Source organism: Malania oleifera, chromosome 6 (genome assembly GCF_029873635.1).
Source record: "Malania oleifera isolate guangnan ecotype guangnan chromosome 6, ASM2987363v1, whole genome shotgun sequence".
Taxonomy (NCBI): Eukaryota; Viridiplantae; Streptophyta; class Magnoliopsida; order Santalales; family Ximeniaceae; genus Malania; species Malania oleifera.
The window spans coordinates 46079092-46151180 of NC_080422.1; the positions used below are offsets into that span (position 1 = coordinate 46079092).

The 72089-nt window shown below is 34.4% G+C and overlaps 1 protein-coding gene across 3 annotated transcripts; it reads right to left on the minus strand.

Moving 5' to 3' along the window:
• Positions 1-31658: 31658 nt before the first annotated feature.
• On the minus strand, positions 31659-43683 carry LOC131157629 (YTH domain-containing protein ECT4). Of its 3 annotated transcripts, XM_058111929.1 has the most exons (9): positions 43349-43642; positions 41688-41725; positions 41414-41588; positions 39257-39333; positions 38862-39180; positions 38665-38768; positions 35530-36069; positions 32645-32857; positions 31659-32390 (listed from the first exon to the last, which is right to left on the minus strand). In XM_058111929.1, the coding sequence occupies exons 1-9, from the start codon at positions 43383-43385 to the stop codon at positions 32061-32063; spliced, it is 1833 nt and encodes a 610-aa protein (XP_057967912.1). In that variant the 5' UTR covers positions 43386-43642; the 3' UTR covers positions 31659-32060. The 3 variants fall into 3 exon arrangements, with proteins under 3 accessions (XP_057967912.1, XP_057967910.1, XP_057967911.1); XM_058111927.1 differs by having other exon boundaries at positions 38665-39180; positions 43349-43683; XM_058111928.1 differs by having other exon boundaries at positions 38665-39180; positions 41688-41722; positions 43349-43616.
• Positions 43684-72089: the final 28406 nt, after the last annotated feature.

Genomic DNA, 72089 nt, shown 5'->3' on the forward strand with positions numbered 1-72089 from the left:
AAAGGTAATCCAAGCGACTGACTCTTTATTCCTAGTCAACTAACTCTTCTAGATTTCAAATTTTAAATATAACGGGAAGTTTCCAAATTTGATTTTTTGAATTCTAAACGTTATAAAAACTTGGGAAACACTCCAAGTCACTTAAGGAACACGAAATACTCTTGTTTAAACATCTATAAATACCCCCCAAGGCTAAGGATTCAACACATCAAGCAAACACACAACATTCAAAGCTCTCTTGCTCTCAATACTCTCAAAGCTCTCTTGCTCTCAAACTCTCTGAAGTTCCTTACTGAGTTTTTCTATGAATCTCTCACAAAATTTCTGAGCCTACTCTGAATTCATCCAATCTAGAAAGAAAGCTCACGGTCATATACTTCTAAGGCTTCAAATTCTTTCAATTGTTATTTTGAATTGAAGTATATTGTAGTGCTTAATTGTTGTACTAATCAGCTCTTGTTGAGAGTGTCTTTGTACACCAAATTTTTTTCTTGTTTTTTAGATGGTTCAGGTTTTTGAATCGTTGTTGAACCAAGCATGGGGTATCGTTTGGAGAGGTGACCTCTAGCCCGTTGAAGGAGAGATTGTAAAGGCTGCTCCTGCCTTTAAAGGAGTGTGTAAGGTTGCTCCTACCCATAAAGGAGTGATATAGTGGAATCCTTAGGTGGTGTGCCTAAGGCTTGGATGTAGGCAGGTATAGCCGAACCTTGTAAAACTTGAATCTCACTCTCTTCCCTACTCTCATTTAATTTTCCGTTCGTATAAACTACGTGGTTGAATTTTAATTTTCTGTTCGTAATAACTTCCTGGATTGGATATTAAATAAATTGAAGATTAATTTGACTTTGGGATTGCGGAAACCAAAAAATGGAGTATGTTGGTTGATCAATACAAATTACGGAAACCATAAGGGAGTACATTGATTGGTTAACACCCAAGACTTATTAATTGAAAGTTTATTTAAATTCTGAGTTTTTGGAAGAGTGTTGGAAACTTACATTGTATTTCATATTGAGAAATCAAGTTCACTAATACAGGGACTTTATCAGCTACATACTTAAACTCTACTTTGAGTTACTCAAGTGTTGAATCTTTGAAGCATTGCTAAATTCATTCTATATTGTGAATTGTGTTTTTGTTATCTTGGTTGGATTGAATTAAATTGCTAAAAGGGATATTCAAATTGGTATATTCATTCATAAAGTTTTATAACTAAATAAATTTCTGCTAAACTTGTGATTGAAAATTAATTTTGTATGTGTGGCTTCTAAACTTAAAACAAGATGAGAAAGAATCAATTAAAGAAGGTATAAAGAAATTTAAAAAACCCAATTCACCACCCTTCTTGAGAATACACCTTCCTTTTCACTTACTCTTTTTGATTGATGTCAAAAGGGGGAGAAGTTTTGGACAAAAATTGTGCATGAGATTGCATACCTAAGCATGCATATTAGCTCACTATAAATTGAAAATTTGAGCATGATATTGAAATTGATCTTAATATTGCAAATGGTGATATATAATGATATATATGAGCATGATAATTGATCTTGATATATGAGCATGATATTGAAATTAATATGAAATTTATCTTGATATTACAAATGTTGTTAAGATGCTTATTGTAACAGGGAGCCTCATTAAGGCTAACTCAATTTTTTGCTCCTTATTTGTCACCATAAAAAATGAAGAGATTGTTAGCCTAACAAAGCTTATGAATCTTGTTTTGATGATAACAAAGCAAAGGATCTTAACATGTTTTGCTAAGATACGTTTCACGGCTCAAAAGCATTCATAAAAAGAAATCAAGCTCAAAAGTTTTTATAATAGATCAAGTCTCTAAAGGAATAAGCTTAAGTTTTTGTAAAGAAGCTCACATGAAGACTATGCTTGGCCCATGATGAAACAAAAGAAAATTGAAGAAAGAAAATCTTGGATTCAAAGATAAAAAAATTTGATGAAGCTTAAAGTATATTGAAGCTTGAAGACAAGATAGACTCAAAGAAAAACAAGCATGAAGACTTAAGTGCTTAAAATGTCAAAGTCTTAAGAAGTCTTTATGTAAGTACTTCAAACAATTTCAATATGGATGCATGAAACTCTTAGGTTAATTACTTGGACCTAGATACCTTTTAGAATACTTGGAAAATATTTTTATAAGGTCAAAAGTTATTTCAAAAAGGTTAAAATTATTTTTGGAACGAGAAGCACCAAAACAGGATTTTCCAAATTCTGTTCTTTTTTTTCTATATCCGCATTGATGTGCAATTTTCCCTATCAACAGATTTTTATCTTCAAATATGATCAACATGAAAGTTGTAGTATTTTTTCTTAACTTTCTGTTGATACCAAGAAAGACTAATTTTGAGTTGTATAGAATAGGTTATGATAAAAATACTAAAGTGTGATTGAAACTATCAAGCGATTGACCATATCTATTCAAGCGACTGAACAGCAAACAGAACCTGTCCAAACAACTGACCCATCAAAGCCAAGTCGACTAACCCTGTATTCAATTAAAAAAAATACACTAAAATTTAAAGTTCGGGTGACTGAACCCTTAAGTACAGTCGACTGACCCTTCGAAATTCAAATTTTTAAAGGTAACAGAAAGTTTCCAAACTTGAATTTTTGAATTCTAAAAGTTATGAAAACTTGGTAAACACTCCAAGTCACTTGGGGAACATGAAATACACCTTCTAAACTCTATAAAAACCCCTTACTACAAAGGATTCAAGATACCAAGAATTAAAATCAGTAATCAAGCCTTATTGCTTACAATCTTCAAAAGCTCTCCTACTCACATTCTTGCTAAAATTTTCTACTGAGTCTTGCTGATATTTTCTCACCGATCTTTGTGCACAAATTCTAAATCTTTCAATCTAAGAAAGAACCCAGTGATATACACTAGAGCTTCATCTTTCTATATTGTTATTTGATTGAAGTATATTGTTTTCAATTGTACTAATCTGCTCTTATTGAGAGTGTCTTTGTATACCAATTTGTTTCTTGATTTTCTTAACAGTTCAGGATTGTCGAATCAGTGTACCAAGCATGGGGTATCGCTTGGAGAGGGGGCTCCACCTTAGTTGAAGGAGTGTACTGAGCGTGGAGTATCGCTTGGAGAGGAGAGCTCTATCTTATTGAAGAAGTGTTGTAAAGGTTTCCTCTACCTGTAAAGGAGTGGTATAGTGGAATCCTTAAGTGTGTTGCCTAAGGCAAGGATGTAGGTGGGTATAGCCGAACCTCGTAAAAATCCTGGTGTCTCTCTCTTTCCCTAAATCTCTTTAATTTCCTGCACATATACAAATTGCGTGGATGAATGTTTAATTTGATAAAATTAACTTGTGATTGGGAATTGTAATGGGAGTACATTGATTAATCTTTGAGGAAACCAAAAATGAAGTACGTTGATTGATCTTTGCGGAAACCAAATTTAAAAGCTTGTTGAAATTTTTGATTTGTTTCATATTGTAAAATCAAGTTTATCTTGATGATTGGATTTACATTTTCAAGAAGTAATTCTCTGATTTTGAATATCGCAGCTAAAAGGAATTTTGACAAACTGATATTGTTTATCCATACAAGATTAAATTTGATTGAGGCATTATTTAATCATATAAAGGATAGTTGGTTGTACTTGTGGAGTTGCTGAGTTTAATCTTGAAAAGTGAATTACTCTATTAAAGCTAGTTTGTTGAGATCTTGAGTGACTTTCAAATATATTGACTTAATAACATCATATTAATTGTTGGGCAATATAAATAAGGTGGTTGATAATAATTGTATCAATATCAAGTTAAATTGAGTTTTGATTGTAATGAATTTAAAAGGGTTATACTAGATTAAAGTTTCCAAAGAAATTTTTAAATCCCAATTCACCTCTCCCCCCCCCCCCCCCCCACAACTTGGAAGTACACCTTACTTTTCCAAAACAACAATAGCAGTATTCATGAACCAGAAAATGATGTTAACTTTTGAAAATTCAAATCAGAAAAAGGAGGATAAAGAACATGAAACAAATTTTCTCATCCTATGAATTCACGAGTCAAAAAGCATGAAATTGTGTTGTTTGTTCCATAAGTTTATGATTACTCATCAATTTTGTTTTAATCAAATGACAGATGGTCATTCTTGGCTGACCAGTTTTTCAAAAAAGAACCAAGCACTGATTTATCACTTGTTACACCATTTGAACCTGAATGTCAAACCTTTTCTTCTAAAAAGTCATTTTCCTAAAAATTAAACTAGGTTCGGGATTTTCAAGGTTCTGATAAATCATGCAGGACAACAATTAGCTTCTAAAATGACAGCAAGCCTTTTTTCTGCTTCCTAGAAAGAAGAACAAGAAAAACCTCTTGCTAACCCTATTGAGCCTGAAATATTCAATTTTTGGTCTACCCCGTTAAAGGATCACACCCCCACACTAGGGCAATTTTAAAAGGATTTGGTCCCAAAGGGAATTCATTCTAAAATAGAGCTAAATATTTTTTCATAAAAAGATGATGAAAGGTGTAGTAAAAAAGAACATGCGAAAAAGAGAAAAAAGGAAAGAAAGTGACCGAAAAATTGGGGACATGCATCACATGTGATCCTTGACCAATGATTACCCTTGGTAACATCAACAAAATTTGAGCCTTATTATATTTCTTTCTTCTTTGACCCTGTATCCCTAGCCTACACTACGGTCCAAACGAAAGTCCAGACCAAATTAGTATGCATTGTTTTCTCGAATGAATTGTCAGACTCAATGATTAAGTCTGAACTATATAATGACCTGATCCTGAAAAGGTACTAGGCAACCTATTCAAATGACAAGTTCAGTCAATACTTTGCAAAACTTTGCCAAAAACTGGGGCAGAAGATATCATTTGAGGAAGGGGAATTTTGAGCCATAGTTACCTTATTTTTTTAAGAACCTACATCCTTAGGCCTATGTTTCATCCCAAGTCCTAAAGTCCATCTCAAGGTCAAAGTAGGGGTAGAGTTTTACTAAACTATGGACCACAGCCAGAACAAGAAAGCAACTTTGGTTTCCCAGCAAAACAAAAGGGGAAGTGTTTCCTTCGATAAAACTGGGTCAATCAACAAAGAGGAAAAGTCACTCATCCATCTTGATAGACTAACATCAATGTCACATGACTTTCGAATATTGGGAACCAGTTCGGAGATTGGCTTGCTCGAGTGGAATTTGAAAATATGGCCAGGAGTGGTTACAGATGCATGTAACTGGAGTGAATTCCATGATAAGCTTCATTATAGCCAGTTCCAATGCCTTCGCATCAGAGTGGAAGTTAGAGGATGAAAACTTTGCCACAATCAGTGACGATTGAGGCAAATTTTGATTTGAGCTTCACTATAGCTAGTCCCAATATCTTCACGTAAGAGTAGAAGTTGAAAGCTTGGCCAAGAATGTAACTGGGGCAAATGACAGGTTGAATTTCTAGCGAATCAATTCTAGGACCCTTGTATCGATATGGAATTTAAAAAATGGCCAAAGTCAGAGTTGAGATTGTCGATTACGTGCACATTGGAATAAAAAGTTCATGCATTAACATGCATTTCATACATTGCATAAAAAAAGAAAATACACACTACATACACATTATTTCATGCAACATGCATATATCTCTGCATTATAGCATCACAAGTAGCAACATGCATACATATAACAATAGAGCACCATTCATTCATACTTATCTTATTGAATAGGCTTTTGAATAATCCTTTTGCATCATTGATTGAGTCATTCTTGCCTTGCTAATATCTAAAAATGGGGCAACTAACCCCAAGCACACAATGATATACTTGGAAACTGGGGCAGCAGACCCTAGGCATATAATGATGCACATGGAAACTAAGGCAACTGACCCCAAGCACAATGATATACTTTGAAACTGCGGCGGTTGACCCTAGGCACAGAATGACCACTTTCAGATTGGGACACAAGTCTTTAAAACCCAAAAGTATGTCTCCAATATTCAGATGATCTTTTTCTAAAGTTATCCTCATTTGCTATGGTACTCAAGTCCCCATGCCCAGTACGAGTTTCCCAATTTACATTGGTATTCGGGTCACCATGCCCAGCATGATTTGTCCTCATTTGCTATGGCATTCGGGTCACCATGCCCAATATGAGTCCTCTTCATTTACTATGATATCCGGGTCCCCATGTTCGGTACAAGTTCCTCATTTGTTATGGTACTCGGATCACTATGTCCGGTACAAGTTCTCCTCATTTCCTATGGTAGTCGGGTCACTATGATCGGTACAAGTTATCCTTACTTACTATCGTAATTGGTTCACCATGCTCGATACGAGTTCTCCTCATTTCCTATGGTACTCAGGTCCCCATGCTCGGTACGAGTTTCCCAATTTACTGTGCTATTCAGATCACCATGCCCGATACGAGTTGTCCTTATTTGCTATGGTATTTGGGTCACCATGCATGGTATGAGTCATCTTCATTTACTAAGGTATCTGAGTCCTTAAGCCTAGTACGAGTTCCTCACTTACTATAGTACTCAGGTCACCAAGCCCGATACGAGTTATCCTTACTTACTATGGTACTCGGGTTTCCATGCCTGGTACAAGTTATTCTCATTTACTATAGTACTCGGGTCCCCATGCCTGGTACGAGTTTCCCAATTTACTATGGTATTCGAGTCACCGCGCCCAATATGAGTTCCCTATTCACTATGGTACTCAAGTCACCATGCCTAGTATGAGTTTCCCAATTTACTATTGTTGACCTAAACAAGGCTTACAACTCTTAATTTTGATGATAACAAAGTAAGGTTATTCAATATTCTTCAAAGTTGTGATATTTCAAGAAAAACATATATTGAAGTCAATCATACTTTATATGGTCAAGTGATCAAATTTTGAAAGCTTATATCAAATTCAAGATCAATATTGGAAGCTCAAGGAAAAATGAAGCTTAGGATTTAAAAGAACTCAAAGCAACAATTTCATATAGATTCTCAAAGAGCTCAAGATATGAAGATAGACAATAGGACATGTATTGTAAGTACTTCAAGTATATTCAAAGTATAAAATTTCATTTTGAAGCTCATTAGGCATAAAGAAACTTAGAGACCTTAATTTTAAAACTTGGAACATGTTTTTCAAAGAGAACAAATTGATATTCTAAGAAATGAGAAGCAAAGAGAGTGAATACAAAAATAGTTTTAAAAAACCATATTTTTTACCTGATAAGAGCTTGGCTGAATGTTGCCTATTTTTTAAAACAGGGAATTTCAGTGACAAGCACCTGACCACAAGGTGACAGGTGACTACCACCCTACTGCCTGTGAAAATTAACTGTGTAATTTATTGACAGATGCCTGATTAAAAGCTTTCAGGCTACTGCCACGTGGCAGATTTTAAATTTTATAATGGACATATTTTTGAAAAATAGATTGCTTGGGGCTCAAACCTGTTCAAAACTTGGAAACTACTCCACGTAAACTTGGGGATCAAGTTAGACACCTTTCTAAATATATAAATACCCTCAAGACCAATGAATTTATACACCAAGAATCAATTACAGCTCTTATACTCTCTCGATTGTTCTCAAACACTCAAAGGCTCTCTCACTCTCATCTTGTGCATGAATCCTTTTGAAGTAATGTTGTCTTTCATCACTGAAATTGTGCATTAAGTTCTAAATCTTTCATCCATTGAAAGAACCATTTGGTGATATACTCTTGGAGCTTCAGTTTGATTTTCATATTTGAATTGCTTTGAAGTATATATATTGAGTTTGTACTAATCAGCTCTTTTGAGAGCATCTCTTGTACACCTTCTCTTAAATCTTGTCTTGTAGATTGATTGACGGTTCAGGTGCTTGAATCGTTGGACCGAACAAGGGGATATCATTTGGAGGAGCACACTTTAACCTAATTGAAGGAGTGGTTGTAACAGTGTTGTTCCACCCGAAAAGGAACTAATATAGTGGAATCCTTTGGTGGTTTGCCAAAGGCGATGACGTAGGCTAGGGATAAGCTGAATCTCGTAAAAACTTTATGTTCTTCTCTACCCTACTCTTTACTTTTTGCACTATATCTCTATTTGTGGATGCTAAGTGTAGATTGAAGGGCTTAAATACTAAATTCAAAGAAGACTCTTAATTTTTAGAAAGTACATTTAAATTAACCTTTTGCAAAAATCGACAAGGGAGTACGTTGGTTAATTTGCAAAAATCTTGGTTAAGAGAGAGCATTACAAACCAAAATCAAAACAAGGCTTGCATATAAAATACAAGGCTATTACCAAAAGCTAAAAGCATCAAGTTACAAATTCTTGGTTATCTTGGTTGTTGGTTTTAATATTGTGTGATTGATTAGATTGTTTAATTTTTCATTAATTTGTGGAATGTTTTGGTTGTGATTATAAATTGGTTAATTTACTTAAGATTTTGTTGTAAGTACTAAAACAAGTAAGTAAAAAGTTGACAAAGAACTTAAATTTTTAATTAACCTAATTCAACCCTCCCCCCCCCCCCCTCTCTTGGGAACATTATTTTACTTTCAATTGGTATCAGAGCAAAGTTATAGTAAATCTTAACAAGAAGCTATATAAAGATTGGAATGGCACACCTAAGAATAGCTCCTTCGGAGAGGGTCAATCCTCAACCCGACCACCAATCTTTTGCTAACTGAACTATACCTTTTGGAAACAATGTATGAGAATTTACCTTCAAACTATGGATTGGAGAGCCTTGGAGGTTGTCATGGATAGTGATCTAATTCCTACCAAACTAGTAGATGGAAAAAAAATCCCTAAGAAGAAAAAGGACATGACTGAAATAGATCACAAAATGCTACAAGCAAACTCAAGTGCTATCAATACTTTGTATTATGCTCTAGATATTAATGAATTCAATAGAGTCATAGCCTGCAAAATAGCCAAAGAAATTTGGGATAAGTTAGAGGTAACCTATAAAGGAACGGTCTATGTTAGAGATAATAGGATTGATTTGCTAACCATCGAATATGAAGCTTTTAAGATGAACTCGGATGAATCCATCACTAGTATGTATACTAGGTTCACTCACATAAAAAATTCCCTAAATGCCTTAGGAAAAACCTACTCTACCTATGAGAAGATTCGGAAAATACTTAGAAGTCTTCCACCCATATGGGAACTAAAGGCCACAGCAATAACGGAAGGTTGGAACCTTAAAACCACATCACTAGATGAACTTATAGGTTCACTGCTTACTTATGAAATGTCCTTGAAAGAAAGAAATCCCGAACCTAAGCACAAGAAATCTATTGCTTTAAAAGCAGCTAACGAAAGCTCAAGCGATGATGATAGTGAATCAAGTGACTTAGACCAAGATGAATTAGCATTCATTACTAAAAGACTTGACAAGTTTTATAGAAGAAACAAAAAAGTTCCCTATAAAATTTAGTAAAATGAAATCTAAAAAAGGAGAAACAAATAGGAAGGAGAACAAAAATAAAAATTATCCTCCTATATGTTATCATTGCAAAAAGCCAGGACATATCAAGTCAGACTGCCCCTCAACTCAAGAAGGAAAAGAAGAAAAAGCAACATGGGATGACACAAGTTTAAGCGAAATGGAAAACGAAATGGAAAATGAGACAAGCAGGCAAGGGATGTCTAACATGTGCTTCATGGCACATAATGAAGAGGTAAATTCTTACTACTCCTCATCGGAAGAATCTAGTAGTGAATCGTGTAATGAATCTTATGATAGCATGCCTTCCTACAAAGAACTTCAAGCCAAGTTGTTTGCTTTACATAAAAGATTTATCAAAGTTTCTAAAAGAAATATAACTTCGAAAGAACAAAATGAAAATCTAACAAAACAACTTGAATTCTCCAAATCTGCAGAAAAGGAAAAAGACTCCCAAGTTGACAAGCTCATGGAAAAGGTAAACAATATGTCATAAGAATTGGTAAAAATACAAGAAAATGATCAAAGTAATAAGGATTTGGAAATTATCAATCTTAAAAAGATAATTGAATATAAAGTGAAAATTATCTACAACTTCACAAACAGAAAAGAAAACTTTGAAAAAATGGTTGAACAACAAAGAATGAATGGGAATAAAGAAGGAATCGGTTATAATGGAATAACAAGTAAAAGAAAGGAGTTGTTCATGGGGTACTTTGTGAAAGAAGCAAAAAATTATGCAAGTACATGTGCCACAAATATACACAAACATACCACTTGCTACATGTGCAAGAATAAAGGACATATTATGTTTAACTCCCCACTTAAAAAGAAATATGTTAAAAATAAAAATGAATGGAAAGTGAATACAAAAACTAGATATGATTTAAAGAGAATTAAGAAAGTTTGCATTCCAAAAGTAATATCTTAAATCCTTTATTGTAGGTATGCTTTAAGACAACACCATCAAAGGAAAAATGGTACTTGGACAGCAGGTGTTCAAGACACATGACCAGAGATAGAATCAAGTTCACCACATTAACACAAAAAGATGGGGAATATGTAACCTTCGGTGACAATTCCAAGGGAAAAATTGTTGGAAATGGTAAAATAGGTAATGAACCCTCAGTCACTATCAACTTAGTGACAAAGGGTTTGAAATTGTCTTTAAGATAGACAAATGTATAATACAAAACCCTAATAATAATGAAATTCTATTCACAGCACATTGAATGAACAATGTGTATTGCATAAATCATGATAATCTAATATCTCAAGATGTAACTTGCTTGGCTGCACTAAATGAAAATAGTTGGCTTTGGCATAGAAGATTAGGACATGCAAGCATGGATCTTCTATCTAAACTATCTAAGAAGAATTTAGTGAAAGTCTTACCGAATACTAAGTTTATCAAAGATAAAATTTGCGATGCTAACAAATCAAGACAAGCTTTAAAATGAAGAAACACATATCAACTAGTAGACCCTTAGAACTCATGCACTTAGAATTATTTGGACCTACTAGAACTCAAAGCTTAGGTGGAAAACAATATGCTTTTTTGATTGTTGATGACTAATCTAGATACACATGGGTATTTTTTTTAGCCAACAAAGATGGAGCTTGTGATATGTTAATAACTTTATGTAAGAAACTTCAAAATGAGAAAGGTTATAATGTCACTAACATTAGGAGTGATCAAGGTAGACAATTCAAAAATAAACATGTCATAAAATTTTGTAATGATCATGGTATAAACCACAATTTCTCAACACCTAGAACTCCACAACAAAATGGAGTTGTTGAGAGGAAAAATAGATCCTTTCAAGAAATGGCTAGAACTATGCGCTAAATGAAAATAATTTACTTAAGTATTTTTGGGTTGAAGCTGTAAATACAGCTTGTTATGTAATAAATAGGGTATCTATTAGATCAATTCTAAACAAGACACCTTATGAATTATGTAAATGAAGAAGGCCTAACATAGCTTACTTCCATATATTTGGGTGTAAGTGTTTTGTTCTAAATAACAAAGATGACTTAGGGAAATTTGATGCCAAATCAAAAGAAGGTACTTTCCTAGGATATGCTACAAATAGTAAAGCCTATAGGATATGTAATAAAAGAACATTAACCATTATTGAATCAATTCATGTAACTTTTGATGAATTAAATCCCTTTGCAAATGAAATCAATAATGAAGAAAAAAAGGATATCTCACAAAAGGAGGAAGATCTTGAAGAGCTGTAACCACTAGATCATCATTGAAGAATATATGCAACCATTATGCATTCCTATCTCAAGATGAACCTAAAAATATTGAAGAAGTTCTATAAGATGACTCTTGGATAATTTTTATGCAAGAGGAATTAAATCAATTTAAAAGAAGCAAGGTATGGCAATTAGTACCCAAACCTGAAAACCACTCAATAGTAGGAATTAAATGGGTATTTAGAAATAATAAGGATGAAAATGGGATAGTTGTTAGATACAAAGTTAGGCTAGTAGCTCAAGGATACAATCAAGAAGAAGGTATTGATTATGATGAAACCTTTGCCCCGTAGCTAGAATGGAAGCAATTAGAATGCTTCTAGCCTATGCAGCCCATAAGGAATTTAAACTATATCAAATGGATGTAAAAAGTGCTTTCTTAAATGGATATATAAATGAAGAAGTTTATGTAAAACAACCACTAGGATTTGAAGACTTAAAGTATCCTGATCATGTATTTAGGTTGACTAAAGCTTTGTATGGTTTAAAACAAGCTCCTAGAGCTTGGTATGAAAGACTAAGTAAATTTTTACTTAAAAATGATTTTTCAAGAGGAAAGGTAGATAGCACTTTATTCATAAAAACTAAAAATAAAGATATGCTAATAGTTCAAATCTATGTTGATGATATTATATTTGGTGCTACAAATGAAGAACTATGTAATGAATTTCCTACAAGTATGCAAAAAGATTTTGAAATGAGTATGATGGGAGAGTTAAATTATTTCCTAGGGTTACAAATCAAACAAGCCAAAAATGGAACATTTATAAATCAAACCAAATATATTAAAGATATACTGGAAAAGTTTGATATGGAAGAACGTAAATCTATAGGAACCCCAATGAGCACCTCAACAAACCTTGATAAAGATGAAAAGGGAAAACCAATAGATACAAAACATAATCGAGGAATGATAGGAAGCTTACTATATTTAACAGCTAGTAGACCCGATATTATGTTTAGTGTGTGCATGTGTGCTACATTGCAATCAGCACCTAAGGAATCTCATCAAGTTGTTGTCAAAAGAATTCTAAGATACTTGATAGGAACCCTTGATCTAGGATTGTGGTATCCAAAGGAAACTGATTTTGAAATGATTAGCTACTCAGATGCGGATTATGTCGGATGTAAAATAGATAGAAAAAGCACTTGTGGCACTTGTCACTTTCTAGGACACTCACTAGTCTCTTAGTTTTCTAAGAAGCAAAATTCCGTAGCATTATCCACAGTTGAAGTTGAATACATAGCAGCTAGGAGTTGTTGTGCACAAACACTATATATGAAACAACTAAAAGACTTCAATCTTGAATATCAAACAATCCCAATTAAGTGCGACAATACAACTGCTATAAACATTTCAAAGAATCCAATATCTCACTCAAGAACAAAACACATTGACATTAGACATCATTTCTTGAGCGATAATGTTTGAAATGGAGAAATAACTCTTGATTTTGTCAATACTAATGATCAATTAGCTGATATATTTACAAAACCACTTTCATAAGATTGATTTGTATTCATTAGTCTAGAATTAGGAATGCTACATATACGTGGAGTCAACTAGAAGAGAAAATAGAGAAATATACATGCAGCCTGCTTGGCAGGTGACTGCCAGCTGAGAGGTAGTCGCCAGACAAGCTACTACCTGTCGAAATATAACTCAACAAGCGCCTGACCCTTCGAAGACAGGCACTTAACAAGTGGTAGCCTAGTTTTAAAACACACGAGAAACATCTCTTTTTAAACCCCAGCTTCCTGTCTACTCTTCTATATCTCTCCAAAATATTTTCTTTCTCCCTTACCTCCCAATCCTCCTCTTCAAAACCTTCCCTTACTCCATCACCACTTCACCACATCCAAATCTAAACCTCCTCAACCTAGGGTTTTTAGGTTTTCAAACAACTTCTCAATATGCCAAGAACGAAAACAACCAGAACAAGGACAAGGCTTCCTCCTCTCGCCAAGCAAGCAGCGATGAAATTGAGAAATGGCTGGTCTCCATGCATGCAAAATCATTGTAACGAAACCACATCTCAACTCTCGATCCAAAATTTGGTCAAGTCCTAGATATTCCTTTCTTCGAATCAGATTTATCTGAAATCCTTGCATTATTCAAAGACATTGGTTGGGATAAGTTCATTAAACATCAAGCCAAGGGATATTATCCTAATTTGACAAAAATATTCTACTCAAACTTAGTGAAAAAGGAAGTAGGCATTTCCACCGATCTCCTAGGACAAACAATTACCCTCACACCTTAATCATTAGGCAAATTACTTCGCATAAAAAGTGGTGAATTTGAGTGCAATCCCATCGAAAAACAAAGGATTATGGAGCAAGGATTCACTCCACAAGAATTCTTGCCACTTGTGATGAACGATCCCCCCATTTATTTTGGAAAACCTCCACTCTATAAGCAACTCAATTTACAAGCTCTAATCATACACAAGCTCATTGCCTACAATATCCTTCCTAGAGTCGGATTATATAACCACGTTTCATTCTTAGACTGTTTTTTAATGTGGTGCTTGCTTAAGGGGAAGAAATTGGATTTTGCAAGCTTAATGCTTAAGTGAACAGTTATGAAGATAGAAGAACCTAGACTTGTAATTCCCTATGGAGGAATCTTATCTTTGGTCTTTGCTCACTATCAAATCCTCACACCCTCTTCCAAACTCGTGAAAAGAACCCATTATGATCTATTCTCCTCCACTACTCTAAAATTGATGGGCTACAAGAAATACACCCAATGATGGTTGTATAGAGGGAACAGACCAGCACAACCAGATCTAGAGGAACCTAATCCTGCTCCAGAAGAAGCTGATATGCCTGCGTTGTTCCTTCCTTTCTATCGGCACTACTCTAGTTTCAGCACTAACATGAGGGTAGGACTCACTTCACTTCAAGACAAAGTCTAAAATATGGACACTAAGTACTCCTTACTATATCAGCACCTTGAAAAGCTAAAACAGCATCTCATTAGTTCCTCTTAGGGTGCAGCCCCCGTGGATATCAATTCAACACCTCCTAGTGATGCTGAATCCGATGAAGAATCAGAAGGAAAAGGAGGAAAGTGATGAAGCTTCTGATGAAGACTCTGCTAAAGCAACTAAGGACAAAGGTAATGCTTCTAAAGAAGGCTCCAAAGAAAAAGAAGTTGCTGAAGATAGTGCTACAGGATCTGATGCTTGATTGTGATCATCTATGATGTTTTGTAATATTTAAAAACTATGGCTTTTGTTCACATTTTGCTGGATGTATGGTACATTTGCTCTGTGAATGGTTGTATTTCTCTTTTTTGATTGATGTCAAAAGGGGTAGTATATGTATGAGCAAAAGAAAATATGGTATGATGGTATGATGGAATATGAATATGTTTATGTTTATGATATCTTATATGAGAATATGTTTATAATATAATGGTATGATGAAATGATGAATTTATAAAAATATGCCATTGTGCTACAATGCAACTTTGAAGTTTACTCTCATGCTTATTGTAAGGGGGAGCCTTTTAAAGGTTCACCTATTTTCACTCCTTATTTGTCATCATCAAAAAGGGGGAGATTGTTAGCCTAAACAAGGCTTACGACTCTTAATTTTGATGATAACAAAGTAAGGTTATTTAATATTCTTCAAAGTTGTGATATTTCAAGAAAAATAGATATTGAAGTCAAGCATACTTCATATGGTCAAGTGATCAAATTTTGAAAGCTCGTATCAAATTCAGGATCAATATTACTCAAGGAAAAATGAAGCTTGGGATTTAAAAGAACTCAAAGCAATGATTTCATGTATATTCTCAAAGAGCTCAAGAAATGAAGAGAGACAATAGGACATGTATTGTAAGTACTTCAAGTATATTCAAAGTATGAAATTTCATTTTGAAGCTCTTTAGGCATAAAGAAAGTTAGAGACCTTAATTTTAAAACTCTGACTATGTTTTTCAAAGAGAACAAATTGATATTCCAAGAAATGAGAAGCAAAGAGAGTGAATACAAGAATATTTTTTTTTTTTTAAAAATAGATTTTTTACCTGACAAGAGTCTGACTGAATGTTGTCAGTAGGCTGGCACTTTAAAGGTTTTTAAAATACATAGACAGAAGGTCATCAGGCTACTACAGGCGCCTGATGGTGCAAATTGAGAAGCATGTCCAAGTTTCTTCAGGCTGCTGTCATCCTTCTGCCTATTTTTTTAAACAAGGAATTTCAGTGACAGGAACCTAACCAGAAGGTGATAGGCGACTGCCACCCTACTGCCTATGAAAATTAATTGTGTAATTTATTGATAGGTGCCTAACTAAAAGCTCTCAAGCTACTGCTATGCAAAAGATTTTAAATTTTATAATGGAAATATTTTTGAAAAATAGATTGTTTGGGGCTTAAACCTGTTCAAAACTTGGACACTACTCCAAGTAAACTTGCGGATCAAGTTAGACAGCTTTCTAAATCTATAAATACCCTCAAGACCAATGAATTTATACACCAAGAATCAATTACAACTCTCATACTCTCTCAATTGTTCTCAAACTCTCAAAGACTCTCTCACTCTCATCTTGTGCACAAATCCTACTAAAGTACTGTTGTCTTTCATCACTAAAATTTTGCATTAAGTTTTTAATCTTTCATCCATTGAAAGAACCATTTGACGATATACTCTTGGAGCTTCAATTTGATTTTCATATTTAAATTGCTTTGAAGTATATAGATTGAATTTGTTCTAATCAGCTCTTTTGAGAGCATCTCTTGTATACCTTCTCTTAAATCTTGTCTTGTAGATTGATTGATGGTTTAGGTGCTTGAATCATTGGACCAAACGAAATGCTTGACTCATTGCTTAAACCTTGTCTTGTACACCTTCTCGAAACTTTTTTCTGAGAGCTTGCTGATTTGGGGGACGGCGATACGAAATGCCTCTTAGTGACTGCTTGTTATAAATGGTTGTATTAAGGGACGGCGGCACGAGATGCCTCAATTTCAGTGAATACTAGTTATGTATAGATTATGTAAAGTGTAGATTTATGTGAATGGGACTTTTGAGCCGAATAATGAACCGAAATTATATATATATATATATATATATATATATTTATATATGTTATGCAATTATATAGGTGTGAACGCAGTTAATAAATGCTATCTCATTTAAAGTTATTTAAGGAATGTATAATGTTACATGATAACTCATTTTCTGCACACTGATAATAATTTATATTGTTTTACTAAGAGGTGTCTCACCCCAAAAAATAATTTTACTTTTCAGGATCACTAAGAAAGCCAGCCTAGAAGCCCAGTGTCGGGGTATGGACATTATAGATAGGGTAAGTGCTAATATGGATCAACATATATAAAGGTTTTTGGTAATTTCGGATTATAGTTCTGTAACGGGAAAATGGTATAGGAATTATGTGAGATAGTACTCCGGTATGTATAGTTTTTAGAAAGGTTTGTTTTTACTTCTCTAGGCAGTGGATAGATATAGATATAATATTCGAAATATTATGAAGATATGTTTTATGATTAATATGTAAAATTAAAATGAAAGGATAAATGGGGATGTGATAGATGGTATCCGAGATGTCATGTGATGACGTTATTATTATGTCTATTAATTGTTATTATGTTATGAGAATTTTTTGGGCACTACAGTTGTGGTATCAGAGTTTAGGTTGCTAGGTTCTGAAGACTTTAGTGGATAATACTACCATAGTATAGGAATGAGTAGTAATGGGAATAGAAATGGGATAGGCTATTTGTTGTATGGTGGATTAGGTAGAGGATACATAGCGAAGTGGAATATTCTAGTAAAGTGAAATTTTGGGTTTTGTCTCACAGCTTGGAGGTAGAAATCTCGTGATGGTCTTCTGTGAATTTTCTTAAGGTGACGGTTTTAGGAAAATTATGTCATACCATCAATGGTTCTATTTCTGAGCCATAAGATTGAACCTAAAATTGGGAATTTAGAGGTTACATTGATTATTTGTGCAGGTAAAGTCCATAAAGGAAATTTTAAATGTTTTAATATGAGAATATAGTGTATTTCATAGTTTCTTAGTTAACTATGTTACGGATTTGGGATTCTAAAATTAGTTCCCCTATCCTTTTCAAGATGAGCTCTAGAGATAAGAACGTGGATGCTGGGGGAAGTAGCAGTTTGGGGACTTCCAGCGAGGATGACATTGACACATCTACCGTGTAGTGAGGTTTAGCATGTCAGGTTATGGTGGAGACTAGGAGAGATTCTAGGGAGCAGAATTACCCAACTGCAGATCAGGGATGCACCATCGAACAATTTACCCGCGTGAGCCCCCTAACTTTTGCAGGAGGAACTGATTCTATTCAGACATAGAACTAAGTTTAGGAGATGGAGTTGCTACTGGCAGTCCTGCGCTGCACAAAGGAACAGAAGGTTCAGTATGCTACCTTTAAATTGGTCGGGGAGGCCAAGCGGTGGTGGAGATCAATAAAGTTGCTTGAGGAGCAGAGACCAAAACCCACGACTATGACTTGGAACCATTTTAAGGAGATTTTATTTAACAGATACTTCCCCGCTACCACTAGGGATGCTAAGGCGGAGGATGTTAATTCAGGTGTAATCCTAAAAGGGGGGGGGGGAATTGATTCAAATTATTATCTCAATAAATTTTATTTTACCCAATTAATTATCAAGTGCAAGTGAGGTTATTCAACATACACACATGGGAGACAGGTAATGAAATGTGTTGTGGAAATTAAAAGGAGTAAAGGGAGAGAGAAGGCAAACATAATTTTTACGAGGTTCAGCCAACCCAACCTACATCCTCGCCTTGAGCAACCCACTCAAAGATTCCACTAAATCCCTGCTCCTTTAACTGGTACGGAGCTTCCCTTACATCTGCTGCTTACAAGTGGCACAACTTCCTCCTCACCTGATTGACAACCCGAACCATGATTACAATATAGAATTTCAAATCTACAAAACAACTCAATATTGCTTCAAACAAAGCTAGTGAGTACAATGGAAAACCTAGCGTATATCCATATGATAAAACTTGAAGCTCGGTATGTATGTAACGATGTAATCGTTATATGAATGATACGCTTCACAAAATTTCCCTTTGATCAAATCTCCCAAAATAATTATATAAGTAAATGCTTTGGAGAACTTAGGGTTTTAGTTCAACTTACTAGATGCAAGAATACCGAATGTGATCTTATTAAAAAAAATTGGCCTTGAATATTATGACGATCTAAGTTCTTGCTATCAAATAATTTGTAAAGTTGAATCTTTGAATAAATAAAAGACTTTGAGTATTGCAAATATTTAAACACTACTTGTCACAACAATATTTCACACACACACACACAGATATATATATATATATATATATATATATATATATATATATATATATATTGAAAACCTTTAGACTTTTCAATCAAGTAGATTTTGCAATAACCAAAATATTGAGTCTTTGAATGAAAATAAGAACTTGAAGATCACCAAATATTCAATGTTTAGAAAATCCTTTCACAAATAAATATATATGTAACAACACAAGGATTTTTCTTTTTCGATAAGAGTAATAGGTGTATAAGTATAAGATATGAAAGATCTTCAAGATATTTATATATTGAAAACACAAACCAATCCTTGTTTACCAAACCTCAATCACCAAAGCTTGCTTTCAAGATGTGTAAATGAAATCCCTTCGAACAGCTGAGATGATTTGCCTAAACTTGATGAATATCTATGGAGTGTAGGCAATCGTATTGCAATATGTTCACGTTTCTCAATATTATTCCAAAAGTTTAGGCACTAGGGTTTAGAGGTTGATTATATAGGTAAACTTGGCCTTAGGATAAGTTCTGACAGTTGGATCAAATTGATCAAGTGCATAACCCGTGTGTTCTCTCACTAAAGATTAAATTTTTAAACTTCCCACAAGTTTAGACAACTAAGGTCTAAGTTTCAGATGTCTGATGTTCCTTAAAGTTGAGGTTCAGAATTTTGAAGTCCTTGCTTTAGACGCCTGAACTTAAACGTCTAAGGGTAATCCTCAGTCGTCTTGGCAGTCCAACTTTAGTTTTTTTTATTTTATTTTCAAAAATCATATTTTCTTTCTTGCTTTGCTTCTTCATAAAATATTTTTTGGGTTTTTAAATAGTCTCTAAGTTAATGAAGAACCCCTAAAATATTTTCATGAGATGCATGAGTCCTAAGATTAGTTTAGGGTATATTTTGAGCTTCGAATTAAATTATATGAAATATGTAAAAAACATTCAGTTCTAAATACCCATTCCTATGACAATCTTGAACTTATCGCTTGCATCTTCATTCTTCTACTCTTTTAGTTCCATGGATTGTGCCAAGATGTATATACTTTAATCTTCATGGTTTCCGTGACTTTCTAGCCTTCTGTGCATGCTAAATATTGTTCATATTCACAATCTCAATGCACAGATCAAATACCAAGTGATTTGTCATTATCAAAACAGGATTGGACTCATAGAGTCAACAAAGGAGTTCATGAATTTGACTCAAGGGTATTTAACTGTACTGAAGTATGTAGTCAGGTTTGTTGAGTTATCCCGCTTTGCCCTGTATATGGTTCCAGATGAGGCAAGAAAGGTGAGAAGGTTTGAGAAAGGCTTGAGATAGGAAATCTACAAGTAGTTAGTGGCTTTTCAAGTATATAATTTCTCATAACTAATAGATAAAGCCACAGTATTTGAAACTAGTTTGCAAAGGAGTGTGGGATGTGTAATTAGAGGAAGAGGCCCGTGCCTTTTGGTTTTCAAGCCAGTACGAATCGTAGTACATGAAGAAGAAACAAAAATAATGTGGGCAAAAGATCTGAAATGGGGAATCGAGCAAGGCAGAGTAATCCGTTATGCCCTCCTTGTCCCAAGTGTAGGAGGAGACATTCATGGGAATGTCGGGTTGGGACAAACGTCTGTTTTCAGTGCGGTCGGCCCAGTCACATTGCACAAGACTTTCGTGCACTACCAATCAATGCACCCCGTATTAGTCAATTCTGGGGAGAAAGTTAGGTATCTTGAGGCAGCCATCAAAGGAACACTACCCCAACGTAGGTCTATTTGTTGATTAAGGTGTAATCCCAAGAGGGGGGGGTGAATTTGGCATTTAAAAAATTCTAAGGCACTTAGTTTCCTCTTACACCCTTCTTATAAATTTATCAATAAATTCTTGTTACTCAATTACTTAAGTGCAAGACTATCCTATCTATGCATGCAATATACACAAATTAAATGCAATGCTGAAAATAAAGAGTGAAGGGAAGAGAGAAGACAAACACAGTTTTACAAGGTTCACCCGACTTGGCCTACGTCCTCGCCTTGAGCAACCACTCAAGGATTCAATAAAACCCTGCTCCTTAAAGTGGGACGGAGCTTCCTGTACAATCCACTGCTTACAAAAGGCACAGCTTCCTCCTACTCCACTGCTTACAAGAGATAGAGCTCTCTCCTCACACACCGGTTCACACCCCGAACCATGTATACAATAAAATCTGGAAAATACACTCAAAACAATGCTTCTAACAAAAGCTTGTGAGTACAATTCAAATTCCTAGCACATTAACATGTGATATAACTTGAAGCTCATGAATGTATGAAAAAACGATACAATCGTTTGATGTATGATATGTGTCAACACACAAATTCGTATTTTATCAAAACTCCCAAGTAAAAATATATTTGAAATGCCTTGGAGTTAACTAGGGTTCTTGGTTCACTTTTTAAAGATGCAAAAGTATGTTTGAAGTGAACTCGTTAACAAATCTTTGTCTTGAATACAAACTCAATCAAAATCACAAAGTTTTATTTCATGTATTCAATCACAAACTGAGAATATTAATTTTCATAAAATATCCCTCAATTAAATGTATAGTAGTAAGTACCAAGGATATTTAATCAAGTAGTAATATAACTAAAATATATATCCTTTAGAAAACATATACTTGAATCAAAAAATCAATCAAGCAAGTTAAATAAGTTTTCTCAAGTAATGATCTTCTCAAAAATATATTTTATATGAATAGGCACACTCAAGATCAAAACTTTTCAATACTTAGTCAAGAACAAGCAATGAGATGAGATGAAAAGTCACAACACTAATAACTTGAAAGATCAAACCTTAATACTAGATTGAAGTCCAGTAGAGTAAACAAGTTCCCTTTGAAAATCTGATTTGATTTGCCCAAACTTGAAGATTTTATATTGATGTATAGGCAATTGTATAACATTTTTCAATGATCTTGCAACAAGGTGTGTTCTTCTCTTTCTTGTGTGTCTAACTTGTGTTCTAGGGTTTAGATATTCATAATATATAGTATATTACCTTTAGGATTGATATCAGTCATTGGATCAATAAGATAGCTCGCGAGTCTTTTTAAAAAAAAACTGATTTTAAGGCTTTCCCGCGAGTTCAGGTAACCGAACTCGACTTCAGGCTCCTGAAGTGGCAACTTCAAGCGCCTAAGGTTCCAGGGTCAGGCGACCGAGGTACCTCTACCAGGTTCTGTCTTTCCCATTTAATTCTTTAGGCTACTGAACTTAATCTTCAGGCTACCGAAGAAATTCTTCAGACCCCTGAGGTTAACTTTAGGCTAACGAAGTCCCTTCTTTTTTTATTTCCTTTTTCTAATTAAAAAAATTCTTTGCTCTTTTTCTTAGGCCTTTTATAAAACATATATTTCATGATTTTCCAAATATTTCTAGGTTCATGAAGATTCTCTAATGATGTACATGAAATGCATGAATCCTAACAATCATTCTAAGTTATGAGCCTCAAATTAAATCATACGAAAATGTAAGTACATGAGATCTAAATACCCATTCCCAAAATATTCTTGAACTTTGCCGCTTGCATCTTGATTCTCATACTCTTTAAGTTCCATGGTGCTTTCTAAAATGTATAAGCTTTACTTTATGGCATCCATGACTCATTATCTTTCCGTGCATGCTCAGTGTAAGTCCCGTTCACAAACTCAATGCACAGATTAAATATCAAGTGATTTGTCATTATCAAAATAGGATTGGACTCGTAGAGTCAACACTATTCTCTTACACTAGGAGAAACAGAAAATGCAAGTGACGTGGTGATAGGTAATGTTTTATTTTTTTCAAATAAAGTTGTTGTATTATTTGATTCAGGGGCAACGCACTCATTTACATCTCGAGAGTATATTGAATTATGTGAGATAGAAGCTCAGTTGTTAGATACAGACTTATCGGTGGTCACACCAATGGGGACCGCGGTGGTGTGTAGAATGGTTCTTAATGAAATCTAATTAGTGTTTAGGGGAGGACGCTACCTGCTAATCTAGTGGTTTTTTATATGCATGGATTTGACGTGATTCTAGGGATGGACTGGCTAGCCTCCAATTATACCAATATTGATTGTTATAAGAGGGAAGTGGTGTTCAAACCTCCAAGGGAGTCGGAGGACAAATTTGTTAGGTCATGTGTGCATGCCTCACCACAAATACTATTAGTCATGCAGGCAAAAAGGCTACTCTTGGATGGTTGTCAAGGATACTTAGCTTGTGAAAAAGAGGCACCAGAGGGAGAAGTAAAGCTCAAGGATATTCCAACAGTGAGGGATTTGCCTGATGTATTTTTGGAGGACTTACTTGGGTTGTCTCTTGACCATGAAGTTGAATTTGCCTTTCATCTACTTCTAGGAACGACATCAATCTCTAAGAATCCTTACAAAATGGCTCTACCTGAATTAAAGGAATTAAAGGAACAGTTATAGGAATTACTGGACAAGGGATTCATTAGACACAGTATGTCACCCTAGGGAGCACTGGTGCTTTTTGTGAAAAAGAAAGATGGGTCGATGAGGATGTGTATCGATTACCGGGAGATAAAAAAATTGACCGTTAAGAACAAGTATCCACTTCCCCGTATAGATGATTTGTTTGATCAACTCCAGGGAGCGTGAGTTTTCTCTAAGATTGATCTCTGATTCAAGTACCATCAGGTGAAGGTTAAAACAGAGGATGTTCCAAGGAATGCATTATGAACTATGTACAACCATTATGAATTCTTGGTTATGCCATTCTAATTGATCAATGCCCTTGCTACATTTATGGATCTTATAAATAAGGTGTTTCATGAATATCTGGATCAGTTTGTAGTGGTATTCATTGATGACATTCTGGCTTATTCAAGGAGTCCCGAGGAGCATGAAAATCAGTTGAGGATGATACTACAGGTGTTGAGGGATCAGAGATTGTATGCCAAATTTAACATGAATTCTGGCTTGAAAAGTTGCATTCCTTGGGCATAAGGTATCTAGCGACGGTATTTTTGTGGACCCAAGTAAGATAGAGGCATTGGTAAACTGGGTGAGACTGAAGAATGTTCACGAGGTTAGGAGCCTTTTAGGCCTGGCAGGATATTACCGCCGAATTTTGGAAGGCTTTTCTAAATTATCAGGTCCACTGACAAAATTGACAAGAAAGAATGTAAAATATGAGTGGATAGATGCATGTGAACAAAGTTTGTAGGAGTTAAAGTAGCGACTCATAACTACACTGGTACTGACAATTCCTTTAGGAGAAGGAGGTTTTGAGATTACAGTGATGCATCTTGGAAAGGGCTTGGTTACGTACTGATGCAACAAGGAAAGGTTATTGCATACACTTCTTGGTAGATCAAGGGACATGAGAAGAATTAACCGACGCATGATTTGGAATTAGCAGTAGTGGTTTTTGCACTTAAAATTTAGAGACACTACTTGTATGGTGAGAGGTGTGAGATTTATACAGATCATAAAAGTCTTAAGTACTTCTTCACGTGAAAGAAGTTGAAAATGAGACAGAGGAGATGGCTAGAACTGATAATAGATCATGATTGTACCATTAACTACCACCTAGGGAAAGTAAATATGGTAGTTGATGCATTGATTCGGAAGTCAAAGAATGCGGCGGTCTCAGCAGTGCTAGTTCAACATCAAATTAGGATGGATTTGGAACGATTTGGTGTGGAAATAGTGGGAGGGAATCATCAAGCTTTTATTTTTAATTTTGTGATCCAACCGACCTTACTAGAATGAATTAAGGTCGCACAAAAGAATGATGCAGAGTTGGTAAAAATTATGGATAAAGTACGGAGTGGACTGGGGGCAGATTTTAATATAATAGATGATGGATTTCTAAGGTTTCATGCCCGATTATGTGTGTTTGATGATATAGAAATCAAAAGAACAATTCTGAAAGAAGCTCATCGCTTTCTCTATACAACGCATCCAGGAAGTACTAAAATGTATCGAGATTTTTGAGAATCCTTCTGTTGGATTAATATGATGAGAGAGATTTCTCAGTTCATGGAACAGTGTCTTACATGTCAATAGGTGAAAGCTAAACACCAGAGACCAATAGGGTCATTGCAACCACTCCACATTCCTGAGTGGAAATGGGAGCATATCTCCATGGATTTCATAACAGGATTACCGTCAGCATTACATGGACAAAACATCATCTGGGTAATTGTTGACCTTTTGAAGAAAACTACACATTTCATTCCAATTAAAGTTAGTTACTCCATGAATAAACTAGTAAAGCTATATGTGCAGGAGATAGTTAGACTTCGTGGCGTACCTGTGTCCATCATATCATAATAAGACCCACAGTTTACCTCACAATTTTGGAAAAGTTTAAAGCAGGCCTTGAGATCTTAGCTGACTTTCAGTACAGCATTTCATCCCTATACTGATGAACAATCAGAGAGAACAATCCAAATCTTAGATGATATGTTACGCGCATGTGTGCTAGATTACGGAGGAAGCTGGATTCAATATCAGCCATTAGTAGAGTTTGCCTACAACAATAGTTACCAGACTAGTATTAAGATGGCACCTTATGAAGCATTGTATGGTTGAAGGTGGCAATCTCCATTGTATTGGGATGAGGTTGGCGAACGGCAGATTTTGCGGCTAGAAATTATTCACCAGACTTCGAAAAATATCAAACTCATACGTGATAGAATTAAAATAGCTTAGAGTCGGCAGAGGAGTTATGCTGATAATCACCGATGAGAATTGGAGTTTGATGTGGAGGATATGATATGTCTGAGGATTGCCCTAATGAAAGGGGTTATTAGATTTGGGACGAAAGGTAAGCTACGCCCTAGGTATATTGGGTCATTCAAGATATTGGAGAGGATTAGTCCAGTTGCCTACAGAATAGCTTTACCCCCAGCATTATCTAGGATTTACGACGTGTTTCATGTGTCCCTAATGAGTAAGCTATGAGTCATTGGAAGTGAATGACACCTTATCTTATGATAAAATTCCGGTTCATATCCTAGAATGGAAGGATCAAGAATTGTGTACGAAGAAAATTTCGTTGGTAAAAGTACTTTGGAGAAATTATGCAATTGAAGAAGTCTCATGGGAATTAGAAGAAGAGATACGCCAAAAGCATCCACAATTATTTGATGAGGGTTGACAGTGGACTGGTTAATGTAACTGTTCAAGTAGGTATCGGTTATATGCGAGCATGGTTTTGTAGGTTGTCCAGTTAGTTGTGTAAGGTGGTAATCTATATGTAATGGTTTTATGTTTGAATGGTTTTGGGAGAGTGTATATGTGTTTAATTGTAATCTCCCAAAAGTTTTTATGTAACCACAATATTTCACCACCATAAGTGAGGGTTATTAATAAATTTAGGACGGGGCTGCTATACGGGTTGTCGTTGGCTCTTCCTAGAGTCGATAAACATGTTAGTGATTTCCAAATAATGGTATAAAAGCTGGTTAGCAAATTTCGAGGACGAAAATTTAATAAGGAGGGGAGGACTTAGAGACCTAGAAAAAAAATATTATAATAATAATTATAATAATAATAATAATAATATTATTATTATTATTATTATTATTATTGTTATTATTATTATTATTAAGGGAATTTGGTTTGGTACAAGACCAAACCGTCGACAGTTTGGTGGAGCTCAGGCCGTCGATAGTTTTGAGTTATCGAGGGCTAGTAAAGGTAAAACGGTAAAAATTGGTTTGGTTAAACCAAACCATCGACGATTTCAGGGAAACCATTTGACAGTTTTATCTAGACCAGCATACCTATAAGTAAACATAAGCTCATATTTTTTTGAGAAAAAATTGTCTCTCTCCTCTCTCTCTCTCTCTCTCTAGGGTTGCGAAATGCTCTCTCTCTCTCTCTCTCTCTCTCTCTCTCTCTTCATTTTCTACCCAAATTACAGCCATAATTGAAGAATAAACATTGTTTCTCGATCCTAACTTCAATCCTCAATATATTAACCGGAGTGGATTTGTAGTTTGTGCATCTTAGGCACTACTCTAGGGATAAGGTAAGGGGAATAAATTATGTCAGCTTATTTTTGTTATTTAACTGATTAAAACTAAGATTCTGAGTACAGAAATGTCATATATGATTTTCTAAATAATTTAGGCGTATGGAACTAGATTAATATTTATGTATTTTGGAAAAACTCAATGAGTGGGGTAATCATCTCATTTTCTTGAAAAATGTATATTATAAGTTTAAGTAAAATTTTGGAGATGACCATACCCTTGTTTTCAATAAATATATTTTTCCTGGGCAATTACCAAATTATGATTTAAGCATTTAAAATGTATGGCATGAGAATAAATGGCAATAGTTGCAAAAACAAATTAGTAGGAATATCTTGTGATATAATATAGATAAGATGTGATTGTTTACAGTAAAGTGATTTTATATTGAGATATGATTCTATGCAAACATGTGAAATGATATCAAATTATGATTATGTGCAAAGTTGGGAATTTATACTGAGATGTAATTATGTACAGAAATGTGATTGTTATGCCAAGTTACGATAATGACAATTTGATACCAAGTTAGGGATTTGATAGTTTGATACGATTATGTGAATGATTAGAAATTGTGGAAATATAAATGTTGTTAAAGTAATAAGGAAAAGAGGGACAGCGAAATGAAACGCCCCGATAATTATAGAGAAAGGAAAAGGGGGACAGCGAAACGAAACGCCCCAATAATTATAGAGAAAGGCAAAGGGGGATGACAACATGAAACGCCCCGATCCTCAGGACTTTTGTCTGGGGGCTTGCTGATTTGGGGGACGGCGATACGAAACGCCTCTCAGCGAGCGCTTGTTATGAACGATTGTATTGGGGGACGACGGCACGAGACGCCTTAATTTCAGCAAATATTAGTTATATATAGATTATGTGAAGTGTAGATTTATGTGAATGGGGCTTTTGAGCCGAATAATGAACCGAAATGATATATATATATATATATATATATATTATATCTGTGTGTGTGTGTGTGTGTGTGTTATGCAATTATATAGGTGTGAACACAGTTTATAAATGCTATCTCATTTAAAGTTATTTAAGGAATGTATAACATTACATGATAACTCATTTGCCACACATTGATAGTAATTTATTTCGTCTTACTAAGAGGTGTCTCACCCTAGTAAATAATTTTACTTTTCAAGATCACCAAGAAAGCTAGCCTAGGAGCCTAGGGTCGAGGTATGGACATTACAGATAGGCTAAGTGCTAATATGGATCATCGTATATAAACGTTTTGGTAATTTTGGATTGTAGTTCTGTAAGGGGGAAATGGTATAGAAATTATGTGAGATAGTACTCTGGTATGTATAGTTTTTAGAAAGGTTTGTTTTTGCTTCCGTAGGCAGTATAAATAGATGTAATATTCGAAATATTATGAAGATATGTTTTATGAATATTATGTAAAATTAAAATGAAAAGATAAATGGAGACGTGACAATATGGTATCAAAGATGTCATGTGATGACGTTATTATTATGTTTATTATTGTTATTATGCTATGAGAATTTTGGGGCATTACGAGATGGGTATTATCCACCGTTCTGGTTACCGTTTTGTAAGTCTTTTTTGGTTGATCAATAACGTCGCAATTTTTCTTCCTATTGCAAAACCATTCAAAGAATCTAAGATTTTCTTTTCTATTAATCATTTCATCATACCATTCACGTTTGTATTTTTCAATCTTTTTTGTAGAGTATTTTTGAAAAAAAAAATTGTTTTCTTAAAGATTCATTTCCTTTTTAGTAGAAATTCTTGTTTAATCTTTTCTTATCAATTACAAAGATATTATGTTCTATAATATTTATTTCATACATCTGCGATTTAGTTGGAGATGAGAAATTTTGTTCTTTAAAGACCGGTTGAACTACTTGATTTTCTATTCTTATTCCTTTTATTTGTTCAGATATACCGTGTTTAGATAAGGAGCTCGATGGGCAAGATAGTTTAAACTCAGGAGTCATTCTTTTGAGCACAGAGTAAGACCTTGTTCTACTAAGGGAAGGTTGTGCTATTTGAAAATCATCTATCGATTCAGCGTCTGAAAGTCTATTGTTTCGTTGGAATGTAATTCCTAAATCCCCGTCATTTTATTCAATAAATCCTCCGAAATGTCTACTTGGGACTCTTAATCTTGGTGCAGAAAATTTTGATTTAAGCCATTGATTTGGTTGGTCAAATTCCTCCCAATGTAAAACTCTTGGAACCATTGTATTGCTTAAACTGGATGCTTCAAAGCATATTTCTTGTCCTAGAGGTATATTTGGGGGAAGAAATGATGGAATTATTCCTCAAGTCATTATTCTACAATGGATTCGGAAAATTAATTTATACGGTGAAGAGCCATGGCGGAAATTGTAATTGTGAGTTTTAATATCTATTACTAGACATTTTTCTTTATGATCATCAGCATTTATTCCTACTATAAAATTGGGATAGCACATAAAATATACCGGTCCATTTGTTAAGGATGTTTATGCCATTCCAATCATAGATTGTTTGTAATCCGGAATTCGATCATCTCTTAAAACTAAAAGGAGAGAATTGTTAAGTCCAGTTTTTACTAGTGGTTTGAGTCCTATCATTAAATCCAATTTTAGTATAATTTTTTAGAGTCTTTTTAGATAAAAGATTTTTAGATGATGTTTTATCTACAAACTTAACATTAATCTCTTTTGTTTTTTGGCCAATTTTTGATTTAAAATCTAACAATTTTCCCCTTTTGTATATTGTTTCCTTGTTGAATTCGGGTAGTTTCCAATTTGCTAACTCTTTATCATCCCGACATGTCTCACGACTTATAATTGTTTTACTAGCTTCGCTTCATTGCATACTACTAGCACGTGAGACACTAGCCATAAGGAGATCAAAATTAATTATTTTTATTCCGTGATTCTGTAGGTTATCCGGGACTTATCACCCTCCAAAATCATCAAAACGGGACTTACTGCCTTACCTTAGAATCTCTAGGTCTAAAAATAACTAATCCTAATGTCCTTAAGAATTGGGTCTGATGCCATTTTTACCCCACTGAAAAACATCCAAACCTTTTAAAGGACCAATCCATAATCTTTGGGAGAGAGAAAACAATTAAACTATCTTAAAGAAAACCTAACCTTTGAAAAAATTAAAAAGAGATTAGAAAATGACACAATAAAAAAGAAAATTTGTTCTAATTTGCCGAATGCCTTTTGGGAGCGGAAGAAACATATAATTGAATTGTCTTATGAACAAGATTTCACCGATAGAAATATTTCCACAAAAGTAAGACCCATCCAAATGCCTCCTCAAATGCTTGATTATTGTAAGAAGGGAATACAAGATTTAAGTTATGCTCATAATTTCATAAATGAATCATGCTCATAATTTACGAATGAGATATGCTCATAACTTGACAAGTGAGCTCTACTTATAATTGATAGATGGGACCTGCCGAAAATCAATAACCAAGTAAAAAATAATGGGAAAAATAAGTCACCGAATGATTTTCAAGGTTCTGACAGGATCAAAATATGAGGCATGACATAAGAGACCAATGGTAATAAATGGAAAGATCTTTGAGGTACTTAGGATTAGGAAGTAAAGCAGTACATGCTAACTCTAAGAAAAGATAAAAGGATACATAGGGCCAATTGAATGAGAATATTCAAGGGCCGTACAATTGAAGGGCTTCAGATATTTTATAAGATGATTATAATTGCTCTATACATTCTAACACAATGCTGACATGAACACCCCTAGAAATCATTGGGATTTCCCAACTTCTTTAATTTTTTTTATTGGTTCCAATTAGTCGTCACAATTTGCACATACAGAGAATGGTGTTATATTTTTGGCATCAACACCTTGCACATAATGTAAAAATTAGTTCCACTTATTCTGCCTACCATAGTACCATGCATTGCTAAATATCATAACTTTAACAAAACCCTGAGCAGTTTAGCTGTAAAAAATACTTTTTTATTTTTAGAATATTATAAGATCAACTTATTTTTAGTTTTTTAAAATGTCAACTAAAATAGCAATAATAATAATAATAATAATAATAATAATAATAATAATTGTTCATTTCTATTTTAATATTTTAAAATAGTTACAAAAATGTCATTTTTTTAATTTTCTAATAATTAAATAGGAAATCAAAAATCTATCCAACCTTTGGTGTAAACCTAAAAATCAAGATAATGTCAAAATTTTGTATTATTTTAAAAATTATAAATATACAAATATATTTTAAATTTTGTATTATTTAAAAAATTATAACTATACAAATATATTTTACAAATGTATGGGGATTTTACTTTTTAGAATTTCATTCTTTTTTTTTAATACAAATACTGAAAATTTGAAAAATAGGCAGATTTTTTTTTATTGTTTCTTTCTTTTTAACGACTAGGAGTTTTTGTTTTGTAGTTCTTTTTTTAAAAAAAAATTACAAAAAATTAAACATACACTATTGAATTTAAATCCCATTTGGATAAATAGTAGACACGCTAGTTCTATTTCTTCAGTTCAAAAATAAATAAATAAATAATAAGTTCAATCACTGACGTGTTCCCCGTGAGCAGTGTCTAAAATGAAATGAAGGACGGGAAAATAGGATAATCATAATTGAAAGGAAAAATCAAGGTCTCACGTTGCATTGCTTTATTAAAGTGCCTGCCCAATTGGGAAATTTTTACAAACTCAAAACTTGGAACTCTCTTCTTCACATTACACTATCACCCAAACGGCAAAAACACAAAAAGCATGAGACTTGGGAGGGGAGGGGAGGGGAACACTACAAATTACAATCAAAAGGTAGAACCTAGCAGGCACATATTGTACAAGGAGGCCACCAGCTCTCAACTTTATAAGACCTTTCCACCCTAACACATGCCACTCCAATGAAATCTAAAGATCCAACACCTACCTTCTCACGAATTAATTTAGAGCTAGAGTTAAATTCAGAAGTCAATCACATTCACTACACCGAGCTTTGCCTGGAGTATGCCCCACCCATGACATAACCCCTTAACTGGTTGGGGCAGTAGTCGTCGGCGTGCCCACGGAGCCATCAGATGCGGAACTGCCCCTGTCAGGCGCCGTGCCTTCCTTACTGCACTCCTCCAACCGGACAGCTTGAGCAAAACTCTTAGACATCTGCTTCATGAGATCGCTAGATAAACCGTTGTTTTTGCACTCATTGCCTCCTCCAGTCATGAAGCCAGCTTGTTGTCTGGCTTTCCGTTCTTGCATGGCTTTCTGCCGTTCTTCATAGAAGTCAAAATCGTCCAAGATGGACACATCAGTTTCATAATTTTTGAAAATGTTCAACATCTCAATGCCTTGCTCCAATTTCACCTGCAATATCACAAAATCAGGCAAACCAGCGGAGCAGAAAGTCGTAAACTGAATAAATTCTGAACTAATAAAGGATCTACCTAATCTTATGAACCACAGCCACTGCAATTATTTCAAGTCACGGAAACTAAAAACCAAGGTTTCACTAGGGTATGTTTGCATAAAATCAAACATCAAAATATTGCTGTTCTGAGAATAGGCCATTTTTACAAAATAAATTATAATCACCCGTGAAATCCCAAATAAATTCTGACCTCCTGAGTGTCTCGACTGTTGGTTACAGGCTTCTTGTCATTATTTTCAAGTACAATGTGACGAAACTGACTGTTTGGGACATCTTTAATTATATGCCATTTGACAGGGAATTGCCCACTCCATTTATCTTGCTGCCAATAATCAACACTCTTGTCAAAATCTACAGGTCCTACCATTTCAGCCACCCCACAGAATTGAGCACTGGCATTCACCTGCAGATAAATTTTATAAGAAAAAAGAAGCAAAGAAGTACAGCTACAATAGCAATAACAATGACAACGATACAAGAGCAGGAACCAAAAAAAAGTCCAATGTTTTTCCTAACAATATGAAAATTTAAATTTGAAAAAAAAAAAACAAAAAGCGTTAATCATCAATCAAGCAGGACACAGAATATATCAGACATTATTTCAAGGTAATGCAACTACAACAGGAAAAATTTTAAGTAGAAATAAAAATTTTCTTTCGAAGAAGATACCAAAAGCCTATTAGATAACATAGAACACAGTACAAGGCCTAAAATCATCATTGACCACTTTAACTTTGGGAGCAGGGGAATTGATGGGAAAGAAGGGAATGGAGTGAGGGATTTAGTACCCTTGTTTAGGAATTTAACGTTTGAAGATGGAAGGAGGGCCCTTTCTTTCCCCACAAATGCCCCAAAATAAATCCTCCTCCAACACACACACCCCACCCCCCAACACCCCCTTTGTGAGAAAAGGGTTTTTCACTCCTGCGGCATTTAAATAATGAAGCTTGTATCCACACACGACTCTACTCGTCCAGACATCACATATATGCAGCTCAACAGGTAGGGAAAAAAAAAGTGTATTTTGGGACTATTATGGGTAATTATGAAGGTATTTTGGGCAGTTTAAAAACCAAACAAAGAAAGGGAAATCCCCATTTTAATAATAGAGATTAGAAGTACTTTCATAAACATCCAACAAGAGGATACCACCCCACCTTCCCTCCTCTCCCTTCCATTTAGAAACCCTTCCATTCCCTCCGCTCCATACTCTCAACAGTGTTATAGGTTTGAAGGAAAAATATATAGACCAAGGAATCTCCATTATCTGTGAATATGTACTTCAGTAAAAATAGTTTCTTGCAATATATAAGCTCAATAATAACAAAAAGAAGAGGAGAATAAAAGAAATAAACAATTAAGAGCAATACAACAGCAGCTTTGTGTCCTTTTGACCAATAACAACTATCAGTGGCATGTGCTTCTCTACATGCTAGAGCATGGAAAAACGATGCAGGAAAGGAATGATCATTTGATGGAATAACTAAGGTGTCCTTTGGTATCATTGTCAAAACTTAGAGAAACGAAAACCGAAAACCAAAAACCAAAAACTAAAAACCAACAAACACTTTGGTTTATTAACTAATATAAATTAAAAACTAAATCAAAAAATGCTCATTTTCACATTTAAATAAAATAATATTATAAAAATATGATTAAAATAATAAATTAAAAATAATACATATTAAAAAAATTACCATAATAGAAACAAAATTTATTATAATTATTTTACTTAATTGTTCTGTTTTCAAATTTTACTTTACAATAAAAATTTTATTGAACATTACAATTGAAAAATAGTAAAAAGTACTTTGTAATTAGCTTTATTATTATATTTTGAAATTTATGCATATTTTTGTTCTAATTATATTAAATTCGTATGATCATTCAAATTTTATCTTAATTTAATAATGTATAAAATGAATAATTTAATCAAAAAAATTGTTTTGGATATTAAAACTTTTGGCAACAAGTTGCCAAAACTGAAAAAAAGAAAAAAAAAATCATAAAATTTGGTTTTCAATTTTTTGACAAACAGAAGAAAACCAGCAACAAAAATAAAAAACTGACAACATAAACAGACACATTTTTATAATCTATTTCTTCACTGTGGAAAAACAAAAACAAAAAACAAAAAACAGCAGCAATACCAAACAGGCCCTAAGAGATTTACTTCAATCAAATTTTTCCCTATGGTGATTTAGGTTTAAATTGATGTCTCCATAACTGTGATTTACCAACCAAGTGGTTGAAAGCAAGTCTTTCAATAATTATTCACACTAGAAAATCAGTTTCAACTGAAAAGCCTCCCTAACAAGCGCTAAATACGTTGGAGTAAGTTGAGTTTCACATTCAATAAAACTATACAGAAATTAGTACAGGGTTCTAGCTTAATACTCTCCAAGTTCTGTCCCAGTAAAATCATCAAATTTACAACTTTAAGAACTGTAGAATTGTGGTTCAGAAGAAAGATAACAACTAAGAAAACACAAAATAATACATACATAATATATATATACATATATACACATATATAATACTTTAAAAAAATCACCATGCCTAAATAAATTATGCTCAAATAAGATTCTATATAGAGCTACTGTCCGAGACAAGTAAAATAATTTCCACAAGACAAACAGAGTCGAAGAAGAAGTATTCTACAACCTGTGTTAAATATCACAAAATCAAATTATTTACAGAAAAAAATAATAGCCAGACATGTTTTTATCAAATTAAGACATCCTCAATCTAGTCCTTAAGTTATAAGATTTTATCAACCATTGCTGAAAAGACTAGAAGTTTCCAAAACTTATTTGCAAAGTCAATATAAATAACGCTAAAATAATAACTACGTCATTAGTTCTAACATGCAGCAACTCTTCCCCAGTTAAATTGAATCCAATTAAATCCCAATGTTATATAATTTAGACACTGAAAGAGTCGCTGCAATGTGCAAGCTTCAAAGTTCAACCCATATTTCTCCAGGCACGCGTAATAATTCTAGGTGAATATAAAAGGCAATGGCAATCCCAAGTTACTTTATTGTACATAGAGCAAGAAGATTAAATAATTTACCGAGAAGAAAAGAAAGATGGGACAGGTGCCTTGCTTCTCCATTGCTTCCCGATAAGCAGCATCTAGCTTTCTGTTTCCATTTGGCGTGCTGGCCCAGACACCATATTTGATACTCTTGTGAACATTGTCCTCACTGTAAGATTTAATTATGAAGAATTTTGCATCCTCATATTCTGTGAGAAAATCGGCTCGGTTGTACAAATCATCTTGGTTCTTGGCATTAGATATGCTATTTTTACTGGTCTCCATAGGAGGACTATGTTCACCAGTGTTCTGGTTCTTCGGCTTTGTGGCCCTTGGTCCTCGATTCTGCTCGCTGAGCACATCAAGTGTGCCATTGCAACTGCACAGAGCACCACTTGGCCGCCCACGTCGTTTGTTATTGTCAAATGTGAACCAGCCCCGACCGTTTGCTCCCAAACTTGAAATGGATGCACTTCCAAAGCTAGAGCCTTGATTAAAACCACCAGGTATATAGCCCCTATTATAGGAATTTGAACCAGATCCAAATCCAAACAAAGTTCTTTGTTGTTGAGAAGCCTGCAAAATTAAATATTAAGCATTACTAAAGAAGGAAAAAATCCAAGAGTACACACAGAGGATGAACCTTGGCACAACTGTATGATTCGTCCATTGCAACTAAGGAAATTTAAGTTGCAGAAAAAGCCACGTGCATCAGACCACTCTCCCCAGACCCCACACACTGCACATTAAGATGCTCTTTATTAATACTTCATCCCCATCCCCCACCCCCCACGCCCAACACATGCACAGGGTGGGGGTCAGGGGCAAACCAGCACAGAGAAGGAAGAAAATTCAAGCAAAACTAGGAGTCTATTACTTTGTGACAGTCTTATACACCAGATATAAGCCAATGCTACCCCACTGCCAAAGATGGGCGGTGACAAAATACCAAGGCAGCAACTTTATTGCTAAAATCTTCCAACTATCTTAATTCTTACATTTTTTACAGGGAAAAATAATAATGTACTTGGCCAAGAAGCGGGGCCGACCCTCATAAAAAAACCGAGGAACAAAAATAATAATTGGCACGAAGGCAGAAAGTCAAGCTTGTTGCTGAGCTCAGGTATAATTTTTTTCCCAGAACTCCAGCAAAAGAGAGTATTGATGAAAGGATCATTAATTCTCTATACAGATGAGGAATGACTCCTTTCCTTGAAATGCCCTCCTGCTTCTCTCCCCTCAGCAAGGCTAGCAGAGGGCGCAATTTCCAAGCTTTCCTCTTGCTAAAGACCAATACTGCTAAGTCCCCAGCTGTGAAGGGTAGAGGACACACTGTTTGGTGACATCTGCTAAACTCTAAACCACCCCCATATAAGCCCCCAGAGCTCTAGTATTTGGACAGTGGAAAAGCGTATGATTAGCAATCTCCCATATTTTCTAACACATGTAACATCAACTCTATCCAAATGAAGTTAGAGGATTTTCAACTTAATTCTTACATTTTATAATTTCTATCAAACTGAATTTTCCAATTTTTATCCAAAATTGTATGCTTGCTTGTTTGAAATTTTTAAAATTCCAAGATTAACGAAAACACATATAAGTGTTGATGGATACACACATTCTTACCAACATAACAGTTTGTCATAACAAGAAAGGGGCAAAACAATGCAATGGCAACAATGGGTCTTATTTTCTTTTTTCCCCTTCTGAAATAGAAAAAGAAAAATTTGTTAGGACTGAAGCGAAATGCAAAAGAGGACAAGGATCCTCCCAAAATGAAAGAATGACAAATAATTTGTCCAAACAAAAAATGAGAAAATAAAAGAAATTACATCAAAGCTTCTCTCTAATCATGCTGCTAAGCACCTAAAGAGATGCCCCCCTAAAAATACCAAAAGAAAGCTCATAATGAGAGTGGGGATACAAATCTATCCGACAGTTAAAAGAGGGGAACCCCCTCAACTCTTTTGGTATACAATACCTAAAGAATAGCAAACCACACAAACAACAGTTCATAATAATTGGACACAAGTCACACAACATAAATGGCTATTTTAATAATAACTGGACTAACAAGGTTATCATAGTTTACAGAATCCTAGGGACTTCACAAATCTTCTCGGATGGCAAATATATACAGACATAGCACGCTGGTGCACATGCGCATGCACACAGATAGGCAATTCAAAGAAGATACTCTTTCATGCAATGTTAGCAGTTCTAAAGACGCATGGTACAAAATGTACATAATAATTTGAATCAAGTAATATGAAACGTACAAAATAAGCAAATTTTAATTTTTAGAATGTGCAGAAAAATAAAAATTAATCAAAAAATTTATAAAAAAGGGGGAAAAATGAAGGGATGCTAAGTGCAATACTGATAAAATCATCTGTATTAGCTTAATAAGCATGAATTCCAGGTCAGCAAAATTGTGCCTGTTGAACTTAACAAGTTGGAAAATGAAAACAGGAGAACTAGGGGGAGGGGGTGTCACAATGGACTAATAAATAAAAAGGATAGCAGTCCTTTCTGGAAAATGTATCAACTGACAAAATACTTAATTTGCACGTCACAAAATGATTAAAAAAAAAGTCAAAAAATTTTTGTAAAAAAAAATTAACTTTTCTTCCCTTGCAATATCTTTTTTCCAAGCAAAATTTAGAAAAATTTTAAAAATTTGAAAAGCTTCCAAGAAAAATTAAGTCAAGTACCTTTCCACTCACTATAACATAAAGCTGAAAGGTATACTCTAGCAATCATCATAGACATTGGGAATGACCTCTTTGTGATTACTGGCAAAAGACAATTTCTAGTAATTATGGTCGTCACAGCTCTTTTGTGAACCTAAATGCATGCCCAACAGTTTGAGACAATGGTAGAAAAGGTTTCAATGACGCAACAAGGCAGACAAATGTCATGAAATTAGAAGACAGCCTTAAAATCGAACTGCAACTATGTGTAAATACACTTCAACAACATTAAAAAATTAAGAAAAACAATTTAATGTCTTAGATTAAGATCTGCAATCAAATATCACAGATGTTCTCCCTCTCCCTCCAGAATAACTACTTAGTACTTAAAAGTATCAACTAGGAGTAAAGCATTTGAAAATTTTCAAATAGAGAGATTCCAACTGATAAAAAAAGAAGAGATAAAAGAACACACCATGCCAACACTTCCAAACGACCCAAGTGTGCCAGTTGGTTGTGGAGATACTGCAGGCGATAAAGGTGTAAAAGACCTCTGTCTGTCGGCAGGTTTTGACCAATCTGACCAAAGTCCAGCAGATCCAAATCCATCAAAGCCTTGCTGCAAATCATGAAAACCAAGTGTTCCAGAATTTCCAGGAAAGTTGCCCCTACCAAAAGATCCCAATGGAGGAGGATAACAAGGTCTGGGCCCAAAAAGCATTCCATCATGCTGTTGGTGCTCACTGACTAATGTCGTAAGCTCCGGCTGTGAAACTGGAGTTGGCGAAGTAATATAGGGCATGCTAGGAGAAACAAGCTGCTGGTAATAAGGAGTCCCTGAAAATTGAAATTGCTGGGGGGAGTATAACTGGCCATCTCCCCCTACAGAAGGCAAAGGTGTTGTGACAGGGGAGTATGGGCCATACGGCATTTGTGGACTGTAGCCAAAACCAGTATGAAACATAAGAGAAGGATTGTCGTTGTAGATGCCCTAAAAACAGCAAAAATATTGCAGTGACTACTTAAGAATGAAAATAGATAAATATAAAAAACGAAATCTTACTTACAGAAGATCCTATTTCCAACCCTTCTGCATTAATGAACTGTGGATATTCATCCCATTCACCAGTGGGATTTTCAAAACCTGAATCACGACACAGAAAAATTAACTATATCTTAAATTGATTTCTATAAATTAATATGCAGAACAACTAAAAACATACAAAGATCAAACACAGTAAAGATATAAACATCAATATCTGGGATATCAAACACAGTAATACTGCTAGTCTGCTACTACTAATTATTATGGTGAGTCTAGACACAATGATAAGAGTGTTACACACAAACATGAAGATCATAGTTTCAAGCCACAAAAACAACCTCTCTAAAGAAATAGTTGGGCTGTGTACATCATAATCTTCCCAGACTCATAATAGAGTAAGGGAGCCTCATGCACAGTATGTTGCATTATTACATACCCCACTTGCTATGAGGGAGGTCTTAGGTTTTAAGTTAGGATTTAGGGCACTTCCCTTTGGGGTTGGAACTGGGAAAAAGCAAAACTACAAACTGATGCCTGCATTTTAAAATATTGTAAACCTATATTAATTTTGTGAAACAATCACAAAATCCAATGTAAAAAAAATTATAAAATCTGCTGTAACATCGAAAAATGGTTCAAAGACCAAAATTCATCAAATGCATAACATCAAAAAATGGTCTGAAGACCAAAATTCATCAAATGCACCTATATTCAAATTAATATGTTTAAAAAATAAAAATGATAAAAAAAATTATTATTACTATTATTATTATTATTATTATTATTACTTCAGCAGAATCTATCAATATTGCATACACCTAAATTTGCATATTTGGTACAACATCTTGAGACTAGGAATGTAAAATACTGAAAACATATTTATATTAGCAACGTGCCAAAAGGGGATGTGCAGAATTGCCCTGCCAATACCAGGAAGGGCAGCCACAACACATCAGCACCATGAAAAACGAGTGAAATGCAACTCCATGATCAGATGGATTGAAAATTCTGTAGAAGTTCAAATTTATTTATAACGTTAAGAAAACTCACATGTACCTTAGACTAATTTACAGCTTCAAGTCATAAAAAGATCCGAAATGTTTCCAAAATCCCAACAGATAAATAAGCTTATAAACAAGCTTTAACAATATTTTCTATAAATAAAAAACAAAAGGAAAGAAAAACCAAATCCCAGGCAATGACTTTTGACATAAACCAATAAAAACTAAACTCTTTTTAGTAAATTCCCTCCACCTACTTCAAAGGAAACTCAGTCAAATAACTCCTCCCAATCTGCTAATATGTTTCCACAGCCTTAAGTCGAAAGGCCTTGCACTTTCTTTACATGTCCAATCATTCTGACCCTCCCTATACTTTTCTCTCCAGAACCACCATCAAAGATTATCTTTCTCCTGCACAAACCTCTGAAGCCATTTCCCAAGAAAAAATTTGTTCAAAAGCCTACGACTTTTGATTCCAAATCCTCCTTTATAGAAAAGAAGACTAAAGAATTCACCATCTTCCCCCACACCGCCCCCCCCCCCCCCCCCCCCCCCAAAAAAAAAAAAGCCCTCTAGACTGCCTCTGGCCTTCTAGCTAGTGATTAAAAAAAAGAAAAAAATTGTCACAACCAAGTACCAACACTGAAGCTAAAACAAGACTTGTTACCTTCATTAGGCAGATATAAGCTACTAAAATTCTTATGGTGGGATGTTAACAACCCAAAACGTAAGCCATATAAAAACACGGAAAACATAAATTGCCTATCAACCTTCGGTTCCCATATAATACCCATAAATTACTATTGTCCTCAAGGTGGATTTTGCCTGCACAGAATATCAAATGAGCACATATAGTGATGAATACTAAGTCTGCTTAAAAATGGCAATTTTTTTTTTTTCCCCACAACAAAAAACAGAAATAGCAGATACAGAGGATATTGTATCAAATAAGCATGGTATGAACTATTGGGGAAAAAAACAATTTATAAGAAAAATATGAATAAAAAATCTAAATTAGGAAAGACTGGTTAACTCATTTTAGCTAGCGCTATTAAAAAAATTTAAAAATAATTATTGTTAAAACAAAAAACAAAAAATCTTGAACAGCCATAAATTAAAAAGGCAGTTTAAAAAAAAAAAATACTGTCTTAACAGATCCATGGGAATGAAATACTAACCTCTATAGTAGAAAGCTTGCGCTTGCGGCGCATAGATATTAGGTGGGTAGACACTGTGATCCCCACCAGAACTAAAAGATCCTGATTGATTTGTTGTGTCCCTTGAATTACCTATAGTTGCAGCATCCTGAGCTGAAGAAGGCGGAGCCGAACTCTCATTCCTCGCCGAAAGAGGCTGATGACAAAATTACCACGTAAAGGCTTGTTACTCTATATATTTCATATTACCCAAGCCAAACACAAAAATCCATTGATACCAACAAGAATTCTCTACCTGTTCCTTCATGTTATCTGGTTCAGCAACTTTTTCTTCTGCATCCAAGTTTCAGCATGCTCAGTGACTTAGTAATGTCTTAGAAACAAAGGCAGTAAAAACTATTGACCAACCAAGCAAAATTTGGGATAGGAAAACTTGAAGTTATGAATGTGTGCAAACCAATCCATGTGTGCACACCTATGGATACATCATACATTGAAACACACGAATAAAGAAACAAATAGTTGATTGCAGACACATACACTAGTTGTTCCAGTATTTTTTCAATAGTAGTAGTATGTTTTGATGGATAAAGGCAAAATCTCAAACTACAGTCATTGATGAGGCATTAACCAGTACGACCAACAACAAATTCAATATATCATATAGGTGTTTGCAATTCCAAGAATGGGATACTGGTGGACAGGTTCAACAACTTAAAATTTTGAGGAATAGGGAGCCATATATAGCAAGAATGACTAGGGAGGGAAAGATTCCCCCATGCTAACCTGAACATTAAAAAACTGGGTAACCCCATTTACACAAAATATCAGTCTAAAGCACAAAACCATCCCAAAAGGAACTGTTATAGTTTGCTCATGGGTGTTAGCTGGTTATATGAACAAATCATAACACCTGGCAAACCCAACAACAGTCCATGAATCAATCTAATTTGCTAGTTGCCAGTACTAATCAGTCCTATTGTCACATAATTATGGTCAACTTAATTTCATATCTTGTTATAAACAGAGGTTAAATGCAAAACAGTGGGTGAGAAAAAGTCAACAAGTAACTTTAATCTGAAGATAGCTTGGAAGGCAATATTCAAATCATAAATTAACCTAATATACACTTTCATCTTCATATATATATTTTTTAATTGCCAACCGGGGAGGGAGATGGTGAGGCTTGAACCCCACTCAAACGCAGGGTGTGATGATGCGCCATCCCATTTTCCCCATAATTTTATCTTCATCTTACTATTGATAGAACAGAAAGCACCTAAAAACTCACGATGCACTATGAATAAATTTGGCGGACCCCCGTCAACCCTAGAAATTTGATTCCATTGGCACCAAAACCAGCCCCAGATCTAGTGATTGTTTATACCCTAAACCTAGATCTCCGCATACCTACACTCATTAGCCTCCCAGCTCTGCAGATCACGCGTGGACCCCAGCGCATAAGCATTATGCAATAAACTTCCAATCTTAAACGCAGAGCAAGCACCAAAATCGACAGCTTATCAATGAGCCACAACTCGTAGAAGAAACAGCAACAGAAATCTCGAACAATCATCCAGAAAAAAAAAAAAAAAAAAAAAAACGAGGCAAAATAAGATAAGAAGCCATTTTCACAAACTCCTCACTAAAAATTTAAAAATTAGAAGGCTGAATTCCAATAAACGACCACGATCCCATGTGAACACCCCACCCCAATAAAGAGCGCAAGGCGAGATCTCAAGCAATTCATTCAGTCAGAAAAACCACAAATGGACGGAGAAACACAAAGAATAGTGCGAAACGTAGGAATTCAGGAACACCTGATTGCGAAAACCGATCAAATCGCGGGCGAATAAAAAGGAGAAAAAAAAAAAAAAAACAAGGAGGAAAAGAGAGTTGGGAGAGAAACATGGAAGGTGCAAAGACGGAATACAACAGAGGATGGGGGGCGCATACCAGAAGTACGATCGGGGCCTTGGTGGGCAGCCGCCATGAATCGAAGGATCCCTCCAGAAGACCACGGCGAGAATCTAACCTAATCAGAGAGAGTATCTAGCACTTTTTGGGCGTGTCCATACGTACGAGTACAGGGGTGAGTGGTGTTTTTCGAGGGATTCTGATTCTGATGATTTGGGCAGTGGCGGTGATGGTGGTGTAATAAACGCCTCGTGTGTGTAATGAAAAAGGTGAGAATCCGACGGAGGCAGCCGACGACTTTACCTTTTTTCGGAGCCGTAAATCTCATTTATCGACTTGTGAAATTTGGATTTCCTTCCCTGTTCCGTTTTCCCCTTCTCACAAATGTCCCTTCCTCTTTCGTTTTGGTTTTGAAAACCTCAAAATAAATAAATAAATAATTGATATTTTTTAAAAGCTTTTTTTAAAATATTAACAATGCAGAAAAAACAAAAAAAAAAAAAAAGGTTATTTTTTTTTCATTTATTAAAGCAAAAAATAAAAAGGTTCTCCAACACCAATTCAATTACTCACAATATCATGAATATTTCATGAACCTTTCAAAACAACATGAAAATTTCTACCATCTTTTAGAAAAATCAATAGATTAGCATTATGTATCATCCTTATAAATAAAATTATACCTATAAAATTGTAATTTTTCAACAATTTTAAAACACCCAAAAACAAACAAATAATAGTCACAAATTTCAATAATTTTTCTATGAACTCAGGGTGTTTGCTATCGCCGTAAAAAATTATGGAAACTAAAACTAGAAACAAAAATCAAAAATAAAAAACATAACGTAAAAAGTAGAAACCAACAACCTATTCGATTCATATTTATAAAACAACAAATAAATTTAAAAATTAATTAAAAATTCTCAATTTTGTCTTTGAATCAAACAAAATTACAAAAATATAATAAAATATCAAATAATACACATTAAAAGAAATAGTATAATAAATTAACTGTTGTAATTTCAATTTTTACTTTATGATAAAAATTTTATTGGACTTGAGAATTGAAAAATAATAAAAATATTTAGTAATTGGGTTTATTATTATTTTTTGGAAATTTATGTATATTTCTATTTTAATTATATTTAAATTCATATTATCATTTTATTTTTATTTAAAAGTGTGTAAAGTGAATGATTTAATGTAAAAGAACTATTTCTAGATATTAAAAATTTTAGTAACAAGTTGCAAAAACAATAGAAAAATATATAATCTGATTTTCTTTTTTCCTTTTTTTTTTAACAAACAACTAAAAACTAACAAAAAAAATAAAAATAAAAAATAACAGTATAAACAAACGCATTTTTAATCTATTTTGTCATTGTGTATAAATAAAAACAAAAAATAGAAAAAATAATAATGATACCAAACAAATCCTCAATTAACAAAATACACCAAAACTGAATCAAAATGTATAAAATGTCCAAAAATATAACCAAATATCACAAACTAGAATACATTTATGAGAATAAATTTGTTTAAAAATTATTAATTATTTATATACCATCCACATTTTGTCAATCCATTAGATTCAACACTCGATCTTTTGTTAATTGAAGAGGCTCTATAATTTTATTATTAAAAAAAAAAAAAAGACATTTCAAGGGGGTTTGTGTTGGTTTAAGAAGTTGACTGATGTACTTAGAAAATGATAGACAATTGAGTGGATGTTTAACCAAAATCATTGCAATACACCTTTTAAGTGATATAGTGGTGGTGGTGAGGGGCTATGGGCAAGTTAGTAAACTTACCCTATCAAAGATATACAAATATCTGCCCTATTGAATAAAAGGGTTTCTTGAAAAATGGGGAATTGGAATCTTAAAATTGTAGAAAGAGATAGAAAAGATAAAATACAAAAACCAATTGAATTAGCAATGGTTTGGTTGAAATGTGTTTAAGAGACACTTAATTGTGCCCATTAAATGGATCAAAACATTCCTTTGACTAATACTCATTGTAGTTTCTTTGAATACACTTTTTACAAATGGTTCAATTCCATGAATTCCATCATTATTACGCTTTAATTCTCGAGTCATTTCTTGTTTAAGCTATCAATTTTCCTCAAAGATGTTTGCATGATTATGTTCCTAATTGATCTTGATTGTTGAAATTCCGTTCAGTCTAATCTTTGATTGGTTTTGTATCTTTGAGATCTTTGATCCTACAAAAATCATCATATAATCCCTAAAGTCCATGTCTATGGCCGATCTCATCTCTCCAAACAAGCACAAGCTTATCACTAAATGTCTCTTCTATTACAAAGACCACCTAGTTACAAAGCTTATCCAAGAGATATTTTTTATTCTAATTTACACCTTTTGGAAAGAACCACTAAATCAAGTTCTCATTTAGGTGAAGGGAGTATGACTACTTTACCAATAGTTGAGACTTTTAAACTTGGGTGAAAATATGGTACATAAAAGGCATCTAGCTTCCAGAACCTAGGCAATCTCATATGTCCAAGTCTTAACTAAGCTTCTAGGTATTAGATGGGTGATACTTACTCCTTACTGTGTAACCAATCAAGACCTTCTTAATATATAGACAATAATCAAATCTCCGTATTTCATTTTTGGGGAATATACAAAGATTGCATAAATAAGACCCCCCCCCTCCCCCATTATTACCCTCTTTGAAGGGCAAACTATCACTTTGCCTAAATCCTGGCGTTGGACCTCGACACATGGTCTTGGAGTCTCATCATATTGTGCTCTAAGAAAATAGCCAATGTAAGAGAAAAAGAAAAAGCAAGAAAAAAAACATGGAACATATGTGTGTTTATGTGTAAATCACCAATGATTGCCCACTATAATACTATAGTAACTTGGTTAGCTAGTGGATAGAATTTGGCCATTCTAGCCAAGTGACAATACATGCCATCAATTCCTTTTTTTCCACCTTGAAAAGTATTCAATTTTATTTTCATATTGCAAATAATGTCAAATTTCAAATTCCTTCAAGCACATTTGACCAATTGTTGATGCCTATTTTTGACTACGCCCTATTTGCAATGATTATCATACGTGTGAAAGGTTTTAAACTGTTGAGAATTTCACTTGTGAAGTTTGTCCCACATTAGAAAAAGTGGGTATTTGATAGGTGCTTATATACATGGTGTAGTCCAAGACCCAATAGGCTTAAGCTTTTGGGCCAAGTTGGTGCTCACCCATGTGTATCAAGCACACTTATGGACTCCTCCGGTGATAACAAGTAGTATTAGAGTCGACGGATCATAACTCTAGTAGTGGAAGTGTGTGACCGAGGCTAAAGAAGGATCATCTAAGCTGTCATAATGGATCCAAATAGGGTCAAGACATGGGACGTAGGATTAGTTTGGAGGCACCATTTGGAATACAATCCGAGACACGTAAGACAACCCACTTGAGAAAGCTGTTGGAGAATTTATCCCCTAAGGGAGAAGATGGCTTCCATTAAAGGGGGAGCAATTGGAACTCACAAGTGAGGGGGAGATTGTTGAGAGTTCCACTTGTGAACTTTGTCTCACATTGAAAAAAGTGAGTATTTGATGGGTACTTATATACATGGTGTAGCCCAAGACCCAATAGGCTTTAGCTTTTGGGTCAAGTTAGTGCTCACCCATATGTACCAAGCACACCTATGGACTCCTCTGGTGATAACAAGTCATTTGTTGTTTTTTGTCTCACATTGGTAGAAAAGTTTTCTTGAATTTTTTTTTTGTTTGTCCCACATTAGTGAGAAGTGTTTTTTGGACTTGAGGTTGAAGATATATAAAGAGCTCAACTCTCCATTTGTAAAACACATCTCAAAGTTGTACTTTGTTAAGAAGTATTGGATTGATCGTCGGTGCTTGAGGACGTAGGTAATTGTGTATCGAACCTCATTAAATTCCTGTCTTATTTTTTTACTGTCTTTTATTATTACTTTCTGCATTGCTTTAGTTTTTTATATATTCAATAGCATTAGTTGTAGTATTGGTATTTGGCACAAGTGAGGTGCTCGACACAACAATTGGTATCAAAGCTAGGTTGAATAGTGACGATATAGAGGTGTTCCTCTGTTAGGATCCTTGATTCCACATTTGATGCCTAAGAAAGACTTTGTCTAAGTGAGTGATCAGAGACCATTGCGACTCAGTCGCTCCCTAGAGGTCGGCCTAGTCAAAGTGAAATTTCATAGGATAAAACAAAGTAGACACAGTTGGTACGTACTATTCGTCCTAGGCCTTTTGCTTTGTTGGTTGCTATTGAATATATATAAGATGGTAGAAACTATAGTAGAAGAAACTTTGTCCACACAAAATCCAACCCCAACAGCTTCGATATCATCGTTAAAGACAATAGCTAATGCTCCGTTTGAGGTGGAGAAATTGGATGGTACCAATAATTTTGGTAAGTGGCAATGTGAGGTGATAGACATCTTGTATCAGCAAGAATTAGATATTGTTGTAGATGACAAACTAGTGGATATGAGTGATAGAGATTGGGAAAAGATCAATCGTCAGGCATGTGGTACGATTCTTCTGTGTCTCGCTAAGAATCAAAAATATTGTGTCATGAGGGAGACATTTGCAAAGAAATTGTGGAAGACATTGAAAGATACATTTATGACCAAGAGTCTGAAAATTTGGCTCTATTTGAAAAAGAAATTATTTCGCTTCTAGTATCAACTAGGAATTTCTATTAATGACCACATAAATGCTTTCAAAAAAATTTTGACCAATTTGTTAAATTTGGATGAAAAGGTGAAAGGTGAGGATAAAACTATATTGTTACTGAATTCTCTCCCTGATGATTATTAACATCTAACCACCACTTTATTGTATAGGAAAGATAAAGTTACTTTTGATGTTGTTTCTACTGCATTGATTAGTACTGAATGCAGAAAGAAGGATTAAAGGGTTTATAAGGAAATAGCAGAAACACTAACAATAAGGGGACGTTCTCAGAGTTGTATGCCTGGAAGGAGGAGTAAATCTCATGGGATGAGTAAATCTCATGAGAGACTTGCTAAAGATGAATATGCCTTTTGGTACTATGGCTTATTATCATGTTAAAGAATCTAAGTTGGATTCAAGAGCCAAGAAAGCAATATTATTGGGGATAAGTGCAAAAGTCAAAGGATATCGTCTTTGGTGTCTAGAGACGAAAAAAAAAATGATTTTAAGTAGGAACACGACTTTTGATGAACTTGCGATGATGAAGAAAACAATATGCAATGAGTCATGAGTTGAAGAAAAGACCAATAATACTCAACAACAGGTGGAGGTTGAGACAATTTTGGGAAACCCAGTGAGAAATAAGACTACATAAGGTGACTCTCCAGTTATGGTGGGGAATAGTATACAAGAAGAGGAGATTTCAACTTGAGAATCTTCATAGCAACAAGAATCAATTATTTCTTAGAGATCAAGATGAGAAATTTGAAAACCTACTCGATATACTGATATGGTGGCATATGCACTTCTAGTTGTAGATGATAATGTTCCTTGCACTTTCAAATAAGCAATGAGGAACTCTAAATTAGACAAGTGAAAAGGAGCGATGGATGAAGAAATGCAATCTTTTCACCTGAATCAGACTTAGGAGCTAGCCCAGCTGCCTAAGGGTAAGAAAGCAATTGGTTGTAAATGGGTTTATGTAAAGAAAGAAGGATTTCCAGATGCAAATAATGTTCACTTCAAAGCTAGATTGGTAGCCAAGGGCTACGCACAGAAGGAAGGCATTGATTATAATGAGGTATTTTCTCCAATTGTTAAACATTCTTCCATTCAAAATTTATTGGCCTTGGTAGCACAATTTGATCTTAAACTAGTTTAGCTCGATGTAAAAACTACATTTTTACATGGTGATTTGGAAAAGGAAATCTATATGACTCGACTAGATGGATTTCAGATTGCTGGAAAAGAAAATTGGGTATGTAAACTTGGGGAATCATTGTGTGGTTTAAAAAAGTCTCTAAGACAGTGGTATAAATGATTTCATTAGTTTATGATGGGTCACAAGTACATTAGAAATAAACATGATCATTATGTTTATTTTCGCAGACTACAAAATGGATCTTTTATATATTTACTCTTGTATGTTAATGATATGTTGATAACTTCAAAGAATAGGGAAGAAATTAATAAGTTGAAAAGTCAGTTAAATCAAGAGTTTGAGACGAAAGATGTTGGTGAAGCAAAGAAGATACTTGGCATGGAGATTCGCAAAGACAGAATGAGAGGAAGAGTTAGTTTGTCTCAGAAACAGTATTTGAAGAAGGTAGTACAGAGTTTTGGCATATCTGAGTTGTCAAAACCAACAAGCACTCTTCTTGCTCCTTATTTCAAACTTAGTGCAGTTTTATCTCCTAAATCAAATGAAGAACGTAAGTATATGTCATAGGTTCCTTATGCAAGTGTTGTTGGGAGTTTGTTGCATGCAATGGTTTGTACTAGAGCTAATATTTCACAAGCAATTAGTATGGTGAGTAAGCATATGCATGATCTGGGTAAAGGATATTGGCAAGCTGTGAAATGGATTTGGAGATATATTATGAATACGATTAATGTTGGTATGGTATTTGAGAAAAATAATACTATTGATCAAACGTGTTGTTAGATATGTGGATTCTGATTTTGCAGATGATCTGGTTAAACACCAATCAACTACTGGATATATTTTTACGTTTTCTAATGGTTCAGTGAGTTGGAGGTCTACCTTATAGTCTACCATTGCCTTGTCTACAACAAAAGCAAAGTACATGGCAACTTTAGAGGCTGCTAAGGAAGCTATTTGGTTGTTGGGTTTGCAGGGTTTACTTGAAAATTTGGGAGTTGTTTAAAAGTACATTGTTGTGTTCTATGATAGCCAGAGTGCTATTCATTTGGCAAAGAACCTAGTCTACCATACACAAACGAAGTACATCGATGTTTGGTTTCATTTTATGCGAGATATTATTGATGGAGGCAAGATACTTCTTCAAAAGATTTCTATTGCTGAAAATCACGTAGATATGTTGACCAAGATTGTGACAACCATCAAGTTCAAACATTGTTTGGACTTGATCAATATCCTACAAGTCTAAATATTTTTGGAAGGCGCCGATGATGTGAAACTCCAGAGAATGGTGGCGACTGAAAAATTTGTTGAATTTATCGTCAATGTGGAGATTTGTTGTTTTTTTTTTTTCCCACATTGGTAGAAAAGTTGTTTTGAATTTTTTCTTTGTTTGTCCCACATTGGCGAGAAGTATTTTTTGGACTTGAAGTTGAAGTTATATAAAGATCTGAACTCTCCATTTGTAAAAAACACCTCAAAGTTGTACTTTATCAAGAAGTAGTGGATTGATCGTCGGTGCCCAAGGACGTAGGTAATTCAGTACCGAACCTCGTTAAATTCTTGTCTTGTTTTTTTACTGTCTTTTATTATTAGTTTTTGAATTGCTTTAGTTTTTTATATATTCAATAGCATTAGTTGTAGTATTGGTGTCTGGCACAAGCGGGGTGCGTGGCACAACATAAACCTCTCTGTGTATCTTTCATGGTTTTAATTGTATTTGAGGGCCCCTTAAGGCCTCAATTGGACAATTTGGGCCTTTATTCAAGTTAGGCTAGCCTATCTTAAGCTAGCACAATATTTTGAGTGTCTCAAAAGACCTTGAGGGGCAAAGAAGCAATTTCCCTTGCTCCCAAGTATGCTCTAGGGATTTTGAATTTTTAACCCTAATTAGTTTTCCGTATAAATAGGGGGACTAGGATAGAGGATAAAGGGAGGATACATGAAAAAAAAAAAGGACTTGTTGGGGAGACTCCACACGCATTGGGAGGGGAAACAAAAAAAAAAAAAAAAAAAAAGAGGGGAGGGAGAGGACTTTGACATACATATAAAAAACCTAAAGAGAGAGAGTGGTGGTTGAACAAAAAAGATAGAGAAGAAAGTGAAGGAGTTCACGTGGAATAAAAGAGAGAGAAAAAGTGTTTACAACCCTTTTTGTCCATGGAGGGGGGAGAGGAGAAAAGGAGGGAGTGTGTGTTGCTAACTCGAATCCAAGGACAATTGGATGTTCCCGAGGCTTCGAAGCTCGCAAGATAAAGAGATCTTCCAATGTGGTTCGCACAAAGGTGGCTATTACCAATTTGGTTTAATTTTTTTTAGCTTATTTCATTTTCTTCATGGCTTTTTTGTTTTTTTTTTCCATAAGCACACATAAGTTCACATAGCCTTAGTTTGGCTTAATTAGTTCTTAAGAACTAAACATTGCATCAACCTAGCTCGAATAGAAACAAGGTTGTTAGTTGTCCTTTTGATAGCTCTAGTATATTGATTAGCAGGATCATGACTTGATGCTGGTGGATGATCTTCGGAGGTCGTTTCTCTAAGTTCTTAATTGGGTATATGTTTTGGAGATCCCTATACCACTCAATCAGGTAGTATTAGCTTATGGGTTGCTAGAGGAGAAGGCCTAGGGAGATTATAATTAGGTGAGTCATCAATACCAGCAAGTAGAGAGTTGTTAGGATTGCGACAAGGGCTGGGGAGGCTGTGTTCTTCTGCTGCCAGTGGTGGTAACAATTTCATCAAAACCCTAGAGGCACCTTCATAGAGAAAAGGATGAAGGAAAGGTGGGTGTGTCTCACGTAGCTTGCTCAAGTTAGGCTTGAACTTGCTGGTGGGTCTGTTAAACTGGCCTACTAATTTTCCTTCTTTTATTAACTCTATTTATTTGTTTTCTTTATTTCACTCCATTTACATTAAATAAATTCAAAAAAATGAAAAAAAGGAAAATTTAAAATGATAATCTTTTTCATGTTAAAAAATATATAAATTTGGAAAAAAAAAAACGTTTTTGGACTACTTAGGCCCTCGGGCTCTAATTGGTGTCATTTGTATTTTTATTTTTTTGAGAATGTAGATTCAATTTACAATTCTTGGGTCCTTTGCCTTTTCAACTTTGTTGTGTTCTCATCATTAGCTTTGTTTAATGTGATTGATTGCTTGCATGGATCCCCTTTTTTGTTTAATGCTTGATTTAGGGAGAGAAGAGAGCTAGAATGAGTTTATTTTGTATGTATTTGCTAACTATTTTGCACTTGAAAATCTTGATTGATGCTTGTTTGTTCTTACAGGGTTAGCATTTTCAAAATCTACTTGATTGTGATTATTTTTAGGAGATAGTCATCCCCATATTTGTCTGCTTTGACTTCTCAGCTCAGCTTATGATGGGATGAAAGGGAGAATTTCACGGTATGGTGCCTTTCTCCTTCTAACCCCTAGACAGGGGTAAGTACTCCCTCTTCAATGCATATGGTGATGTGAATGGTGTATTCCCAAAAGGGGGGGTGAATTGGGTATTTAAAAAATTCTTCCGAGGTTAGATGTGTTTTGTTTTAAACCGCAGCATGTATTTCACAACCTATGGTCTTTCTATGCAAATACAAATACCACAAAAAATAAACGTGTGTAGATATTTAAAATAAATATAACAATCACAACAAATTTAATATAAGCATACGAGTGCGGAAATTAAATAGCGTAGGGAAAGAATAGTAGACATAATATTTTTATCGAGGTTTGGCAAATACTGCGTACATCCCCACCTCAAGCTAACCAGTTAGAGGATTCCACTATATGCTCACTTAACTGGGCGAAGTAACACCGTTTACAGTAATCCTTATGAGGCAGAATCTCCTCGGCTCACTTACGAGCGAAGCAAAACCAATTCTCCTTACGAGGTGGAATCTCCTCAGCTCAATTCACCAGGCTGAGCCAAACTGGTTCTCCTTATAAGGCGGAGTCTCCTCAGTTCACTTACCGAGCATAACCAAACCAATTCTCCTTACGAGGCGGAGTCTCCTCAACTCACCTAACTGGACTAGAGCCAAACTGGCACACCTTATAGGATGGTGTATTCCTCTTAAGGCCATGCCTGAAATACAAAGATATGAATTTTTATGTACAAATATGAATGCTTCGACAAAAGAAGAGATGTACAAATTGAAGTTTTAAAATGCACTCTCAGATGATATGATTTATGCTCATTAGAATATGGGTGTTTTTCTCAAAATAATTTTGCAATCTTTGAAAATGATGTATATGATAAAAATACTTCAAAGATTTAACCCCAAAAGTATTTCTCCAAAAATTAATTCAATGAAGTGTAGGAGAACCTAGGGTTTTGCTTTCAAGTGGTTTTTGTCCAAATAATAGTATATGATCTTTGATGAAATATGAAATATAAAAAATATATGCTTTTTCAAAGATCTTGAAATCCCAAGTGCTCTCTTCTAAAAATAATATTCAAAAATACTTGTTTAAGAAAGTTAGGGTATTTGCTCAAAAATATTTTTGCAATAAAAGCACAATGAGCTTTTGAATCTTGCAATGGATGTCCAAAGATTCACAAGCTATAGCAAGTTTCCCCAAAAATATTTATCAAGAAAATATAAGGGAGAAACTTTAAACTTACTCTCAAAAATGATTTTCAACCTAAAAGCTTAAGAGAGAGTAATTGCTTTTGATGATAAACAAAATGCACAAACAAAATAAATGCTCTCTTTCAAAAAGATTTTTTAAAGGAATGTGTGTGTGTGTGTGTGTGAGAGAGAGAGAGAGAGAGAGAGAGAGAGAGAGAGAGTAAAATCAAGTACAAAAATTTTTAGAGGATTTTCTATCTCAGAATTAGTTAATAAAATAGTTTTGAGGGGCTATTTATAGACATATCCCAAAATATGATCGTTAGGGACACAGAGGGTATTTTTAAAATTATTTAAAAAATTAAGAGCGTTTTAGTGCTAAAATTTTGAGCAACCCAAGAGGGTCATTGGATTGAGGAATGTGTTGGTCGATTGGCCTAAGCTAAAAAATCAAATTTCTTAGGGGCTCGGTCGACTAAGGAAGGATAGGTCATCTAACCTTGGGTGATTTCCCAGCCCTTCGATACTCGGTCTACTATCTTGATGACTGGTTGACTGGGCTCTAATGGTCGGTCGACTAAGGCAAAACAAAATGCCTAAGATGTTCAGTCAACTAAGCTTTGTAATCCTTTGATTTTTAGCTAAGGGCGTGATCAGTCGACTGGGGCCTATATAACGTGAACTGGTTGATCGATCAAGGTCAGTGACCACCTCAATTATTTTACCCTGATTTTGACCCTAAAGTTATTCTAAAAACCTTTGTATGATTTTAGATTTTTTGAAAAGGATTTTTGATTAAATTTTAGGTCCCCTAAGGTTTGTCTACGATCTATGTTCAAGCTTAGCATCATATCATATGGAGCATGCATTATTACAGATAGATCTAAATGCAATTACAAATAAAATACATGTCGCCTTCTTCTTTTGCTCTTCATTTTCTCATGGAATATGCCAAAAGTATGAGCTTTAAGTCCCTTATTAGCTTCCATTTTCTTATGATGTGTGTGTTGAAATATAAACTCATTCGCATATTAAATACACACATAAGATACTTGTACTTTGTCAGCATCAAAACAGGGATCAGACTCAAAAAGTCAACAATCTCTCCTTTTTCGATGATGACAAACACATAAGAGCAAAATGGGTTTAGCTTATAAAGGCTTCCCCTATCAATATGCATAACTTAGAAAATAAACAGTATAGCTCAGGCATATCTTAAGAAATAAGACATTTAAATTTAATATGCATTTAGATATTGTATTAAAGCACAGATGCTTGTAGCTCAAATATTTATCTCATTTAAGATTATTTTCCCCCTTTACAAAAGTATTTTCCAAATATTTTCCATTTTACTTAGAAAAATTCTCCCCCTTATGGTATCAACAAAAGGGCTAAACTAAATATAAAACAATTTGATCATTTAAAACAAACTTAGGTTAAGATAACTCCCTATATTTAATACAAATATTGGGGATAGAATTTTGCACACAAAAACATTATAATTGGTCATTAAAATATTAAAAAAGACATGTTAAACATGGTCATACTAGAGATATCTTCAAACCATTGAAATTTAAACACTACATAAGATCCATAAAAGATTTGAGTTTAAAACATAAGGCATATGATAGCAAGTGTAGGTTTGATCATAAGATGGTCTAACTAGTTAGCATGCATTTATATATATATAATCAATGACCCAGTCATGCAATGCCCCTTTTAAAGAAAATTAAATAAACAATAAAAAGTAAAGAAAATAAATTTCATGACAATAATATGAATTTTATAACATGAAAAGCATATGTCATTAATGCCATTAATCTTACGAGCAAGAGATAAGATATGTGCATTAAGAAACATTTCATGCCCAAAAGAATTTCATTTGAAAATAATTTCTCCCCTTAAAAAATACTGGGGGCGATGCTTACTGAAAAAATACTTTAAAGATCATGCAAGCACAATTTTTCTGGTAGTTATTTAAGCACAAAACAAAAAATGACCAGAAAAATACTACCATATGGATCCTAAGGATGTGGCAATTTAAATCAAGATCATATGGCTATATTTGAAAACATTGTGGCTCAACAATATATTTTTCATTTAAAATATTTAATAAAAACATTATAATTAAGCAAATGCCAAGGTGAATTCAAACCAGATCTAAGCTAAAAATGTTGGTGAGCATAACAAGATGAAAATTTATTTTTAGATGCTCCCCTTTTCAATTTGAATCGTAGATTAGATGCAATGAACTTCTTATACTTATCAAAGATTAATTTCACTAATAGTTCCAAGCCGTATAAGCAATCATTTAAATCTTTTAAAAAATATACTAGATCAAGATTAATGCACTCTATTATGCAACTAGTATAATTATCCCTATATTTGGCACACACATCAGAAAAGAAATATTAAGGCATACACTAGTGCTCATAACCATGAGAACAATTCATATCTATTCATAAAGCTTTAAGAGCAGGATATGATATTTAGGGTTCTTAAAAGAGCCTCAATATTCAAAAAGCGAGATGTTGAATTTGGTGTATTCCAAAGGGGGGGGGGTGAATTGAAATTTTAAAACTTCTTCCTAGGTTAACCCAGATATCAGTAATACACAACCTAGGGTCTTTCTAAGCATATACCAATTACGTAGATAAAAATAATATATAGAAATTAAATCATGCGCATCATTCACAATATATTAAATATAGCATACATGTGCAGGATTATAAAGTGTAGGAATATAAAGTGCAGAAATAGAAAAGTGTGCATAAAATATGTTATCAGGGTTCAGCCATATTGCCTATATCCCCACTTTAAGCCACAGCTCAAGGATTCTACTAGGTTCTCACTTCACGGGTGGAGCGACACCATTTACAATACCTTACCAAGATGGTGCACCTAGTTCTCTTAACCGAGTTTGAACTAGTTCGGGACTATTCACAGGGCTAGTCTCCCTTTTCCGACCACCCGTAGGGAATACAACAGATAATCAAATAATTGTGTACAAATGTAATGCTTCTAATACAAGCAGACGATGTACAACAATATGTTCAATACACTCACGTATGATATGAAATAAGCTCAATGTGAGAATGTGTTTTTAACCAAAAATAGTCTTTGAATAAAAATGTGTATAATGAGTGCTCAAAGATTTTATGCACAAATCAAAAATTTTCTCCAAAAAATTTTTTCCAAATGAAGTGCTGGAGAGTTTAGGGTTATGGCTCAAAATATTTTTGCAAGCACAAGCATGTGAGCCTTTGAATCTTGCAATGGATGTGCAAGATTCACAAGAAAAGAATGATTTACTCCCAAGGATATTTATCAAATAAAATATGTAGGAGAAATTGTGGATTTACTCTCAAAAAATATGATTTGAAAAATGAATGCAAGATGAGAGTAAAACAAAATGCCCAAGATAAATAAAACACTCTCTTTGAAAATGATTTTCCAATAAACAACTAAGAGAGGATGAAAAACCAACTTGAAGGGATAAAAATAAGGTATAAAAATTTGAGAGAATTTTTGGACTAATTACCTTACTAATTATGAGTTATGAGGGCGTATATATAGAGTTGGGTGAAAAGATGACCGTTGGGGATATAAGGGGTATTTTTGAAAATGTTTAATTATGTTTAATGAAAAAATAACCCTGTTTAACCTCGGTAAAAATCTTGCCAACCCAAGAGGTTCGGTCGACCATATTTAAGGCTCAGTCAACCATATCACTAAGTTTGGTCAATCATGACATTTTTGAACTAAGGGTTTGGTTGACTGTCTAAAGGCGATTTTGAACCCTTCGTAGGTTCGGTCGACCATAGCTGAGGTTTGGTTGACCGTTCATAAGGTTCGGTTGACTGTGGCCACTTTGAACTATGAGTTCGGTCGACCGAGTAGTTGGGGGTCAGAAACGTGTCAGTTCGGTCGACCGTAGAGAACACGTTCATTTCAGAACGGTTGACCAAGCGAAATCAATATGTTAACTTTTAGTCGTTTTGGTCGATCGAGGCTTTTATACTGCCAAGGGTTCGGTTGACCAAATCTTTGACATTGGTCAACTTTCTCAGTTCGGTCGACCAAGGTCAAATGACCTTGCGATGGTTGGTCGACCGAGGCTTTTAATTAAGCCCAAAAACCTAGCGTTGATCAATCGAAGTCATTCTTGCCCCAATTTTGACCCTAAATTCTTTTTGAAACCCTTGTGAATAAGTTATAGTATTTTAGATTAAGGGTATTGTGTCCTAGGGTCAGTCTATGGCCTTTATTCGATTCCCTACAGTCAATCTATGGTCATATGAGCTTATCATTCACATCATGCATGCCATGCATTATTACCAACCAAATAGAAAACAAAATGCATTACAAATTAAAAACATAAGTCTTCTTCTTCATCTTTGCTCTATTGCCTTCTTGGAATACGACAGGTGATGTGAGCTTTTAAGCTCTATTATGGATTCCATTTTCCCTTTCCTTATGTGTGCTGAAATTTAAGCTTATTCACATACTAAATACACACATAAGATACTAGTATTTCATCAGCATCAAAACAGAGATCAGACTCAAAAAGCCAACATGAGACGTGATGCACATGTCTTTCTCTAGGGATGGAGCTCAACTCCCCTGATTATTTTCAACCATGCATTTTCAACTAAGGATGAAGATTAAATTTTCATTTTATCATTCACTCATCCTTTCAAAATAAATTCTAGCATGCAGTATATTATGACCTTTTGGCACACGGTTATTGTATATTGCATTCTATTTAACACTTGATAGCCAACAAGGCAATATTAAGATAATAATGCAATAATCATGTAGTTTACACACGCATGCACCAAATCATAATAGTTTAAGCGCATGGTCTATGAATATTGATTATTTTGGGAAAGATCTAACAAAATTTCGATAGCATGCCGTCTGTAAATAGGATATTTCCCAAATAGACACGTACTAAAACCTGGTTGTTTTCAACAAATATATCATTTTAAGCAGTCAACAACCTAGATCCACTACCAGCATGTAATTCACAATATTGCATCAAACATGCAGTTGACATTCTAGATAAAACATGCAATCCAATAGTCAAAAGCATTTAAACAAAAATTAACTATCCATCAGATGGTATAAGCATTAAGCAAGAATGGATAGTAAGAGTTTAGTGTAGTGATTAAAACTAACTATCCATCAAATGAATTTAAACAATCAGCAATTTATGGATAGTATGCTATAGTGTTGTTCTCATCAAGGCATACGAGCATATAAATGTAATCATGAGAGCATTTAATTTATATAGCTATGAAATTTCAAAGAGAAATGTTCCCCCTCAGTTATGCACTATCATTGTCTAATGCCTTTTTCTTCTTTTCATTTTTCAGGTTCTTAGCCAAGTGCCCTAAGATTCTTAATGATTTAATCTTGGCTTTGAATGCCTAGGCTTAGAGGACCAAAAAGTCAAAATGAATATTTCTTTACATGTACTAAGCCTATTTGCTTCTTTTCTTATGAATTTCAACTCGTGAGAGGCTCAAGTTTGAATGGCTTTCCATTTTTACTGTTCGTGCATAGGTTTTCTTAAACTTGTTCCACCATCTAGATTAAAACCTATAGCAATCATCTTAGCCATTTAACTTGTTCTAAGTATATGAAGCTCTAATTGATTATATTTAAGGACAAGAGCTTATAAAGTGAATAAGAATAAATAATCTTAAAAGTTAAAACATTATTAAGTTTAGAAGAGTATTTAAAGATACATTATACAAGATAAGCAAGTTAAAGAGAATGTTCTAACTTATTTTGACAAGAGCATTATGAAGTATACGAATTTTCTTGAGTGATGCTCTTTGGCTATTTTTCATTTGCCAAAAATGGAGGGTATCCTTTAAATATGATCAAAATTTTGAGCAAGGATACAAACCAAGGAATAGGATGAAACTTTTCTAAATGTGATCATGGTTGGTAAAGAATTCCTATGGAGGAGAAGGTGAACCAAAATTAGGGAGTTGTTGGCCTTACAAGGCTTAAAATCTAGTTTTGATGCTAACACACAAGTGGAACTTAACATATTTGGTTGAGTGATGTTATTTCAGGACTCACATATGTGAAAGCAAGGTCAAAGTGCTCACAAGGAGCTTAGAGAATCAAAAACATGGTTTTTAAAGATGATATTTTAAAGCTCGAAGAAAATGAGGAAAAGGATGATTTGTTGAAAGCCAAAAGAAAGTTAGAAGTCAAAAGAGCCAAAAAAAGAAAAGCAAAAGAGCTCAAAGAAAGACAAAGCATGAAGACTCAAGTACCTAGAATGTGAAAAGTCTTAGAAGTCTTTATGTAAGTACTTTAATGTTTAAATATCATTTGAAATATATTGAAGCTCTTTAGGGAAAATACATGGACTTAGAGACCTATTTTGAAAATCCGGAAAATGTTTTATAAAAAATCAAAGAAAGAGAGAAAAACAGATTTTTGAAACTAAAATAAAAAAACCAAAAAGTGTACAGCTCAAAAGACTGAAATCATTGATCAGAAGACTGAAGAGTCAACTTCAGAAGACTGAAGTATAAGCTCAGTCATCAAAAGAATTACTTCAGAAGACCAAAGATTAAGTTCAGTCATCTGAAGATTTATTTGTGAAACACAGAAACAAGTAGAAGCACATCAGAAGACTGAACCTTGACTTCACTCGTCTAAACCCAGGACTATAGAAGTCTAAACCCCAAGATCAAACGTCTGACCCTATGTCCAGTTCAATATTTTCAAAGCATTAAGGAACTTCAGTTTTCTGACCTCGATACCTCAGAAATTTGAACACTGTTAATGGGAAATTTTTTTTTAAAATTTTTTAAAATTTAAATATCAGTTGCTCGTGCCCCAAAATTTCTAAAAACTTGGAAAATACTCCAAGTAGACTTGGGCAACATGAAAATACTTTTGAAAGCTTATAAATACATGGTTTTGCAAATCAAAACATAACAAAGAGTCAAGGAATTGAAAAATCTGCTGTAAGCTATTTTGAAAACCAATTGTTCTCTCTTGCTCACATCTCTTGCAAGCTGATATTGCTGAATTCCTAAAAGTGATGATCTTCCTAATCTATTCTTGCTACTAATATTCTTTTAAGAAATGAATTTGGTGAATTATAAACTTGAGCTTCAATTCTATTTCATATTGATATTTGAATATTGAAGTGCATAGTGTTTGAAATTGTATTAATCTGCTCTATGTAAGAGTGTTATTGTACGCAACTTTTATTTCTTGTTTCTTGACGATTCCAGGATTGTTGGATCATTGGCTAAGTGTAGGGTATCGCTTAGAGAGGTGCTGCTCTAGCCTAATTGAAGGAGTGACCGAACGAGAGTATATCGTTTGGAGAGGCGGGCTCTAACCTAATCAAAGGAGTGTTGTGTAACGGTGTTGTTCCGCCTGGAAAAGGAACAGGTTTAGTGAGTCTTTGGTGGTTTGTCAAAGGCAAGGACGATGGCTGGGTATAATCCGGACCTCGTAAAAGTCATGGTCTCACTCTCTCTTTCCCTTACTCTCTTACATTCAGTATATATAAACTGCGTGGATGATTTAATTTTCTTAATTATACAAACTGCGTAATTTGGAAGTTAAATAAAATTAAAGTTCAATTTTGATTTGGGATTGCGGAGACCGAAAGGGAGTACATTGGTTGATCAAAACTTTGTGAAAACCACAAAAGGAAGTACGTTGGTTGGTTAACACCCAAAGACAAATTAACTAAAGAGTTTATTTAAATTCTAAGTTGTTTGGGAATTGAGTTGTGGTTTGCATTGAAGGAACGATTTCATATATGCTGGGCTTGGTTCAAATTCACATTCACTACATGGCTTAGATATAAATCATATACTCAGGACTACATACAACAAAGTTGAATCTATCAAAAGTGCCGCATCTTGATTGATTGAATATATTTTGTTTGATTGTTTACTTGAATTGTGTGGTTGTGGATTAAAGTCTTTTAAAAATTAAAAAAGGTTAAGAATTCATTTAAGGAAGTAAAAGGAAAATTTTAAAACTCAATTCACCCCCCTATTGGGACTACACCTTTGTTTTTCAGGAGTTTTTACATTTAAAGAACAAAGGGAATATTTTGATTTAACAATAAAACTTGAATCCCTTAGTGGTTGCCTCTAATTTTGATTACAAGAAGGATGCCTTTTAAGAAGCACTTAATGATTTGGAATTTACAAAAAATAGTGCTTATAATCAAAGTGATGACTACATTTTGATCATGCATATTAGGCTCTAAAATGAGTTTAGGAATAGATGATATAAGATATAAGATTGATTTCCTAAAGCTCAAACTTATGCAATAGACAGAGTTTGCTTAACTTAAGATTTACATTTAAGCATGAGTAAGTATTTAGAATTATTTACCAAGCAAAAATGCTTTGTCCATTTTGGAAGTGGATTTAACTCTGCATGCTCTTGAGATGTTATTTAAGATATGATGATTTATGTTTTCAATTTCAGAAATATAAGGTTTCAGAAGATTTAGCTAGTTGAGCCCTCAACCTTTACTTTGAACTTATCAAAGGAATGATATGATAAATGTGGGGACATGACATCCCATATAAATAGATGCAATACTCGTTCCAAATCAGTACAAAGTTCGCATGCTATGGCCAATATATTCATATTTTATCCAATCATTATATATATGCATGTTAAGTGATTAGATTGAATATATTACTTGAATTTGCATATTGTCTTGATTCTCTAATGGTTCTTAGTACAACAATAATGTATAGTGAATGCATATACTGAGATTTTTCATTTTAAGCACACACCACTTCCTAAGCCTATAGTCATCACTCCCCCTAAACCTAAGAACTAAGGAAGGATTAATTAATTATGTAATTCCAATGGGGATCGATTCTTCCTTTGGTTCGCAGGGGTTTGCCTTCATGATCACCCACATCATTTCCTTATCCATGCCTCTGGCACTTCTAACTTGACAAACATATCTAATATGCCCTTTCTTTCCTGAAAATAAGCAAGATTTATATGTACATGACAGATTATGCTTGTTTATTCTATTTATACTAGACGAGGCATAAAAATGATAATGGTATTTATGAGCTGAATATGAACCCTTTTTGAAGAGATTTTTCTTTTTAACTCCTAAGGGTTTATCTTGATTATTCTTTTCATTTTTAACTCTGAGTGTAACTCTAGAATAATCATCTATTTCTTCTTCTAAGTAGATAACTTTCAATATCTTCTTAATCTTTTTCTTCTCTAGATTAGCATGATGATCTTTTAATTTCTTTAATTGTTTATCCAACTTTTTTTTTTTCATTCTTCAAAAGAATTTTCTACTTAGAAATCCGAACTAAAAATTTATGCATTTTAAATAAAGCCTTTTCTAGTTCTTCATTAAAGGGCGAGCTTTTATTATTAACTTCAGCACATGATTCATCATAAAATTTATCACAATAATCATTACATGAATTATTGCATGAATAATTAACAGATTTATTACTAGGGTAGTAAGATGATTTAACATCTAATGTATAGTAGTATTTAGTACACGAATCATGAGTTAGAATCATATATCTCATTGTCTGCTAATGCTACTTGCCCATGACTTGCCACTACCTGATCATTTGAGCATGGAGCTTCCAGAGTGACAGTCTCTTTATTCTGGGTCTTTCCATATTTCTTATTTAGCTCCTCCCAAATTTCACTTGTACATTTGCATGCCATGATTTCATGAAAAATATTTGAACTTAAGGAACCATGTAATATATCCATGGCATTTGAATTTGCATGCACAAAACTAATATCATTTTCATTCATTTGCATAAAAATTCCTCTCTCATCATCTGTTAAGCCCTCCAGTCCATTGATTTTATAAATATGCTCATCCTTTGTTTCCAGGTGATGTAATCGACACCACAAAATAATGGAGGCATGAGACATGACTATCCCTCATCGAATGGGGATACACCAGTTTGATCCATTGCGATCTTTAGCATAAGCAGTTAAGCTTTTTGCAATGAGTCTTTGATACCAATTGATGTGAATGGTGTATTCCCAAGAGGAGGGGTGAATTGGGTATTTAAAAAATTCTTCCTAGGTTAGATGTGTTCAGTTTTAAACCATAGCCTATATTTCACAACCTATGGTCTTTTTATGCAAATACCAATACCAAAAAAAATAAATGTATGTAGATATTCAAAATAAATATAACAATCACAACAAATTTAATATAAGCATACAAGTGCGGAAATTAAATAGCGTAGGTATAGAATAGCATACACAATATTTTTATCGAGGTTTAACCAATACTGCCTACGTCCCCGCCTCAAGCCAACCAATTAGAGGATTCCACTATATGCTCACTTAACTGGGTAGGGCGATAATGTTTACTATACTCCTTATGAAGCAGAGTCTCCTCGGCTCATTTACGGTCGAAGCCAAACCAGTTCTCCTTATGAGGCGGAGTCTCCTCAGCTCAATTCACCAGGCTGAGCCAAACTAGTTCTCCTTATAAGGCGAAGTCTCCTCAGTTCACTTACCGGGCGAAACCAAACCAATTCTCCTTACGAGGCAAAGTCTCCTTAGCTCACCTAACCGGGCTAGAGCCAAATTGGCACACCTTACAGGATGGTGTATTCCTCTTAAGGCCATGCTTGAAATACAAAGATATGAAATTTTATGTACAAATATGAATGCTTCTACAAAAGAAGAGATGTACAAATTGAAGCTCTAAAATGCACTCTCAGATGATATGATTTATGCTCAGTAGAGTATGAGTGTTTTTCTCAAAATAATTTAGCAATCTTTGAAAATGATGTATATGATAAAAATACTTCAAAGATTTAACCTCAAAAGTATTTTCCAAAAATTAATTTTCAATGAAGTGTAGGAGAACCTAGGGTTTTGCTTTCAAGTGGTTTTTGCCTAAATAATAGTATATGATCTTTAATGAAATAAGAAATATAAAAAATATATGCTTTTTCAAAAATCTTGAAATCCCAAGTGCTTTCTTCTAAAAATAATATTAACAAATATTTGTTCAAGAAAGTTGGGGTATTTGCTCAAAAATATTTTTGCAATAAAAGCACAATGTGCTTTTGAATCTTGCAATGGATGTGCAAAGATTCACAAGCTATAACAAGTGTCCCCAAAAATATTTATCAAGAAAATATATGGGAGAAACTTTAAACTTACTCTCAAAAATGATTTTCAAACTAAAAGCTTAAGAGAGAGTAAGTGCTTTTGATGATAAACAAAATGCCCAAACAAAATAAATGCTCTCTTTCAAAAAGATTTTTCAAAGGAGAGAGAGAGAGAGAGAGAGAGAGAGAGAGAGAGAGAGAGAGAGAGAGAGAGAGAGAGAGAGAGAGAGAGAGTAAAATCAAGCACAAAATTTTTTAAAGGGTTTTCTATCTAAGAATTAGTTAATAAAATAGTTATGAGGGGCTACTTATAGACATATCCCAAAATATGACCGTTGGGGACACAGAGGGTATTTTTAAAATTATTTAATAAAAAATTAAGGGTGTTTTAAAGTTGAAATTTTGAGAAACTCGAGAGAGTCGGTCGAGTGAAGAATGCGTCGGTCGACTGGCCTAAGCTAAAAAATCAAATTTCTTAGGGGCTCGGTCGACTGAGGAAGGGACTGGTTGGTTGACGTTGGGAAATTTCCTAACCCTTTGATACTTAGTTGGTTGTCCTGATGACTGGTCGGCTGGGCTCTAATGGTTGGTTGATTGAGGTAAAAAAAATGCTTAAGATGTTTAGTCCGCTAAGCTTTGTATTTCTTTGATTTTTAGCCAAGGGCATGGTCGGTTGACTGGGGGTTATATAACATGAACCGGTCAGTCGGCCAATGTCAGTGACCACCTCAGTTTTTTAGCCCTGATTTTAACCCTAAAGTTATTCCAAAAACCTTTTTATGATTTTAGATTTTATAAAAAGGATTTTTGATTAAACTTTAGGTCCCCTAAGGTCTGTCTATAGTCTATGTTCGAGCTTAGCATCATATCATATGGAGCATGCATTATTACAGACAGATCTAAATGCAACTACAAATAAAATACATGTCTTCTTCTTCTTCTTCTTTTGCTTTTCATTTTCCCATTGAATACGCCAAAAGTATGAGCTTTAAGTCCCTCATTGGCTTCCATTTTCAGTCACCTTATGTGTGTGCTGAAATATAAACCTGTTCATATACTGAATACACACATAAGATACTTGTAAATTGTTAGTATCAAAACAGGGATTGAATTCAAAAAGTCGACATATAGACAAATAAGAGTAAATACTTGCACCATAGGATTGAGGCTTAGTGGAAAAATGTGGAATTCCCTCTTTTAAGAATACCTTCTTTTTCAAAGTGACCTTATGATCATTTCCCTTTTGGCCAATAATAAAACTTAGAGATGAACTTTTTTCTAAAAAAAGGAAATCCTATTTTTTTGTCAAATATTATCATTTATAAGGAAACTTCCATTTTTAAACCTCAAATATCTTCTCTCAAATGACTGATTGCAAATTAAAAGGAATTCGATCTCCATCCCTATTAAACTCTGATTGCCAATCAAACGATTTTTCAACTCTATCATTAAATGGTCGACTTCAGTCAGGGATTCAATCTTAATCCCCATTAAACCCTAATTGTCGATCAGGTGATTTTTCAACTCCTTCATCATAAATGGTTCACTTAAGTGAGTGATTTAATCTTAATCCCCATCAAACCCTAATTTCCAATCAAAAGAATTTTCAATTCCTTCATCATTAAATAGAATTAGGGATTCAATCTGCATCCCTGTTAAAAGTATGATTGTCAATAAGGAGATTGTCAACTCTATCGACATCAATTCCCTATTTCAATCAAAGATCTCAATTCATATTTCCATTAAAACCCTAATTGCCAATCAGGAGATTTTTAACTCTATCATCATCAATTCCATATTTCAAATAAAAATTTCATCCTTCATTCCCATTAAAATCCTAGTTGCTAATCGAGAGATTTTCTACTCAATCAATCATTTATTCCCCACTTTCAATCAAAGATTTAAATCTCAATCTTCTCGATTGCCAATTAGGAGATTTTAACTCAATCATAATTTACTCACCAATTTCAATCAAAGATTTCATTCTCAATCTCCATTAAAACTCTAATTGCTAATCAGTAGCTTTTTTAATTATTCATCATTTACTCCCCAATTTTAATCAAAGATCAATCTACATTTCCATTAAAACCTTGATTGCCAATTAGGAGATTTTCAACTCAATCATTATTTACTCTCCCAATTTCAATCAAAGATTTAAATCTCAATTTCCATTAAAACCCTAATTGTCAATTAGAAGATTTTCAACCCTCATCATCATTAAATTCTCAATTGCAATCATGGAATTTCAAGTATAGCCTTCATTTGTCCACAACTCATCCAATGACTATATATAACCCATGCAATCCCTAGTTTAAGTTAAGAAATTTTAATGTTGATTTCCCATAATCCCTTATTTTAATATCATCTATGAATTAATTCAATGAATCAATCATATAATTTTTTATCCTTTTCTCTCTTACCTTTCTATTTTCAGAAATCTAGGGTTCCTAAGATCAAACTCTTCTCAAAACAAGGGCATATTAGGGTTCTCAACCTTGTTGTTTGGGTTCTTGGACAGTGATGTTTCACCAAATTACCAAAAAAGGGAATTTTTCTTCCATCCTTTTCTCTATAGTAAAGGCACATACACACACAGTGGTAATCATTCTTACAACGGGTGTTGATAGGGGTGCTGGTTGATGATCTCTGTTAAAATAGTTGGTTCACCTCCTTCCTTATGCACAAGTGTACTCCCAAACCCTTAGTCTCTGTGTCATAGACCTTTTAGGATTTTTTTTCCTTTAATTTTTTTCAAACAAAGGTAGTGAGTCCACTTTTTCAATTTTTGTGTCTTCTTAGAGTCATTATCCACCTTTTTAACCTTCTTATTTGGGGAAATCTACATGCAATGTTCCATTTATTAGCACACCCCCTATACTAGATTCAATGTCGATATCTTAGTGACTCTACTGGGGAGGCTTAAAGAGTCAAGCCACTTCCTCTGTGTGTGTGGTCTTCTTTTTACTAGATTTTTATGTTAGTTTTGATTTACCTAAGTTGTTATGTGGTAGATTCCTTTATACTTTATTGCCTCTTTATATTGTGTTGGTTGTATAAACCGTGATGTAAATTAATTTCTTTTGTATATTTACTTTTATATAACTATGATGCCTCCATCAAACATTATCCACTGATAGTACATGAGCTTTATGCCTAGGTTCTCACCTACTAAGATTAGGAGAAGGATGGTAGAGAAGACCTTCATGAAGCGCCACCCTTCATATAGATTTCGTGAAATCTTTCATTTCGATTGAATCTTGTCCGCTTAAAGTCTTTAATGACTAAGAACATGGGACCTTGCTATCTAGTATTAGGATTAGTAAGGACAATTTAGGAGTGTTTAAAGTTCAAAAGCATAACCGAAGCGCTGCACTAGCACTTTGAACTCCCCTGACAGTGATGAACCTAAGAACGTAGCCATCATGTTTAGGACACTATAGCTTTGTTGTATCATGTATTCAACTAACTCTCTTCTTTCTTTTATTTGTTTGGTTTGTTGGTTGTAATTTATGTATTGGCATAGTCTCCACATTTAAATGATTCACCATGTGTCAGGAGTTGAAAAACCCTATAGAAAAGGCCTTGGAGTCAGAAAGAAGTCGGATCTTTGAGGGTGATGCTTTACCTTCAAGACTATTAGAGTGTCCTTCGAGATAGTGCCAGGCTCCACCAAAACCGTCGATGATTTGGTTTTTAACCAAACCAATTTTTACCATTTTTACCTTTACTAGCCTTTAGTAACCCAAATCCATCGACAGTTTTCCTGAGCTCCAAAAAATCATCGACGATTTGGTCTGCACCAAACCACTTTTCCCCCTTTTTTTATTATTTTTATTACTTATATTTTCTGGGTCTCTACAATCAAGACCCCAATTGAGGCTAAAGGTCTTTGCACTAGCTATCTACAACCTTATACTGTTGGTAAAGGGGTCGTCATCGTTTTTGCTTAGGTTGTGAGAGTAGGCAACAACCTAATTTCAGCTATATTGGTAAAGACCTTCATGACACCTAGAGCTTCTGGCAAACCAAGGGTAGTGGGATTCTCAAGTGCTACACCCAACTATTGTTTGTATGGTTGATCAGCCATGCTCTGTTTCAGTTAAATATTTTTAAGAAGACATAATAGAGAGACCGTAACCTTTTGGAGGAGTTTGCATGTTATGCTTGGTGGCAACACTAATGGGAAAGGTGGGAAGGTGTCATGAATCGGTTAAGCAAAGGATCAATTATATGGGTGGCAACTTGGATCCCTTCAAAATCATTACTAGTCCACTATGTACAATTCTTGTGGGTCCCTTTATTCGGAGCCAAGAGGGTTGCATTAGTTATGCCCCGTCCTTAGTACTCTAATAAAAGGGGCAACATCCGTTCATTCCCCACACAACAAGACTAGCCTAGTTCCACTTTTTATATGGAGATAAGTCCAACTTGGGAGAGTTTGGAAAATCCAAAGATGCACGATACCATAAAAAAAATCCTTAGAAAAGGGAACTACTTGCAATTGACAACCACGGGGTATCCTACGGGGCACAGGAACAGAGGCAAGGATTACAAAGTACCTTGATCTTATGGCGGGAAAAAAACCATTATCGAGGTTGGATGATCTAGAAGACTACTATGAAGAGTTTTGGGTGTGACAAGAGGCTTATTACCAAGAATGGGAAAGTAAAAGAGGAAAGTTGAAAGAGAAATATAGGACAATGCAAGCAGAAAATTGAATAGTTTGCCCTCGACCACTAACAATACTAGAGTTCATGGATTCCTATTAGATGCCTTGAAGTTGTTTAAATAAGTGGCAAACATATATAGGTTGCAGGAGGCCAGGGAATTGCTGAGCAATAAAGATTGAGTGATGATTCTAGGCACCTTCTATGGGTTATGTAATTCCTTTTGAATTCATGAATAATAAATTAGTGTGATCCTCATGAGATATGATCTATGCATGGGTTATGAAATTATTGCAATGGAAAAAGAGACATGGTTAATCGGAATAATATGATTTGTTTTCCTTTATGTGTTTTATGTGAATGTATTTTTTTGCTTTATCACTTTTTATTTATTTTGCTTTTTTCCTTTTAAATCAAGGTTTCGGCAAAATTCCTTTTTTGAATAAAAATTTACCCATCACTTGCAATCTTGTACTCGCTGGATCAAAAAGCTAAAGAGGTGGACACATAGGTGCATCAGAACATGAAGGTTCAACAGGTAGAAGGTTTGACGCTCTAAAGAAGTCTTTAAAAGGCACATTGACCTTAATAAAAGGAAAGGTTGTACTGGACCCCAACCTTTGGCCCTACAATAAAACCAGTTTTGAGATTTCTCCTTCAAGTTCTCGGTGCCTTCAGCACCAACCCCTAAGGCACCTCTAGTAGGTGAGTTTTTTGTAAGTGACTAGATAGCTTACTTTGAAGAGTAGTTGAGAACGATTCGAGGGATACATAACTATAGAGGGAGTGAGTTTAAGAATTTGTGCTTATTCACTGATACAAACATACCTACCAAGTTCAAGACTCTAGAATTCAAAAAGTACAATTAGACAGGTTGCCCAAAGATCCATCTATAGATGTGTTGACTTTTTGAGTCTGATCCCTACTTTGATGCTGACAAAGCACAAGTTTCTTATGTGTGTATTTAACATGTGAACAGGTCCATTAATTTAACACACACATAAGGAAATGACGATGGAAGCCTGGAGGACTTAAAACCTATGTCACCAAGCACGTTCCATGAAGTCAGAAGAGCAAAAAGATGAAGAAGACATTTATTTCTTATTGTAATTGCATTTATTTTTATAATTTGGTCTGTAATAATGCTTGAATTTGCATGATATGGTTATTTGCTCAGATAGGACCGTAGATTGACTTTAGGTCCCTAAACATCACATTAAAAGTCCTCTACAACTTAGAAATTATACTTATGTGAACCGACGTGGCTTAAAATGAAAATCACAACTTAAATGAACACTTTAAGTGTGTTCGGTCGACCGAATCCGAACCTACATAGAAGCCTCGGTCGACTAAACATACCAGGGTCAATAGGTTGACAATTTGGTCGACCATTTAAAAATGAACTTGAACTGTATGGTCGACCAAACTGACATATGGGTGATTCCCAATGCTCTGGTCGACCAAACCCTTAGTTAAAATCTGACCCGATCGACCAAACATCTGAATATGATCAATCGAACCTACCCCGATCGACCAAACCTTGGAGGGTCCAAAATCGCCTAGATATGGTTGACCAAAACCTCAGTTCAAAAATGCCATGGTCGACCAAACTTAGTGATATGGTCGACCGAACCTCATATATGGTCGACCAAACCTCTCAAGTTGGAAATTTTTTAAGGGCTAAAACGTAATTAATTTTTTAATTAAACTTTTCCAAAATACCGACCGTGTTCCCAATGGTCATAATTTTCTAAAAATCTATAAATACCCTCTCCATTACTTAGATTAGCAACTTTGATTAACTCTAAATTTTTCTCTAAACATTTGTCAGTCAAAATTCCCCCAAACCAATTTTTTATTGCTAAAATATCTTCTTTGGGGTAAATTTTTTAAGCAAAACTCTCCAACTCTCTTCCACTCTTTCATTTCAAAATTACTCTTGAAGAGAGTATATTTATTTTTGGACATTTATTTTTACATGCTTACTCTCACTTATTATTTATTTATGAAAATCTTTTTGAGAGTATAACTTTGGTTTCTCCTGGTTATTTCATTGATAAATATTTTTGGGAAAAAGTTATTTATTGCACAAATATTTTCTTGAGTTTAAATTCGTAGATTCTCCAAATATTCTTTATTTGTAAAAAATATTTATAGGAGAACAATAATACTCATTTTTCACATATATTTTATTTGTGCAAAATTATTTTATAGCACCCTTACTCTACTAAACATAAATCATATCATATTAGAGTGTGCATTTTATGATCTAAAATTTGTACATCCTAGCTTATTGTTTGAAGCATGTAATATGTACAATTTTTTTTTTTATTGTATTAGTTGGGTTCAACTTGGAATTGAACTAGGGAGTCTCAGCCCTATAAGTGAGACTGGTTGGGTTCAACCCGAAAAATGAACTGGAGAGTCTCAACCACGTAAGTGAGACCGGTTCAATTCAGCCCAAAAATTGAATTAGGGTTTTCCTCAGCTCATGAGGAAAGGATGTAAACAACTTCTGAGCCCCTGTT

Bases quoted from the DNA above. Each gene is read 5' to 3' on its own strand.
- LOC131157629 (XM_058111927.1), bottom strand. From the start codon at position 43,385: ATGGCGGCTGCCCACCAAGGCCCCGATCGTACTTCTG. The intron at 39,334-41,413 runs GTTAGTATTTCA...GTCGTGATTCAG, and splicing joins GCAAGCTTTCTACTATAGAG to GTTTTGAAAATCCCACTGGT. The intron at 39,181-39,256 runs GTAAGTAAGATT...TGCTGTTTTTAG, and splicing joins GGTTGGAAATAGGATCTTCT to GGCATCTACAACGACAATCC.